At 34.2% G+C, this 72,089-nt stretch overlaps 4 protein-coding genes and 4 pseudogenes across 5 annotated transcripts in view; 1 reads left to right on the top strand and 7 right to left on the bottom strand.

Annotated features, from left to right (window-relative positions):
* LOC144544945 (cysteine-rich receptor-like protein kinase 10) overlaps nt 1-971 on the top strand; it is a 2,437-nt gene extending 1,466 nt beyond the window's left edge. Inside the window, exons 4-6 of one of the 2 annotated variants that reach the window (XM_078293504.1) lie at nt 1-145; nt 248-398; nt 585-971. The exon at nt 1-145 is cut by the window's left edge and continues 99 nt beyond it. In XM_078293504.1, the coding sequence (XP_078149630.1) occupies nt 1-145; nt 248-398; nt 585-926 (638 nt within the window). In that variant the 3' untranslated portion in view covers nt 927-971. Of the gene's footprint in view, nt 146-247; nt 403-584 lie in introns of both variants that reach the window. The other variant, XM_078293505.1, reaches the window with a different exon arrangement.
* A 7,603-nt stretch (nt 972-8,574) lies between these two features.
* On the bottom strand, nt 8,575-11,162 carry LOC144544853 (uncharacterized). Its single transcript, XM_078293391.1, has 5 exons — nt 10,982-11,162; nt 10,616-10,782; nt 9,784-10,066; nt 9,481-9,686; nt 8,575-8,891 (listed from the first exon to the last, which is right to left on the bottom strand). The coding sequence occupies exons 1-5, from the start codon at nt 11,080-11,082 to the stop codon at nt 8,722-8,724; spliced, it is 927 nt and encodes a 308-aa protein (XP_078149517.1). The 5' UTR covers nt 11,083-11,162; the 3' UTR covers nt 8,575-8,721.
* A 5,394-nt stretch (nt 11,163-16,556) lies between these two features.
* LOC144544952 (SKP1-like protein 11 pseudogene) lies at nt 16,557-17,033 on the bottom strand (annotated as a pseudogene).
* Nucleotides 17,034-19,456: 2,423 nt separating this feature from the next.
* LOC144544953 (SKP1-like protein 11 pseudogene) lies at nt 19,457-19,933 on the bottom strand (annotated as a pseudogene).
* Nucleotides 19,934-22,404: 2,471 nt separating this feature from the next.
* LOC144544951 (SKP1-like protein 11 pseudogene) lies at nt 22,405-22,881 on the bottom strand (annotated as a pseudogene).
* A 2,419-nt stretch (nt 22,882-25,300) lies between these two features.
* LOC144544947 (SKP1-like protein 1A pseudogene) lies at nt 25,301-25,795 on the bottom strand (annotated as a pseudogene).
* A 3,180-nt stretch (nt 25,796-28,975) lies between these two features.
* On the bottom strand, nt 28,976-31,810 carry LOC144544954 (protein FATTY ACID EXPORT 5-like). Its single transcript, XM_078293510.1, has 3 exons — nt 31,491-31,810; nt 30,794-30,881; nt 28,976-29,279 (listed from the first exon to the last, which is right to left on the bottom strand). Exons 1-3 carry the CDS (start codon nt 31,687-31,689, stop codon nt 29,207-29,209), a joined length of 360 nt encoding a protein of 119 aa, XP_078149636.1. The 5' UTR covers nt 31,690-31,810; the 3' UTR covers nt 28,976-29,206.
* Nucleotides 31,811-34,528: 2,718 nt separating this feature from the next.
* LOC144544852 (uncharacterized) lies at nt 34,529-38,842 on the bottom strand. Its single transcript, XM_078293390.1, has one exon. The coding sequence runs from the start codon at nt 38,840-38,842 to the stop codon at nt 34,529-34,531; it is 4,314 nt and encodes a 1,437-aa protein (XP_078149516.1).
* Between the last annotated feature and the right edge of the window lie 33,247 nt (nt 38,843-72,089).

Here is a 72,089-nt window from a genome sequence, read left to right as displayed (position 1 = left end):
CATTGAAAATTGTGCATCGTGATTTGAAAGCCAGTAATATATTGCTTGATAGAGATATGAATCCAAAGATTGCAGATTTCGGCCTTGCAAGGCTCTTTGACAGAGACCAAACGCACACCGTCACTGCTCACTTCGCTGGAACATTGTATGTTTGTTTGTTGTATCATTGCAAATTTTTATATATATATCAATGGAAACTAGCTTTCTTGATTAATTTTCACTTACTTTCTTTATTAATTTAATACAGTGGATATATTGCACCAGAATATAGCATAAGGGGTACATTCTCCGCCAAGTCAGATACATTTAGCTTTGGCATCCTTCTTCTAGAGATTGTATTGGGGAGAAAAAATAGCTCTTTTCCAGGCAGTGAGTACATGTCAGGCCTGATAAATCATGTAAGTAAAAAAAAAAGGTTTATTTTTGTCACATTCTGTGTCTATGCTACCTAAATACAACTTCAGGAAATTTCATAACACTAGAAACTTTGTAATTTAAGGTTGCCCAAAACAAATTTGTTGGGTCATTAATACTGCATATAACTAATATACACAATCTATTTTTTACTGAAACTTCAACTCAAGGTATGGAAGAATTGGAGTGAAGGCAATGTAGTGGAACTAAAAGACCCAACATTGGATCAAGAATGCATAGAAGAGGTAAAGAAGTGCATCCACATATCACTCCTATGCTTACAAGAAAATCCATCAAATAGGCCAAACATGGAAACTGTAGCTAACATGCTCAATAGTACATCGATTGCGAGTCTCCCGCCTTTGCCATCTCCAAGATTTATTTGGGGAGCAGATGTTCCTGCATTTGTTGATGATGAAAATGTTGTTGCCAATTTGAGCAGGGAATACTCCGTTGTTGGAGTAGAAAGTGCAGTGGATAGCTTTCTCTCTAGTTTTAAGCGGAGACCTTGATGTTAACGTAACTGTGTTTGTGCACTTTTTGTAGAATAGATCACTCATTTTATTGTTATCAATCATCTTTTTAACATATGGTAACATGGAAGATCTTTAGTTGTATAAGATAAATTATAAGATTCAAACATTTAGTATATAATTTCTTCATTATGTAAATAGATGTTATCATGCTCAACTACTTACACACAATCATAAAAATAAGTACAACTAATCATATTTAAAGTTTCGATAGCAGAATTAAAAAATCATCAAAAGCAAATCAAAGATCTTAGAAGTCAAAGTCTCTACGTGCAAATCAATCAAATATATTATATACCTTTATCTATAGTAATATGTAGAACAACACTTAAAACGTTCTTCGCAAACTGTCAGAAGAACCGTAAAGCGATTTCTCTTCTATTTTTCTTTCTAAGTAATGACAACTTATTATTTATGAAATATCGATGAAGAGATGATCAACCTTACTGTTAGAATTCATCTTTTTTATGCCTGTCATTAAAACAATCATTCATAGAGGAGATGAATCTCGCATAAGATGGATAAAGGCGCAGCCAGCCATAAGATGCAATTATCTACTATCTACTGTCATACGCACCCTTTAAATCAGTCTGTCATTATGCACCCTTTAAATCAAGCCTATATGAGATAATAGTGTAGAATGAACAGGCCAATTAAATCACGCCATTATCCTCTTTAATTAATTAATTAATGATAATAATATAAAAAGAAGGAGGCGTCTATCAGATGAGTTTGTATCCTTTTATATATATCATTAATGGGTCAACAGACTGATTTTGAGATATTCATGAATAGGTCTGAATCCTATCAGAAAAATTACGCCTCTCTGTCTATTCGCATCCTTTAAATCAGGCTGTATGAGATGCACCCTTTAGCTTGTAGACAGATCAATTTATAGCGCACCCTTTAGCCTGTGGATATAATAGCACATCATTAATTAACATGTCAATATGCATTCTTTAATCATCTGATATATTAATGAAGCCTATTTAAATCACGCCTCATAATCAGCCCATTTAAACCAGCCCATTAATGTTTTATTTTGGGCCACATAATTTTCTTACACATTAGTCGTAATTAATTGTATGTTATGCTCGATCCGCTGACTGGATCATGATGCTGAGTCAAAACTCACAAATATTATGGTCGTGAATAGTAAAAAAAAATTAAATTTAATGAATATCAGTTGAGTTGGTCACTCCAACTGTCTATCTGTGAAAATAGTACCCTTTTCTGCTAGCAGGATTCTCAAATCAAGTTGTGACTATTAATTAAACTCAAATATAATGTGAAAAGAAAATGGTCAAAGTCAAAATAAGCTGCCCTGTATTGTGCTCTGTCTTATGCCGCTGCTAGGAACAGAGGTTTTCTATTTGGGCCAAGTCCAATTAGTAATGTCGGCAAGAAACAAGAATTCAAATGACAACTTGCTTGGTCAAAAATGTAGGCTGCCGACTTCCATATTTAGAAGAAAAGTTAGAATTGTATTTTTGTTATAATTAATGAGCTATAGCTTAGTTGTACCTTGAAATGTCGGTTTTGGTTATGTCGGTTAAATTAGAACCGACTTTGTAAACTTTAAATAGGAGTGTGGTGCCATGTATCATGCAGAATTAAAAATTCCAATGAGACAATAGTTATCTTATCTCTAGCCTCTCTCTCTCCCTATTTGAAATTCTTATTTACAATTTGTTTGAGTGCCAACAGTGACCTAGTTGAAACCGTTTTTGGTAATCTAAGTGTTAAAATATATTTGGACACCAAGCTTTATGTTCTTCTCAAATATTTCATTTATTGATAAAAACAAGATTATAGTCAGGATATTGAGGTCATTACTCTTTCCATCGCTCTATTTCTTCTTTAAACTAAATTCTAAGTATAGGAGCTCATTTTAATCTTTCTTGTACTAATCAATTGCCATTACTTCAAATTTCAAATTTTCAATTCTTTATGATTGATCTTAATATAGTATATATGATAGCTGTTTGAAATCTCAAAAGGTGAGGAAATCAAATGTCTCTGCTTTGCCAAAAATGGGACAGGCTTCTGTTGAGTTTTAACACTTGAAATCAGAGAACTTTTATATGATGAAATATTGTATATATTTCTTATATTGCTTTCTCTGTGTACACGGCTTATATAGCCAGAGTTATAACGGTAAAAAATCCTAACGGTACAGTCCTTAAAAAAGGAATAAATAAATTGAAGCTCCTTAAATGTGAGCTTTTTATTTTTTTCCTACAAAGTGCCTATGACGAAAATACCCTCACGGGTCTGAGGCCTTTATTTCTCAACACTCCCCCTCAAGCTAGGATTATAGAGATCATATAATCCTAGCTTGCATGAAATATTCTCGAAAACCTTAGAGCTTAATCCTTTCGTAAATATATCCGCTAATTGATCTTCACTCTTGACAAATAGAGTTTCGATTTCTTGAGTTTGAATTTTTTCTCGGATATAGTGGCAGTCCACTTCAATGTGTTTGGTACGCTCGTGAAAGATTGGATTTGCCGCAATGTGTCTTGCCGCTTGATTGTCACAAGACATTTGCATTGGTTCATTAGCCTTCACATTCAAGTCGGTCAACACTTGCTTAATCCACGTCAGTTCACTTGCGGTTGATGCCATGGCTCGATATTCTGCTTCTGCACTTGATCGCGCCACGATATTTTGCTTCTTGCTCTTCCATGTGACTAAATTTCCGCCTACAAATGTGCAAAAACCGGTGGTCGATTTTCTATCGAAGCTACCGGCCCAATCTGCATCGGAATAGCCACATATTGCATTAGTACCATTTTTCCTCATCCAAATTCCCTTTCCGGGAGAACCTTTTAGATACCTTAATATTCTATCAATGGCATCTAAGTGAGGTGTTCTTGGTGCATGCATAAACTTGCTAATTTGACTCACGGCAAAAGCAAGGTCCGGTCTAGTTACGGTTAAATAAATTAATTTTCCTACAAGTCTTTGAAATTGGTTGATATCACTCAATGGTTCTCCATCTTCGGTATTGAGCTTTATATTGGTGTCAATTGGTGTGATAGCCGGTTTACACCCTATTTTTCTGGTTTATTTGAGCAAATCAAGAACATATTTTCTTTGTGATAAAAATAGCTCTTTTGTAGAATGGGCAATTTCTATCCCAAGAAAATATTTTAATTTGCCCAAATCCTTTATTTCAAATTTTTGTTTTAAATTTCTTTTAACACCTTCAATTTCATTTTGGTTATCTCCGGTTATAATTATGTCATCGACATAAACCAAAACCACAGTAGTACCGTTAGAATTATGCTTGGTAAACAAGGATGAATCGGCTAGACTCATTTTGAAATTACAAGATAATAAGAAATGGTTAAGTTTACCGTACCATGCCCTTGGAGATTGTTTTAGTCCGTAGATTGATTTTTTTAACCTACAAACAAGGTTAGAAATTCCTTCTTTTTTGTGACCGGGGGGTAAGGACATGTACACTTCTTCCTCAAGCGTCCCTTGGAGAAATGCATTTTTTACATCCATTTGGTGTAGATTCCAATTTTTATTAACCGCAATGGAAAAAAGAATTCTCACCGTATTCATTTTGGCTACGGGTGCAAAAGTTTCATGATAATCGATACCGTATGTTTGGGTATAACCTTTGGCTACTAGTCTAGCCTTGTACCGTTCAATAGTGTCATCACAATTATATTTAACTTTATACACCCATTTGCACCCAACCGGTTTCTTATTTTTTGGTAATTCACACAACTCCCAAGTTTGATTTTTTACTAAGGCATGTAGTTCTTCTTCCATTGCTTTACACCAATTTGGATCCAATTTTGCTATCTCATAATTGGTTGGTTCTTCTATTTTTGACAAAGAGTTTAAGAATGCATAATGACCATGAGAAATATTATTATATGAAATATAATCTTGTATGGGATATTGTACCGAATATGTGACAAAATCCCTCAATCTTGTTGAAGGTTGAGTTTGTCGACTAGATCTTCTCAATGACATTTCTTCCACTTGAACTTCTCCATAATTCTCGTTTTCTTCGGTTTCTTCTGATACTTGCTCATCTCCTTCGGATTCTTGATTACCTATCTCAACATTTTCAAGAAGAATTTCTCTTCTTTCTAGATTAGTAACACAAGGTATAACAAACTCATTTGACAATAATTTATTAGAGTGGTTTTCTTCATTTTTATTATAAAATAGTTCATTCTCAACGAAAGTTACATCTCTTGAGATGTAGAGTTTTATTGTTTTCGGATCATAGCACTTAAACCCCTTTTTTTCAAGAGAATAACCAACGAAAAATGTTTTTATTGAGGTGAAATCCAATTTATCTATTTTATTTTTATGAACAAAGCAAATGCAACCGAAAACTTTCAAATGATCGATATTTGGTTTTTTATTATAAAGTATTTCAAATGGACATTTAAAACCTAGAATGGCACTAGGTAACCTATTTATTAGATAGGTTGCGGTGAGGACGGCTTCCGACCAAAAAATCTTTGGAACATTATTTTGAAATAAAAGTGTTCTTGTCATCTCAAGTAGATAACGGTTTTTTCTCTCGGAAATACCATTTTGTTGGGGGGTATAAACGCAAGAAGTTTGATGAATAATACATTTTTGTTTTATAAAATCTAAGAAATTTTGATTTACAAATTCCGTTCCATTGTCCGTTCTAAAGGTTTTGATTTTTTTTTATTAAATTTAGTTTCTACAAAATTTACAAATGTTTGAAAGTGAGAGAAAACTTCACTTTTATTCTTCATCAAATATATCCACGTTGTTCTTGAAAAATCATCAATAAATATAACATAATATCTAAAGTCATTGTAAGAGTTTACGGGAGCGGGTCCCCACACATCGGAGTGAACTAGTTCAAAAATTTCATTACTCTTGGAATTTGAGTTACAAAAAGGAAGTTTTGTATGCTTGGCAAGCTTACAAACTTCACACTTGCTACAATCAATATTAGTAAAGTTAAACATATGTTTAAGTATCTTGTCGGAAGGGTGCCCCACCCGCCTGTGCCAAAGTTCACTAAAATCTTCATTTCTCCTAGTGTTGAAAATAAACTTGTTGCTATTCAAAAAATACAATCCATTTTCTAAGAAACCTTCACCAATCTTCTCCTTAGTGAATAGATCCTGAAAAATAACATTTTTTTCTTTAAAAATAATTTCACAATTCAATTCTTTAGCAAGCTTACTAATAGATAATAAATTCACGGAGCAATTTTCAACATCAAAAGCATCTTGAAAAATTCTTTTTGGAAAAATGCTAATCATGCCCCACCCTTTAATTTTGATTTTCTCATTGTTGGCAACAGTAAAAAATTGTTCTCCATTGATTTGACGATAATTCTTTAACAAACTTTGGTTCCCGGTCATATGATCGGTAGCACCGGAATCAAGGACCCATTTGGTACATTCTTGAGGTGCATTTTTGGTTGAAAGGCCTATAGTTAAGCATTTGCTTTTAAAATTAACCTTATGAATCTGTTCACTGTGTATAGGCTTTTCTGTACCAAAATTAAATTCTACATTTTCTGGGCTGGTTTCATAATTTCTTGGGCTGGTTTTAAGTACATAATTTAAATGAATTTGATTTGGACCTTGGCCCATTTTCTGGCCCAGCAGCGTAGCCAACATCGACTCAAGTCGGTCGAGTCGGTCATTTTCGTTCCGACTTGGTCCTGTCGCTTCAATAGCGCCGATATTTTTGTCCCCATCATCTCCATTCGCTCCCTTCACTGAAGTGAGGCCCTTTCTCTCCCCCTCTTTCAGATCTAGGTTTCTGAGAAACCCTTTCTTCTTCACCGCCTCTTGATTTCTCTTAGGTCGGAGGTGGGGATGAAGTACCCAGCACTTCTCTTGAGTATGGCCGTCCCTCTTGCAGTGAGAGCACCTGTCAATCTCCCCCTTACCCCTTCCTTTAGCATTGAGGTGTTGGGCTGAGAAGGCATGAGCCTCCGGCTTTGGGTTCAAGTCGGTGGTTTTCATCGCAACTCGCCTTGTTGCCTCTTGCCGGATGCGGGCTGTGACATCATCGAATGTCAGTTTCTCTTTGGAGAGAAGGATCTGAGCTCTAATGGCTTCATAACTCGAATCAAGGGCAGCCAGGAAGGTGTATATTCTGTCCATTTCCTCTCTTTCTTGGAGCACACTAAGGTCAGTGGTTGGTGGTCTATATAATTTGAGCTCTTCGTATTTGGCTATTACAAGCCCGATTAATTCTGGTATGTCTCTTGATTCTTGAGTGATTTGGACTATTTCGGTTTTTAGTTGGTAAATTTGAGAATGGCTCGTTTGATCACTAAATTGCTTCTCAATGGCTTGCCACAGCTCGGCTGATGTTTCGCAAGTCCAAAAAGAAGTAGATAGTTGTGGATCAATGGAGTTGGTAATTAATGTCATTGCTTGGCTATCTATCATCTCCCACTCTTCTTGATCATCCTCCCCCTGTGTGGGTCTTTTTTTGCTGCCATTGACATACCCGAGCAATCTTTTTGCTTTGAGAGTAACTCTGGCTGCTTTGGCCCATGATATATAGTTTTTTCCATTCAAAGGAACATTGGTTAATTTTTGAGATGAATTGAAATCGGCTTGATGCCTGATTATTGTGGTGGTTTCCCTCAGATCTGGAAGGATTTCTGCCATTTTGACAGTGCCTTTTTTTGAATTTTACCTGGTTGAGGGATTTTGAAGAGATTTTGCGGAAGCCTTGGTTTGGATCAGAGAAGCTCTGATACCATGTTGAGTTTTAACACTTGAAATCAGAGAACTTTTATATGATGAAATATTGTATATATTTCTTATATTGCTTTCTCTGTGTACACGGCTTATATAGCCAGAGTTATAACAGTAAAAAATCCTAACGGTACAGTCTCTAAAAAAGGAATAAATAAATTGAAGCTCCTTAAATGTGAGCTCTTTATTTTTTTCCTAAAAAGTGCCTATGACGAAAATACCCTCACGGGTCTGAGGCCTTTATTTCTCAACAGCTTCTTGTTATTTGTTAGGCCCTTTTCGCTGTATTAGGAAGCTACATAGTTTTTGATGGGCCTAGCTAGCAAATAACAGAATCATGTAAGAATTTGGAAAATTATCATAATGGTCCTGATATTTACTGATTGTTCCCTTCAATTGATTGTTTTTTTCAATCCACAATCCTTTTCAAGAAACCAACTTCACATTATAACATTCGACATAATCAAGTTCATTATGTTGAGGTAACGGAATATAATTTTCCCATCTGTAGTCTTACCAAAGAACCTCCTTGTACTATGTTTCTTCATTGATTGAGAATATTCACAATTTTTCCTTTGTTTTTAATATATTTTCTTCTTCAGGTTATTTTTTGGCAAATCTTAAGGAAGATCGAACTATTTAGACCCAACTTTTGATCAGGCTCTGTCTAAAGTCCTTCGTAGAGAAAAACTCCCCTTTTTATTTAATCAGTTTAGACCTATTTTTATATTCCAAAATTGAGAAATATATCTATTCTTTTGACATATAAGCACTTCCCTAATTTGGCATCCAAAAGAATTATTTGATAAACAGGATCATTGCTTCAAGTCAAATTTACATAAATGATGGTATTTCAGTTAAGCCAATCAGAATATACTAGATACCCAAAACCACAAAAAAGTAAATTATTCCACTGAGGATATATACAATAATAAAAAAACACAAGAAAGTTCGAGCTCATATATAGGCCAATAAATCACAACGAAAGTATGAGCTCATATGTATATATAGGCCAATAAATTGCAAATCCTTCAGGATGAACGATCTTTTTCAGAACCTAAAACACAGACTGAGGCTTCAATGGTGCATGTTCCTTTGATGAGGTATCCATTTGATGGGGCTTTAAAGTCTTCGAGTCTTAAGAATTCTGAAATTCCCCAGCTTGTAAAGCTCGGCGTGAAATTGCAACGGACTACAATTACAAATTACAAAAGTTACGGAACACAAATTAGCAATACGAAATATTTGAATACTTCTTGCAAATGAAATGAGTCAAAATTTGAACAAAAATATAAGCTAAAGTACATGTACTGAATTAACAATAAACCTGACCCCAGTTTGATATTGAATGGAAAACAACTTGTGCATTTTGACATGAAAAGTTAAACTGTATGTTGGTATAAACTCAGCAATACTGCACTGCTTTGTGCCAGTATGTAAAAGGTTGAAGAGAGAAGAATATTTTTCTGAATAGAAACAATGCTTTATTTCCTCTCTTCCTCAAATACATAGAGTTCTACGATATTTATAACAGTACAATGTATCTAAATTAGACACCCACAACTCCCTAAATTAAGCACCCACTACACAGCAGGCTAAAAATAACTAACCACTATGCCTACTGTCCTAAAATAACTATGCTTAAAATAACCAATGCCTAAAATAACCCATGCAGTTTTTATGCCTGTAAAAACTGATTCACACATGCTCTAATCAATTTGAATTAATTTTTAACACTATATGTTATGGAATAAGTGTTGCAAAAAGAAATTAGGTAAAATGAGACTAACATTTTTCTTGGAAAGGATCAACGGTTTGAGTGCCATGAGGATCGTTTCCGAGTACCCCTTGAGATTGTCTTTTGATAGAGAGAACTGTCTCAACCATCACACCACTTGATGGGGGAAGCTGTGATACAGATTTGTGCTCCAGTTCCAAGTAAAGAGAGATATAGTTTTTGTTCGAATATTTACCTTCTGGGTCTAGACGTATTCTCCTGATTATTAATAAAGTGTATCAAACTTTGTGCATGTGGTCCGATAAAGCAAGAGAAAGAGACAGAGAGAGAGAGAGAGAGAGAGTTCATCACATACCAAGTGTATCCACCAATCATAAATGGCTTGGATAAAGCAAAAGGTCTGCTTAGCTGAGAAAAATCCTCAATGTACCAGCTGTATGACCCGCTTGACTTGTTTTTCTGTATAAAACAGACCCTCTCCACACCATTACAAGGCACCTTTTTTATTTCGATTAATTCTACGCCAACTGCTATGGAGTCATTCAGCAGAAAACCTAAGGATGGATTTTTCAGTGTCTTGAGCGGAATCATGCACGGCACCTTAGATCGTTCACTAGTTGTCAAGTATGTGTGACTAACTGTAATTATAGTACAAAATTATAAGAAAACAGAAGCAGTACGTCTACTGAATTCTCAAAACCTCATTAATATTATATCAACGACATTATCGATTATGCAACACAGCCCAACCCTACCCAAATTTCATAAATAGAATTTCTAGAACAGCATATATGTTATGAAGTTGATGTTACTGGATTGTTTAGGAAACTTCTAGAATTATTGATATTTTAATAGAATCTAAATATATACGTAGGAATTATAAATAGAACACCTTGATCCTCATTTTGTATCGAGAAGACAAAAAGCAAGCACGCAACATACCACAAATAGAGAGTATTATAGTAGTTTGAGACTTTGAGGTCTAGGATATTATGTTTGTACTGGTGTAATAATATTGGAGGTTCTATGATTTGATAGTAGAGTTGTAATTAATATTGTTAAGGAAGTTATAAGAAACTTTGGAGTGTTTAATAAAATATATGTTGTTTTATATAGTGTTCTTCTCTATACTCAATGGACATGTTTGCAGCAAATATAAATATCAACTTTAAAATAGCAAGTCCTACCTTCACGTTCTATGTGCTTCCCGTGTCGTTGGTCATGAATGAAAAATTTCACCTTGGTTTCAAGCATATAGCTTGGATGTAATCGTCTTGCCCTAAGTTGAAGTGACATATGTTTCTCTGAATCTGTGGCCCCACTCATCCTATCCATTGGATAGACGGCCAAACACCTATATATATAAATTATAGGCAAGGGAACGAAGCACATCATATGTATGTTTTGTGTCTATTAATTGGATATTAATTCATTTTATGTATAATAAGGTTCCAAGCACTTGGAAGCATTTGGAAGAGGTAAACTGAACATTAACAGAGGAAAATAGAAGTTCACTGGGGAAAAAGAATCATAACAAAAGGAAATGATCGTACCAACAGATGCCTAGCATTTCAAATGAAGTATTAGTGGAGCCTTTTCCCTGCTCCAAGAGAGATTTGAATCCATCTATTTTCCATATAAATACATGCTTCATTGGTAATTTATTTTCATCAGAAACATCGTTTTGAGCTTCTTCTTGGTGATTTGATTTCTTATTAGTGTCCTTGCTCCCTGCGACAACTGCAATTTTATTATTGTTATAGCAAATCCAAATTATAACAACTGGTCAAAAGGAACAAATGTTTAGTTAAAAGAAGGGAAAAATAGTACTTAATTAGATGAGATCTTACAGCAAGAATATGAAGAACCCATCTCTCTCTCTCTCTCTCTCTATCTCTCGATCTTGGTGTGTTTTAGCTCTGTGGAAAAAAAATGACAATGGTTTTGGGGGGGTGAAGATATTAATTAGTACTACTTTTTTTACCAACACAACCTTTCCAGATATTTTAATTCTGTCGACGACTTTACCCTTAGTTTTTTATTTTTTTATTTAAAGCTAAATATCTCTCTTTATTAAATCAACCATTATTTCTTTATATGTAATTCTTCTAATTCTTCTTTTACAAAGTCAAAGGTTGCTAACTTACCAGACACGGCAGATCATTTTATACGTCACAGGTGTAAAATATACTATATGTTCCATCATATGGTTGGTAATCCATCAAAATTGCGATTGAACAATTTCTTTATATTCTTATAATCTATTTTTTAAAGCATCATAAAAGTTCATTTTTATTATAACCTAAAATCACAAACTGACCCGATTAAGATTTGAGATCTAGTGTTCAGTATATAATCCTTTGGACTTTGAACACTTGATTAATTAAGATGTAGTTCATTTTCATTCTATTCATCCAACACTTGATTTTATGAATTTTCTCATGGTTAGTCGATTGATTTTTCGTCGGTTCTAATAATAAATTGTTTAATAAAATTGTTTCATTCTATTCATCCAACTCTGGTTCATGTGTACATGCTGGTACATGTGTACATCTGGTACATCTGGTACATCTGGTTCATGTGTACATGCTGGTACATCTGTGTACATCCGGTTCTAATAATAAATTGTTTCATTCTATTCATCCAACTCTGGTTCATGTGTACATGCTGGTACATCTGGTTGCAGCGCAACAACTTCATTTTCAAAGGGGTACTAGTACCACCTGAAATTGTTGCTCAAAGAATAATTCATACGGGTAGGATGTGGCATAGATTCTGCTGAGATAAAATGGCAAATGATAATTGTAGTTAGGAAGAAATGAATGTAAGAAGGATCAACTTACATCCTGTAAGGACTGTGTAAATACTTACTTTTTGTTTAATAAAATTTTCAAGGTTGGCAGCCCCTGCTAACCACTCAAAAAAAAATAATAAATTGTTATAAAATATAATACATTCTGTTTTTTTTTATTCAAGCCGAGGGATCACTGACAATGATTAAATTATAAGCATAACTATATAATCTACATATGAAATTTTATGTACATTTCACCATACATTTGGTGACTTGAAATATTAAATACATATGTTGTTCAAAAATAATATAATTAACTGAAAGAGAAATGAACCTAAAAATTTATAAAAGTTTCATTGTTCTCCATTTTAAAAATAAAGAAATGTATCTTGTTGTCAAAATTAAAATTCTTCTATCTGTTACTTGTTGAATTTATAAAAATAAAAAAAATAAAAAAACAGAAGTAGAAATTAATTATAACCAACGCATTCCTAATCAGACAATTCTCATGCAGGATTTTTATCTGCTCCTTTGAAAAAATAAAGATTTAAAGAACATAAGATCAAATAATCATGCAAATATAGTAATAGATAGTCAATTTAAGGAAGGGCAAATTTGTTAACATAATTAAGATATTTGCAATTATTGTATTCATAGGAAATATTAGTATTAACTAATATCAATCTCCAAAATATATATTTACGTCAAACGGTGACTAGGCCTTTTGGACGATATCAAGGTCAAGGCCCATTGGATCAACCATAATTGGAAATTATATATTTAAAGTTGATACTACGCGGTTCCGTTGAATCCTATACATTTTCTAATCTAATAGTGTCGTTGTCTTTGTGACTAACATAACGTAAGGAATCCGGGGATCCTATGCAGTAATGTCATGAAATATTTACCTATTTTAATAGTGTGGAAACTTGATAAAAAATTATTTATATCAAATGGTATTTATTAATCCTATACCAATCGCATTTATAAATTTCTTGAGTTGGTAAATGTCCATATTGTTATTGTTTCACATCAGATGGGAGAGTAACTTTTTATAATTATATGCTTAATTACCTTTTAAGCATATATACCTTCTTACTTTACTTATTACATATCATACATGTACATTGCAACTGAAACATATTTTAAGAAGAAGAAAAAAATATCATACAAAATAACATTTCAATAAAAAAAATAATATAGACTAAATGACAAATAATATATTTTAAATGACATATATACATATATAGCATTCTTTAAATGACATATTTTATTAAATAACATATAATTTTTTTTTGATATTTTTGATATATTTTCTAATAAAAATGAAAAATAATATTCCTTAAATGATATAAAAATATGGAAATAAATGAAGACATGACCAATCAATTATCAATCAATCTGAAATTTTTTTAAATGACATTTAAAAATTAGAAGAAAATAAGGATCAATAAAAAAAGATGATACAATTTGGATGTGACAAGTAATTGTCTTAATAAATTTAGATTTCTACATGTAAAAAAATATTAAAAAAAATACATAGAATTCAAAAAAAGCAATTTTTGTAACTACGGACAATTCTTTTCAAAATGTTACTAGTACAAAAATGTACTCTTCTAGCGTCTATTTCTAACGGTTTAAATCATTTGTAGTCCGAAACCGATTTACTAAATGTGTAATGAAATGGACATTAATTCGTACCATGTTTTTGAGAACAACTATAATTTCAACCCTTGAAAGTCTGATTCTCCGAAAGTGAAAATAAGAAAAATTAAAACAATAATTCTTTTAGAAAATATTATTAACAATAATTAAATAATCATAATAACATTCAATTACAATCAGAATTAGTAATAGACTTGATAACTTAAAAAAAAATTAAAACAATAAACACTGAAAATTAAAATTAAACTTAGTTACTGGTTGACCTTTTATTTATAATTTATTATGACAACCGATTGCATAACTCTTGTCTAATATATTCAAGATGTATTGTACTTATTTGGGAACCACGGATTTAGTGTATTGGTACGAGTCCCGTTACTCTAAGAGAGACGTAGATTCAATTTTTCAGAAAAAAAAAATATGATAGAGAAAAAGTAAATTGTTGTCTAGTCCAATTCCTATTTACTTTTTTTCCACATTAATCTCCTATCAATTTAATTTTTTTTTTTTTTTTGAAACCTTGACAATGGCTGATCAATTAAATTCTTGTGGGCTATTATTTATTAGTTACAATTCTACAATTCAGCATATCATCGAAGTTACAGATGTTCATCATTTGACATTCTGGCAAAGCTTAAGGCCATGATAATGATTTGAAGGCTTCGTCCTTCAAGGATAATAGATATATTACCAATATAATAAGACATAGAAATAACAAATTTTAATATTTCAATAGAAAATCAAACTAAGAAAATTCAAACAATAACAGCAGTCTCGATCGCATGCTGAGTCAAAAGGAAATTGAACAGTCAACACTCCAAGTAACGAAATTCTATGTACGAAAATATATTCCTTTTGAAGTTAAAGAATCCATTATCTTGGCAAAAAACACTTTATCACAATTTGAATGAGCACTTGACAACCAGTCTTTGGTTTAGTGGGACTCATTTTTAAATGATAGAGCTTGAATTTTAACTGTGTCGGTGTAATTTTCATATAATAAAGCACTCATTTTTATTGTACATATACTGTATGCTTTCTGCATTAGTGTTAATTAGCTGTAAGTAATGCTCCTTATTCTGGCAGGATAATGATGCTGGGTCAACTGCTATGGTTATGAGTAGTAAACAAATTGAGATTAATGAATTATCAGATCATGTTCTCAACTGGTTCAAACCGTTCTCAATAATTTAAATTTAAAGTATCTTTGGACACCAACTTTTATGTTTTCCCTAATCTAAGTTTAAAGTATGTTTGGTATGAAATGAATTTATTGTTTTAATAGTATGACAACCCATAATGTTTGCCTACAAAAATCTGTCAATTCTATAGTGCTCCTATTTGTTGCTTTGTTAGTAATGTTTTTTTGAAAAATCAACAAACTACTCGTACTCCAATAATGGCACAAGCAGCCCGGCTGCGTGTTATGACTTTGACCTCTAGTGCACAAATGCTTATTCAGGACTTCAAATTTCGACTAATTATAGAATCTCTTCAGTAACACAATTTATATGAAATTAGATGTCATTTTAATTTCACTAGTCAAATATAGACTGCATAAAGTCACACTTATTCATATTATATTAAAAAATTGCATGAAATGTTGTCATATTTTAGTACATATTATACATCTGACATTCATAATAATTGAATATTATTTAATTAGCTAATGCAAAACTTCTATGATTTGTTTACTGGTTCTTTTGGTACAATTACTTTTGCAATTTCAATTAATAAAGATGTCCCACGTATTTTGCTAGTCATGGTGCTAGTTATGAAAATTTGACTTGATTATAAGGACTTCAAAATTATTCACAAGTTTTCTGAATGTTTTAAAATTTGTGAATTATTATTAAATTAATTTTCCAAATTATTAAACATATATGAAGCTTCATCTCAATATATAAAACCAATTTATGTGAGTAAGAAAAGTAGACACATTTGTTTTATGTCCACATATCAATATTTAAATTTATCATAAAATAATTATTAATGTAAACGTCAAAAAAAAAGGAAACAATATATGTGAGGAAGAAGATAGACATATTTGTTTTATATCTACATGTCATTGTTTAAAATTTAAATGATATATGATCACAAAAGAATTATTTATGTAAATGTCTATAAAACGATGAAACATGAAAGCCGTACCATTGTGGTATGTGTCATGTAAATAAAAAATAGATATATTCGAATGAATCAATTTATATTTTGCTAATTTTGCAAAATCTTTTTTCAGTAAATTATTCAACAAGTACTTATGTAACCTAACTGTTTTTTCATCTTTGGGAAATAGATGTCTAGCACAATATCTTAAAATAATGGGTATATGACTGCTTTTCGCTCTAATAATAGTGCATGTATTAAAAGCTTACTGTATAATAAATAATTTATTAAAATTATGTGTACTTATTAATAACTAGCAATAATGTCTTAGCATTGTATTATTATTTTTTCAGACAGTATATTTGTGTGAGACCAAACACATTTTTAATGCGCAGATAATTGCTTGTAGCAAAAAAAATATGGTCACAATAGCTAAACAATATAAATAATGAAATAGACTATGAAAACCTAGCTAACAACGAAACAATATAAGTAATGAAACATACTTTGGAAACCTAGCTAGTAAATTACATATTGTTTTGTTGGAGATATGAAATTTCTAATCACTCAAAAGCCCATTGATTTTCACGGCGAATCTCATCTTCCTCCTCTGGAGTGAAATCATTTTCAATGTTGAAGATTTGACGAATCTCCTCGGGACTCTTCCCCTTTATCATGTTAGCCACTTTTTGGCATGCCAGATTCAATAGCTCATTGATATCTAGAAAATTTGCGGCCAGGATGATTTCGTAAAGCTTATCCAGATCAATATCAATGAAGTTCTCATCCCACTTCTTGAGATCCTCCTTTGATATATTAGGATTGCTTTCATCTCCGGTGACATGTTTCTTGCAATACTCAATCACAGTCGAGAGGATCTTAGCATTGACATTGGGTACTGGGATAATGCCCTCCGTGCCATTGTCTTCTATAATGTGGCGGATTGATTGAGACATAAGAGCTACTGCCTCGGAAACCATAAAGTATTCCCCGTCGATGCTCCTTAGCAAGATCATCTTCTCAGCTTCATTCTTTGCCATTTTTTATTAGATTCAAATGGGCAAAGTAAACAAAGGGTCGGAATACGAGCTTTCAGAAAGAAGAGGGAGAGAGATCCTGGGTTTTGAAACCAGCAGGTGCCTTTCGACGTCAAACTATTATGGTATTAAATAGGAAGCGAGAATGCAATCACATGTTCTTTATTTAAACATATTATTTTTGGACTAACGAGTCATGTCTATATTCGAAATTGTTCTTTAATAAGCAACACTTTAAAATAACCTCTTGTTTTTTAAACTAATTTTTTTTTTTTGCAAGAATTTATTTTCAAATTGCTATTTTGAGCGCACATATTCTAAATTATACCAAATTTCCATCAATAAATAATGTCCCTTATAATAGATCCATACTTATAATACAATGATCAACCGAAACATATACCACACTGGTTAAAGATAGTACAATTCTTGGATTATATAACATGAAATCTATATAATTAGAATTATTTTGGCTGCGATCTACTCATATATACGAAATTAACCAAAAAAAACTTCACAATCTTTTTATATTAGACAAGTTTTACTTTCACTATGCAATTTTATATGTCACAATATAGGCAGCATTAACAATTCAACATGTTAATTAAAAAAATATTGATCATGGGATTGTCATTTTTGTTAGTATAAAAATATGAATTACTGTGTACAGTTATATATATTATATGGATTATGTATCCAAAGCTCTATAATAAGTTTGTCTTGTGAGAAAAAGATAGATTAGAACTTGTTGGACGGATATTTTTTTTTCTAATTATTATTATTTGTTACTAAAACAAGGATAATAGAGTTTGAAAGTTTATAATACCTCTCTTGAATAAATTGTAAGCAGAATCACCAAACCTAAAAGTAAATAAGAATATTGAGGTTATATCAGGTATATATAACAAAAAAAAATCATCTTGCCCTTAAAATTTACTTTGAGCGTTCAAAAGAACATTATCCTTTATTTTGAGAATTTTTGTTCTTCCTACATGACATACCTATAATTTCACACCCCAACTCTCCGTATAAGAGTAGTACAAGAGACAACCCATTATGCTTGCCTACAAAAATCTATCAATTCTATAGTGCTCCTATTTGTTGCTTTGTTAGTAATGTTTTTTTGAAAAATCAACAAACTACTCGCACTCCAATAATAGGAGCAGCCCGGCTGCGTTTTATGAGTTTGACCTCTAGTGCACAAATGCTTATTCAGGACTTCAAATTTCGACTAATTATAGAATCTCTTCGGTAACACAATTTATATGAAATTAGATGTCATTTAATTTCACTAGTCAAATATAGACTGCATAAAGTCACACTTATTCATATTATATTAAAAAATTGCATGAAATGTTGTCATATTTTAGTACATGTTATACATCTGACATTCATAATAATTGAATATTATTTAATTTGCTAATGCAAGACTTCTATGATTTGTTTACTTGTTCTTTTGGTACAATTACTTTTGCAATTTCAATTAATAAAGATGTCCCACGTATTTTGCTAGTCATGGTGCTAGTTATGAATATTTGACTTGATTATAAGGACTTCAAAATTATTCACAAGTTTTCTGAATTTTTTAAAATTTGTAAAAATTATTAAAATAATTTTCCAAATTATTAAACATATATAAATGAAGCTTCATCTCAATATATAAAACCAATTTATGTGAGTAAGAAAAGTAGACATATTTGTTTTATGTCCACATGTCAATATTTAAATTTATCATAAAAGAATTATTAATGTAAACGTCAAAAAAAGGAAACAATATATGTGAGGAAGAAGATAGGCATATTTGTTTCATATTTACATGTCATTGTTTAAATTTAAATGATATATGATCACAAAAGAATTATTTATGTAAATGTCTATAAAACGAGGAAACATGAAAACCGTACCATTGTGGTATGTGTTATGTAAATAAAAAATATATATATTGGAATGAATCATTTTATATTTTGCTAATTTTGCAAAATCTTTTTTGAGTAAATTATTCAAAAAGTACTTATGTAACCTAACTATTTTTTCATCTTTGGGAAATTGGTGTCGAGCACAATATCTTAAAATAATGGGTATATGACTGCTCTTCGCTCTAATTAATAATAGTGCATGCATTAAAAGCTTACTGTATAATAATTAATTTATTAAAATTATGTATACTTATTAATAACTAGCAATAATGTCTTAGCATTGTATTATTATTTTTTCAGACAGTATATTTGTGTGAGATCAAACACATTTGTAATGCGCAGATAATTGCTTGTAGCAAAAAAAATATGGTCACAATAGCTAAACAATATAAATAATGAAATAGACTATGCAAACCTAGCTAACAACGAAACAATATAAGTAATGAAATATACTTTGGAAACCTAGCTAGTAAATTACATATTGTTTTGTGGGAGATATGAAATTTCTAATCACTCAAAAGCCCATTGATTTTCACGGCGAATCTCCTCTTCCTCCTCTGGAGTGAAATCATTTTCAATGTTGAAGATCTGACGAATCTCATCTGGACTCTTCCCCTTTATCATGTTGGCCACTTTTTGGCATGCCAGATTCAATAGCTCGTTGATATCTAGAAAATTTGCGGCCAGGATGATTTCGTAAAGCTTATCCAGATCAATATCAATGAAGTTCTCATCCCACTTCCTGAGATCCTCTTTTGATACATTAGGATTGCTTTCATCTCCGGTGACATGTTTCTTGCAATACTCAATCACAGTCGAGAGGATCTTAGCATTGACGTTGGGTACTGGGATAATGCCCTCCGTGCCATTGTCTTCTATAATGTGGCGGATTGATTGAGACATAAGAGCTACTGCCTCGGAAACCATAAAGTATTCCCCGTCGATGCTCCTTAGCGTGATCATCTTCTCAGCTTCATTCTTTGCCATTTTTTATTAGATTCAAATGGGCAAAGCAAACAAAGGGTCGGAATACGAGCTTTGAGAAAGAAGAGGGAGAGAGATCCTGGGTTTTGAAAGCAACAGGTGCCTGTCGACGTCAAACTATTATGGTCTTAAATAGGAAGCGAGAATGCAATCACGTGTTCTTTATTTAAACATATTATTTTTGGACTCACGAGTCATGTCTATATTCGAATTTGTTCTTTAATAAGCAACACTTTATTAACATAACCTTTTATTTTTTAAACTAATTTTTTTTTTTTGCACGAATTTATTTTCAAGTTGCTATTTTGAGCGCACATATTCTAAATTATACCAAATTTCCATCAATAAATAATGTCCCTTATAATAGATCCATACTTATAATACAATGATCAACCGAAACATATACCACACTGGTTAAAGATAGTACAATTCTTGGATTATATAACATGAAATCTATATAATTAGAATTATTTTGGCTGCGATCTACTCATATATACGAAATTAACCAAAAAAACTTCACAATCTTTTTATATTAGACAAGTTTTACTTTCACTATGCAATTTTATATGTCACAATATAGACAGCATTAACAATTCAACATGTTAATTAAAAAAATATTGATCATGGAATTATCATTTTTGTTAGTATAAAAATATGAATTACTGTGTACAGTTATATATATTATATGGATTATGTATCCATATATGCTAATGAGATTCTATAACAAAAAAAAAAATCATCCAAAGCTCTATAATAAGTTTGTCTTGTGAGCAAAAGATAGATTAGAACTTGTTGGACGGATATTTTTTTTTTCTAATTAGTATTATTTATTACTAAAACAAGGATAATAGAGTTTGAAAGTTTATAATACCTCTCTTGAATAAATTCTAAGCAGAATCACCAAACCTAAAAATAAATAAGAATATTGAGGTTATATCAGGTATATATAACAAAAAAAATTCATCTTGCCATTAAAATTTACTTTGAGCGTTCAAAAGAACATTATCCTTTATTTTGAGAAATTTTGTTCTTCCTACATGACATACCTATAATTTCACACCCCAACTCTCCGTATAAGAGTAGTACAAGAGACAACCCATAATGTTTGCCTACAAAAATCTATCAATTCTATAGTGCTCCTATTTGTTGCTTTGTTAGTAATGTTTTTTTGAAAAATCAACAAACTAGTCACACTACAATAATAGCTTGAGCAGCCCGGCTGCGTTTTTTGAGTTTGACCTCTAGTGCACAAACGCTTATTCAGGACTTCAAATTTCGACTAATTATAGAATCTCTTCGGTAACACAATTTATATGAAATTAGATGTCATTTAATTTCACTAGTCAAATATAGACTGCATAAAGTCACACTTATTCATATTATATTAAAAAATTGCATGAAATGTTGTCATATTTTAGTACATGTTATACATCTGACATTCATAATAATTGAATATTATTTAATTTGCTAATGCAAGACTTCTATGATTTGTTTACTGGTTCTTTTGGTACAATTACTTTTTCAATTTCAGTTAATAAAGATGTCCCACGTATTTTGCTAGTCATGGTGCTAGTTATGAATATTTGACTTGATTATAAGGACTTCAAAATTATTCACAAGTTTTCTGAATTTTTTAAAATTTGTCAAAATTATTAAAATAATTTTCCAAATTATTAAACATATATAAATGAAGCTTCATCTCAATATATAAAACCAATTTATGTGAGTAAGAAAAGTAGACATATTTGTTTTATGTCCACATGTCAATATTTAAATTTATCATAAAAGAATTATTAATGTAAACGTCAAAAAAAGGAAACAATATATGTGAGGAAGAAGATAGGCATATTTGTTTCATATTTACATGTCATTGTTTAAATTTAAATGATATATGATCACAAAAGAATTATTTATGTAAATGTCTATAAAACGAGGAAACATGAAAACCGTACCATTGTGGTATGTGTTATGTAAATAAAAAATATATATATTGGAATGAATCATTTTATATTTTGCTAATTTTGCAAAATCTTTTTTGAGTAAATTATTCAAAAAGTACTTATGTAACCTAACTATTTTTTCATCTTTGGGAAATTGGTGTCGAGCACAATATCTTAAAATAATGGGTATATGACTGCTCTTCGCTCTAATTAATAATAGTGCATGCATTAAAAGCTTACTGTATAACAATTAATTTATTAAAATTATGTATACTTATTAATAACTAGCAATAATGTCTTAGCATTGTATTATTATTTTTTCAGACAGTATATTTGTGTGAGATCAAACACATTTGTAATGCGCAGATAATTGCTTGTAGCAAAAAAAATATGGTCACAATAGCTAAACAATATAAATAATGAAATAGACTATGCAAACCTAGCTAACAACGAAACAATATAAGTAATGAAATATACTTTGGAAACCTAGCTAGTAAATTACATATTGTTTTGTGGGAGATATGAAATTTCTAATCACTCAAAAGCCCATTGATATTCACGGCGAATCTCCTCTTCCTCCTCTGGAGTGAAATCATTTTCAATGTTGAAGATCTGACGAATCTCCTCTGGACTCTTCCCCTTTATCATGTTGGCCACTTTTTGGCATGCCAGATTCAATAGCTCGTTGATATCTAGAAAATTTGCGGCCAGGATGATTTCGTAAAGCTTATCCAGATCAATATCAATGAAGTTCTCATCCCACTTCCTGAGATCCTCTTTTGATACATTAGGATTGCTTTCATCTCCGGTGACATGTTTCTTGCAATACTCAATCACAGTCGAGAGGATCTTAGCATTGACGTTGGGTACTGGGATAATGCCCTCCGTGCCATTGTCTTCTATAATGTGGCGGATTGATTGAGACATAAGAGCTACTGCCTCGGAAACCATAAAGTATTCCCCGTCGATGCTCCTTAGCGTGATCATCTTCTCAGCTTCATTCTTTGCCATTTTTTATTAGATTCAAATGGGCAAAGCAAACAAAGGGTCGGAATACGAGCTTTGAGAAAGAAGAGGGAGAGAGATCCTGGGTTTTGAAAGCAACAGGTGCCTGTCGACGTCAAACTATTATGGTCTTAAATAGGAAGCGAGAATGCAATCACGTGTTCTTTATTTAAACATATTATTTTTGGACTCACGAGTCATGTCTATATTCGAATTTGTTCTTTAATAAGCAACACTTTATTAACATAACCTTTTATTTTTTAAACTAATTTTTTTTTTTTGCACGAATTTATTTTCAAGTTGCTATTTTGAGCGCACATATTCTAAATTATACCAAATTTCCATCAATAAATAATGTCCCTTATAATAGATCCATACTTATAATACAATGATCAACCGAAACATATACCACACTGGTTAAAGATAGTACAATTCTTGGATTATATAACATGAAATCTATATAATTAGAATTATTTTGGCTGCGATCTACTCATATATACGAAATTAACCAAAAAAACTTCACAATCTTTTTATATTAGACAAGTTTTACTTTCACTATGCAATTTTATATGTCACAATATAGACAGCATTAACAATTCAACATGTTAATTAAAAAAATATTGATCATGGGATTATCATTTTTGTTAGTATAAAAATATGAATTACTGTGTACAGTTATATATATTATATGGATTATGTATCCCAAGCTCTAGAATATATAAGTTCGTCTTGTGTGCAAAAGATCGATTAGAACTTGTTGGACGGATATTTTTTTCTCCAATTAATATTATTTATTACTTAAACAAGGATAATAGAGTTTGAAAGTTTATAATACCTCTCTTGAATAAATTGTAATTAAGCAGAATCACCAAACCTAAAAATTAAGAAGAGTATTGGGTAACTATCAGGTATAACAAAAAAAATATCATCTTGCCCTTAAAATTTACTTTGAGCGTTCAAAAGAACATTGTCCTTTATTTTGAGAATTTTTGTAACATACCTATAATTTCAGACCCCAACTCTCTGTATAAGAGTAGTACAAGAGACAACCCATAATGTTTGCCTACAAAAATCTATCAATTTTATAGTGCTCCTATTTGTTGCTTTGTTAGTAATGTTTTTTTGAAAACTCAACAAACTACTCGTACTCCAATAATGGCACGAGCAGCCCGACTGGGTGTTACGACTTTGACCTCTAGTGTACAAATGCTTATTCAGGTCTTCAAATTTCGACTAATTATAGAATCTCTTCAGTAACACAATTTATATGAAATTAGATGTCATTTTAATTTCACTAGTCAAATATAGACTGCATAAAGTCACACTTATTCATATTATATTAAAAAATTGCATGAAATATTGTCATATTTGAGTACATATTATACATCTGACATTCATAATAATTGAATATTATTTAATTTGCTAATGCAAAACTTCTATGATTTGTTTACTGGTTCTTTTGGTACAATTACTTTTGCAACTTCAATTAATAAAGATGTCCCACGCATTTTGCTAGTCATGGTGCTAGTTATGAAAACTTGACTTGATTATAAGGACTTCAAAATTATTCACAAGTTTTCTGAATTTTTTAAAATTTGTGAATTATTATTAAATTAATTTTCCAAATTATTAAACATATGTGAAGCTTCATCTCAATATATAAAACCAATTTATGTGAGTAAAAAAAGTAGACATATTTGTTTTATATCCACATGTCAATATTTAAATTTATCATAAAAGAATTATTAATGTAAACGTCCAAAAAAAAGGAAATCATATATGTGAGGAAGAAGATAGACATATTTGCTTTATATTTACATGTTATTGTTTAAATTTAAATGATATATGATCATAAAACAATTATTTATGTAAACCTCTATAAAACGAGGAAACATGAAAACCGTTCCATTGTGGCATGTGTCATGTAAATGAAAAATAGATATATTAGAATGAATCAATTTATATTTTGCTAATTTTGCAAAATCTTTTTGAGTAAATTATTCAAGAAGTACTTATGTAACCTAACTGTTTTTCATCTTTGGGAAATAGATGTCTAGCACAATATCATAAAATAATGGATATATGACTGCTTTTCTCTCTAATAATAGTGCATGCATTAAAAGCTTACTGTATAATAATTAGTTTATTAAAATTGTGTATACTTATTAATAACTAGCAATAATGTGTTAGCATTGTATTATTATTTTTTCAGACAGTATATTAGTGTGAGACCAAACACATATGTAATGGGCAGATAATTGCTTGTAACAAAAAAAAATCGTCACAATAGCTAAACAATATAAGTAATGAAATAGACTATGAAAACCTAGCTAACAACCAAACAATATAAGTAATGAAACATACATTGGAAACCTAGCTAGGTGGTAGATTACATATTGTTTTGTTGGAGATTTGAAATTTCTAATCACTCAAAAGCCCATTGATTTTCACAGCGAATCTCCTCTTCCTCCTCTGGAGTGAAATCATTTTCAATGTTGAAGATCTGACGAATCTCCTCAGGACTCTTCCCCTTTATCATGTTAGCCACTTTTTGGCATGCCAGATTTAGTAGCTCATTGATATCTAGAAAATTAGCGGCCATGATGATTTCGCAAAGCCTACCCATATCAATATTAATGAAGTTCTCATCCCACTTCTTGAGTTCCTCCTTTGATATATGCAGATTGCTTTCATCAGCAGCAACAATTGCCTCTCCGGTGACATGTTTCTTGCAATACTCAATCACAATCGAGAGGATCTTAGCATTGACATTGGGTACTGGGATAATGCCCTCCGTGCCATTGTCTTCTATAATGTGGCGGATTGTTTGAGACATAAGAGCTACTGCCTCAGAAACCATAAAGTATTCTCCGTCGAAGCTCCTTAGCGTGATCATCTTCTCAGCTTCATTCTTTGCCATCTTTTATTAGATTCAAATCGGCAAATCAAACAAAGGATCAGAATACGAGCTTGAGAAAGAAGAGGGAGAGAGATCCTTGGTTTTGAAAGCAACAGGTGCCTTTCGACGTCAAACTATTATGATCTTAAATAGGAAAAGAGAATGCAATCACATGTTCTTTATTTAAACATATTATTTTTGGACTCACGAGTCATGTCTAAATTTAAATTTGTTCTTTAATAAGCAACACTTTAATGTATCCTTTAACTATTTTTTTTTTTTTTGCAAGAATTTATTTTCAAAGAGCTATTTTGAGCGCACATATTCTAATTTACACCAAATTTCCACCAATAAATAATGTCCCTTTTAATTAGATCCATAATTATAGTACAGTTATCAACAAAAGTATATAACACAATGGTTAAAGATAGTACAATTCTTTGATTATATAACATGAAATCTATATAATTAGAATTATTTTGGCTTTGATCTACTCATATATAAGAAATTGATCTGAAAAAGTTCACAATCCTTTTATTTTAGACATGCTTTACAATCATGCATTATGCTATTTTATATGTCACGAGTAGAACTAGGGTGTTCTTAAGCTCACCAAAGTGTTTGATGAACTTAATTCTAAAACCCATCAAATCAGTTTCAAATGACAAATCTGAACCGTTGAAATATGCCTGCTTTACGAGTGATGCGTCTACATGTGAAAATGTTAAACATTCAAATTAATTTAGTATAGAGTCAAGCGGTCAAAAAATATTCAAAAAATGAATACACTAAAATTAATTTATTAACCTTCTAATTTTGACCCTAGTTCTACTCATATGTCACAATATAGACAACTTTAACATTTCAACATGTTAATAATAAAAAATATAGATCATGGGATTATCATTTTTATTAGTATAAAAATATGAATTACTGTGTACAGTAAGGATTACGTATCCATATATGCTAATGAGTTCCTATAAGAAAAAAAAATCATCCAAAGCTTTGTAATAAGTTTGTTAATTAGTATTATTTGTTGGACGGATATTTTTTGCTAATTAGTATCATTTGTTACTAAAACATGGATAATAGAGTTTGAAAGTTTATAATACCTCTTTTGAATAAATTGTAACTTTTATGCATAATCACCTAACCTAAAACTTAAGAAGAGTATTGATGAGGGTTATATCAGGTATAACAAGAAATAAATCATCTTTCCCTTAAAATTTACTTTAAGTGTTCAAAAGAACACCCTCCTATTTTAAGAATTTCTGTTCTTCCTACATGACATACCCTTAATTTCACACCCCAACTCTCCCTATAAAAGTAGTACCAGAGGCAACCCATAATGTTTGCCTACATAAATCTATCAATTCTATAGTGGTCCTATTTGTTGATTTGTTAGTTATATTTTTTTGAAAAATCAACAAACTCCTCGCAGGCTGCATGTTATGACTTTGACCTCTGGTGCACAAATGCTTAATCAGGACTTCAAATTTCGACTAATTGTAGAATCTCTTCAGTAACACAATTTATATGAAATTAGTGGTCATTTTAATTTAACTAATCAAATATAGACTGCATAAAGTCACACTTATTCACATTGTCTTAGAAAATTGCACGAAATGCTGTTATATTTTAGTACATGTTATACATCTCACATTCATAATAATTGAATATTATTTAATTTGCTAAAGCAAGACTTCTATGATTTGTTTATTGGTTCTTTTGGTACAATTACTTTTGCAATTTCAATTAACAAAGATGTCCCACAAATTTTGCTAGCGTTTGATTTTTAATCGTAGCGTTCGACCGCAATGGAGTGCTTTATCTCTAGTTTTAATCGTAGCGTTTGATTTTTAATTGTGTTGGTGTACTCTTCATAGAATAAAGCACTCATTTTTAATATATACATATAGTGTATGCTTTCTTCATTAGTCTTAATTAGCTGAAAGTAATGCTCGATTCGCTAATTAACAAGATCATGATGCTGGGTCAAAAGTCAAACTCACAGATGTTATGGTTGTGAGTAGTAAACAAATTGAGATTGATGAATATTGTCATTTCAGTTTCTTAACTGGTTGAAGCTGTTCTCGGTAATCTAAGTTTAAAATATCTTTGGACACCAAGTTTTATGTTTTCTCTAAATACTTCCTTCATTGATAAAAACAAGACTAATGCAAAGAGTTTTCCTATGAAATGAATTTATAGTTTAATAGTAAGGAAATTATAGTGAGATCATGTTATAATTAGTTTGGCCATTACTACATTCAATTGATCATGTACATAGCAAGTCATTTTTATCTTTCTTGTACAAAACAGGTTGGCATGACTTCCAATTTTAAAATTTCGTAGTTTAATTATTGATCTTAGTATACTATATATGATACCTGTTTAGAATCTTAAAAAGTGAGGCAGGTCTGCCTGTTAGGATTGTTGACTAGGAAAATAGTTCAATAATTGTGCCCTTAAATTTGTTGTTTCTGTTAAATCCACCATTCTATTTAAGAAATCAACTTCACATTACAAGATTTGGGGTAAATATTTCACAGAGCTGGTTTGGCTTCATGCAGCACACTAATAATATAATTTTGTATTGCCTATATTAATCATGTGCTGCATGAAGACAAACCAAGTTTGTCAATATCTTCACCCAACATTTGGCATAATCAAGTTCATTATGTAGATCTCAATATTGAAGATATTCTTCATAAATGTAGTTTCACCGAAGAACAACCTAGGACTAATAATTTTCTTAGTTAATTGAGAAGATTCATAATTTTTTTTTTGTTTTTTTTTTTTATATTTCTATTCTTCAGCTTATTTTTTTGCAAATCTCAAAGCAGCACGAAAAGATTAGGTTCAACTTTGAATAAGGCATTGAGACAAGAAAACTGCGGAGTAGGTCCAACTTTAGATTTGATGGGCTCTATGACTGTCCGACTCGAATTAAGATCTCTACACTTCACTTTAATATTCGTGCAGGTATCAATTTTTGTGTGCACGGATCTTCAAGCAGATCAGACAGTCTCGAACAAGAAACCCACTCATTTTTTTTACACAGTTTAGACCTGTTTATATTCTCTTGTATAAGCACTTCCCTAAAATGATAAATATGATCATTGCTTTATGTCAAATTAACATAAATGATGGCATTTCAGTTAAGCCTATCATCATATACAAGATATCAAAAACCACAAAAGAAGTAATTTAGTGTGCCAATGAGGATAAATGAGATAATCAAAACCTCAAAAAAAGTACTATCATTACAGAATCAATTCATCCCTATTTTCACTTTGTTGCTAGAAATATTGAATTTAATCAAATCGTGGTTAAATCTATAAGTTCAGTACATCTACAGTAACTGAGTTCTCATAATACATGCATGAACCTCACAATAATACATCAACTTACAACTTAACATGCTACCTTTCACTCAGACTTGGCTGGAATATGATTACCTCCTGTTGCGATCTTGTATAGATAGAATAATGCCATGACAGCACTGGATTATGAAGAAAAAAAATTAATTCTAAGAAAATAGGCAAATAATCAAAAGTAGTACACACTCAGATCAGGGTATTTTGGTAAAATAATAATTGGTGAAAATATTTGACTTATGCCATCCACTACGATGCCGGAGGATAACATTAGCATTCTTAATGCCTCGACTCCAGATCAGATAAAACCAATATCCAAATCAAAATTATGAAAAGATTGAAAGGCAAATCAATTTCCACTTTTACAATTTTTGGATGTGGTATCAAGTTCCCCAAAATAATTTTCTAACAAAATAAGTATCCTCATTTTCTCAATCATAAAGAAAAAAAAAAGTTATAACATAACATCCTCTCGAAGGGATAGCTTTCTGAAAAAGTGCAAGTAATTGTTTCCAATAAATGAATTTCGCTAATAAAACTATGGTATGGTACAATAAACATAAGAGGTGGGCTCCGGTGCTTGGGGAAGTAAAAATGTTGTTTTACTTCCGCCCATATATTAATTTTCAAAGTTCAATCAGTAGATCAGAACTGGTCAACCTTATCCACATATTAAAATGTGTTTGCAATTTTTTTTATTTTTGGAAGTCAAAATTGTGGAGTGTAGACCATAAAAAAACAGTGATTTAAAAAAATTCTACAAAAATATAATTTTTTTAATCAAAAATATAAAATTTGGTCTCCAAGCACATTTTAATATGGAGATCATATTCAACTGTTCGTATTGACTGTTAGGATTTTGAATTCGCAAATTATGGGCAAGAAGTAAAACACAAGCTTTACTTCCCAAAGCTTGGTAGCCACCTTAACTGTTCAATGCATAAAACTTTTTATTCAGAAGTATTAACATAGAATTTTATCTGATTCATGTTTGTCATTGTATAAACTCCTGGAAGTTAAAAATCGAAAACCTATATTTTCTTGTAACAACTGGATAATCATAAGCAGTAAAGGTAGTGAGTGGCATTCAATATCCCCCATTTATGTAAAATTTATATATAGCATATTTTGTCTAAAACAATTATTTTTTTCAAGAAAGTTCATACATGACCCACATAAATAGGTGAAAATTGTTCTATTGTTGACTCCCGTAATTACATTTAAAGGTTTTTCTGTAGTCAATGCATGTTGTTATGGTAGACAATCCAAATGAAGATATAAAAACAAACAAAAAAAAAAAAATCCAACTTTACTAATAATTGTCAGTACTTTATCTTGATACATTTAGGTAGTGGTTCCAGATCCTAAATTCTATTGGATCCATTTTGAGGTTCCAAATGAAGACCAACATAAGAAAAAGCTCACTATTTAAATTCAATTGTGCATCCAGCATCAAGAAGCTTGAACCATTTTGTCAGATAATAGATTTCAATTGTAGGTACAGTGCTAGTTGAACCAACTGGTACAGTAAGACATAGGTACAATGCTGGTTGAACCAACTGGTACAGTAAGACATGCTCTTCACTACACCATAAAAAATGGTTACAATTAGATAAACAGAGAGAGAAAAGGAACAAACCTGAGACCAGCAACGACTCCAGCTGGCATTATCTTGGAAGTTTCTAGATACCTTTGCCCCATCACATATGTTAATCCTATCGAACAAACTGCACAATACAAACAAAATTATAAAGTACTGTAACCACAAGTATAGTCTCATATTACTGAACAAGCTTCTATTCACTTATCAGAAATTATTTTTCTCCAGATACCTGTAGCAAGCACTGGTAAAGGCCTAATCTTTTTATTTTTTCATAAAGAAATTAATTCGAACAGTTTTTAAAAATAAATTTACAAAATTCTTTAAGAATATTAATCACATTGGAATAATTTTAGTCCATAGTGATCCCAATTTCAGAGATTTTAAGTTCAATTTAACATGCCTACCTACTTGATCCATCAAAACAGTGAAAAAAAAACAAGTACCAACAAAATCACAGTTATAAGCATTCAACCAAATCCCCAATTTGTCTAAAATGCTCAACAATTTAACAAAAAAGAAAAGTACTTGTAGTTTTAGTTTACCAGCAATCCCAATTTGAGGATTTCAGAAATTTTCAGTTCAATTTAACATTCCACCTACTCGATCCATCCAATCAGTGACAAAATTCAAGTACCAACAAAATCATAGTTACAAGCATTCAACCAAATCTCCAATTCCTCTAAAATGCTCAACAATTTAACAAAAAAGAAAAGTACTTGTAACAAATACATACGGGTTTCAAGGGCCAAAGCGAAAATTGAATTGCGGCGCTTGTGAAATGCCTGTAGGCTGAGGTATCCAGCAAGGAGGAGCACCAGGCCAGATCCAGCGCCGCCAGCGAGAGAGGCGGTGCTACCTCGCTTAAGATAACCCAGAACGCCACCAGCTAGCACCGCCAGCCCGTACGGTATCGTAAAGCAGAAATCGTGCATTTTGTTCTTCTTGGTTTCTCTCTTTCTCTCTAAAGTTTAGATCTGAATGTTGAACTTTGGAGAAGTTTGACCATTGATCGAAGATTTGAATTGATAAATTGAATAATAGAGAGGTGGGAGAGCTGATTTGTTTAATTTTCTTTTCCGAAAGTGGTTTGGTTTTGGTGGGGCGCTGGCTTTGTTCTGTGGGGTCCAGTTTTCAGTGATAGAAACATTCTCTCCAGTAGTTTACATTGCTGTGGGAGTCCAGTACATAATAATCAACCGTATCTTACACGGCAAATATTTGTTTCTGACCATCGAACTGATGAGTGTGATGTGATTCTGGTACGTTTGATCCGCTTTAAGATATGTGCAAACAAATATTAAAATAAATATGCACGCATATTAAAGCTGATAGGGCGAACAAGAAACCATCCGACTAAAACCGGACCAGACCAAATCAGATAGTTGGACCGAAATAAACTGTTGCTACTAAACCGGTAAGAAACAGTTTATTGAATTGATGTTTTATAAGAACTTGTAAATTGTAATCTTTCTTAAAAAAAAATTAAGGGATCGACTAACAGTCCTCCTATTTCAGTTCTCTATCTGTCCCCCGCACTAAAAGACAAAAAAAATAGTTAAAACGTGCTAACTACCACCAAAGAGCAAGATTAATGCTATTTTATTAATAGTCAAAACGTATAGTATTCATACCTACGAATTTATAGTATTCATACTTATTATCAGAACCATTCATCATATGTAAACACAAGCTGGAGGGGACCAGTAACGACCAGGGGGACCACTGACGTCTTGTGACAGCCTGGATTGGGGACCGCAATCGTCTGAAAGCGACATTTGCCAAAATTGGGGATCACTACAGCGAAACTATATTGATACGGGCTATGTGAGGTAGCAGGCCGTATGCTAAAATTGGGTTCAACTGGGCTCGTCCTGCTATAGGTCACAGGCCGAGAGATGATCAACTCAGAGAGATCAAGGGATGATCTCGGATTTCGAACTCCGGAGGTCAATAGATTACCTCGGAGATAAGGGAATGGACCCCGGAGATATCGTACTCTGTCCTATCTGATATCTCGGAGTATGAATATAAGAGAGCAAGTGTGTAAGAGAGTAGGGGTGTCCGAGAGTAATGGTGTATCTCTGCGTTCGCCCTTTTCCTGTGAAAGGGATGACCTTATATAGCATTCTCTACGTACCGCCTTCCCCCTACCAGGGTAAGGCAGAACGTGAATCAGTTATACGGTTATGTGAGCGTGGCCACTTATGATCGTGTGATCGTTGCCGTTAGGAGGACGAGGTCAGTAACCGGCGTGGCTACCAGTTATAAGTGGTTATTTGACTCAAGGAAGCTTTTGGGGCTTTTATCCTCCGAAGCGTAGGCTGTCTAAGCCGTTTATTGGGCCGGTTTATTATGGGCCTCAATCGTGGACTTTGCATTGTATCCCGGGTTGGCCTCGCAGAACGAGGTCCTAATCCCGGCCTTGTTCATGGCCCATATTGAAGCTATATGGGCCACGGAACATGGCCCTATCATTAGCCCCCGAAGTCAAAAGATATCGCATACGGATGCTTTTGACTTGAAGTCATTTACGAACACTAAGGCCTAAAAATAAAGTATCTCGGGATGAAAAATAAACATTTCTTATTACTTTTCCCACCTTACATTTATTGACTACTTGTGAACACAAAAAGTTACAATAGACCCCTAAGTCGGAAAAGCTTATTCGGAATCGGACTGCCATTGTTTGTATTTCCTTTTCGGAGTATATCGTCGTTTGGATAAATATTTCGCGCAGGGCTGGCAAAAGAAGGTTCGCCACCTCGGGTCATCCTTATCCTTTGGTAGGTATTCCGTTATACACGGGGGATGCCGTGCTTCTTTGCATTCCAAGCATGTGAACATTTCTTGTCGTTTTCCATACTGTTTGCACGTCGGACAAAAATCTACCTTATCTCGGGAAGAAACGCTGTTGTCCGAATTTTGTCTGAGGTGGGTACTCATAGCGTATTTTCTGAGTTTAGCGGCATATGTCCGATGTTTTCAGATTATATATAACAGTTCATACAGACGCGGTAAATTTATTATTATTATTATTATTATTATTATTATATATATATATATATATATATTTTTTTTTTTTAAATTTGAAAGTCGTTTGGGGCCCCCGAGGTGTGGGGGTAGTAATAGAAATGGTTGTAATAATTAAACATGGCCCTCCTGCTGGGAGGGTATAACAGTTGTTTGCGAAATTGGTCCCCGGGTTGTGGGGATGCAACAGATATTTTATGTAACTTATTACTTTTTTCCTTTTGTGCTTGAAATGGTGCTTTTACCTTGATCCCGATGATGTATCACCTTGTACTTTGTAGTGTAGGGGAACAGGACTGATCGTTTTGGTCCGCGAAGTTTGTTCTATCATCGTAAGAGCTTACGCTGTGTGCGGGCCTTGAGGTCCGTTCTGCGGCTATTTTGAGCTTTCATTAATAACGGATCTCGCCGTGCAGTTTGTTGCGAGGTTCAATTTGCGGCGATCTTTTTAATACGTGAAGTCCGATCTGTCTCCCTTCGAGCTTTCCTTATTGATGGATCTTGTCGTAACGTATGCTTGTGAGGTTCAATTAATCGCTTATAGAGCTTTCGTTGTTTATGAACCTCGATATTATGTAATACGTGAGATCCAATCCGTCGCCCCGTGGGCTTTTGTTATTTACGGACCTCGTCGTAGTGTATGTTGCGAGGTTCAATTCGTCGCTTATAGAGCTTTCGTTGTTTATGAACCTCGATATTATGTAATACGCGAGATCCGATCCGTCGCCCCGTGGGCTTTCATTATTTACGGACCTCGTCAAAATGCTTCTTTAGAGTGTGGAAATGCTCATGGTATTTACGCAGCTTGTCATCGATCGTTCGGCATTTCTCGTTGAGTTGTCGCACTGCTAACTCAGAATCGCTATGCAGGCAGATTTCTCGAGCACCTACCTCTTTAGCGAGTCTCAAACCCGTGATTAGTGCTTCGTATTCCGCCGTGTTATTGGTGACCGGGAATTGAAAATGCAGTGCGTAATTCAACAACTCTCCTCGCGGTCCAATCAGGGATACTCCAGCCCCTGCCCCTTGTAGCGAAGAGGCTCCATCCACGTATAGTTTCCATTGCCTTTCCAATTCCGCGGGCGCGTCGGAGTACTCAGCTATGAAATCGGCGAAAATCTGGGATTTGAGTGAGCTCTGAGGGTGGAAAGAGATGTCAAACTCGGATAGTTCTAGTGCCCAAGCCAGTAAGCGTCCGGATGATTCGAAATTCGCGAATGCCTTTTTTAACGGTACTCCCGTGTATACTTTGATTGGGTGGGATTGGAAGTATGGTCTGAGTTTCCGACTTGCCTTGACAAGGGCGTACGCGGCTTTCTCAATGTGGGTGTATCTTGTTTCCACATCCCGCAAGACGTGGGATACGAAGTAAATAGGCTTCTGTTCCCTACCTTCTTCCCTTACTAACGCGGCACTTACCGCGTGTCCTGTTGTTGCGAGGTACAATACTAGGGATTCCCCTGGTGAAGGTCGGCTAAGACATGGAGGGTTGGCGAGGTATTCCTTGACTTGTTGGAAGGCTGCGGCGCATTCTTCTGTCCATTCGAATCTCGCGGACCGTCGCATCGCTTTGAAGAATGGGAAGCATACGTCGCCCGACCGTGCTATGAACCTGTTGAGTGCGGCTAACCTCCCCGTCAATGTTTGGAGCTCTTTCAAATTCCTAGGAGGCTTCATGTCCAATATTGCTTGAGACTTAGAGGGGTGGATTTCTATACCTCGCATTGAAACCATGAATCCTAAGAACTTACCCCATGTCAGTCCGAAGAAACTCTTCTTGGGGTTGAGCTTCATGTCAGCCCCGTTCAATGTCGCGAATGCCTCCTTAAGGTCCTCGATATGCCCTATTTCAGACATACTTTTTACGAGCAAATCATCTACGTAGGCTTCCATATTACGCCCAATCTGCTTAGCAAACACTCTATTGACCATACGCTGAAATGTAGCTCCGGCGTTTCGCAGGCCGAAAGGCATCATCTTGTAACAGTATAATCCGGAGTGTGTCGTGAACGCAGTTTTCTCCTCGTCTTCTTCGCTCATTCGTATCTGATTATACCCCGAAAAGGCGTCCATGAAACTCAAGAAAGCATGGCCCGAGGTAGAATCTACCAATTGATCAATCTTGGGTAGTGGGAAAGGGTCTATGGGGCATGCCTTGTTCAAGTCTGTGTAATCGATGCACATCCTCCAGTCCCCGTTAGATTTTTTGACTAAAACGGGGTTAGCTGTCCATTCCGGGCAATCGACATTTCGGATCACTCCCGCGTCGAGCAGTTTTGCCACTTCTTTTGTGACCGCCATTCGCCGTTCTTCCCCCATGTTGCGCTTCTTTTGTCTAACCGGCTTAGCTTCCGGTTTTACATGCAGTTTGTGCTCGGCAATATGCCGCGGGATTCCGGGCATGTCGGCAGCGGTCCAGGCAAACACGGCTTGGTTTTCTTGAAGGAAAGCGATCAACTCGTTTCTAGCCTCCCCCTGAACTGTTTTTCCTATGTTTACCAATTTTCCTTTTCCTACTTCGATCTGTTCTATCTCGTCTGTCGGCTCTAGTTGGGTTTTGGATTCGGTGACGTCCACAGGGTCTAGTGGGAACTCAGTGCCCGGCGGCATAAAGTCTGCGCTGGGCCTTAACTTAATTTCACTTGACGATGGGTTTCTCGCAAGCCTCTTGTCTACTTGGTGCACTGCTCCCTTGTGTTGGGAAATAGAGGTAAAGTAACATTCTCGGGCTATGCGTTGTTGCCCGCATTCTTCCCCAATGCCCTGATCTGTGTAGAACTTGATTTTTAGGTGGGGAGAAGATACGATCGCACCTATCCGGTTTAAGGTTCCGCGACCGAGTATCGCATTGTACGCCGAGGGGGCGTCGACGACCAGAAAATCTACCATTGTTTCAACAATCCTAGGCAGGGTACCAAAGGCGACTTTAAGCCGTACCATGCCTTTTGGTCGCAAAGTATCTCCCGTGAAACCAATCAACGGTGTGGTGACCCTTTGGAGCATCTCGGATTTTAAGTCCATTTCCTTGAAGGCGGGGAAATACAAGATATCTACGGAACTACCGGTATCGATCATGATTCGTCGAACCCGGTGTGTGCCAATTTTCAAACTGAGGACGATCGGGTCGTCGTGCGGCCCGATTATATTCCCTTGGTCTTTTTCCGAAAAGGAAATTTCCTCATTAGTCCGAGGTCTCTTTCTGTCGGGAGGTACATCCGAGACTAATATGGTCGGGAACTGCCTGACCTTGTCTCGAGGTAAACGCTTACGCACGATGTGTATGCTTCCCCCACTAATCATGTTTATCACCGGACTCGGTGGTCTCGCGGGCTGACGAGGTCTCTCATTGCCGTTGTCCCTATTAACTCCTTCTGGCCTTCTATCTTCAGTCTTTCGTCGATAGGGTATCTTCTTTTTAAAATCCCGTGCCCGGCCGTTATACTGCCACATATATTTCTTATAGAAGTCGGGATTGATAAACTCGGTCAGTTTCCCTTCGCGTGCCAGTTTTTCCAGCACGTCCTTGAGCTGGAGGCAGTCGCCCGTGGAATGGCCGTCAGAGTTATGGTACAAGCACCGTTTGTTGATGTCTCGTACTTCGAACAAATCTCGGGGCAACGGGGGCGGCAGCTCAAATCTTTCCCTTACAATGTGGAACATTTCGTTTCTCTTCCTGACGAAGGGGGCATAGTGGGTAAAATGCGGACGGTATCTCTCATCGCCCAAATCCCTCCGTCCTTCGTCCCGTTCTCGCGGCAATCTCCGGGGGGGATTCTTGCCGCTTGTTCTTTCTTTCTTCGGCGTGTCAAGTGTGACTATCTTTCGGGGGGAGCGAGACCTCAGCCGCTCAGATCCGTCTTCATCTTCTTCAGTCCGGATGTACCCTTCCGCGAAAGCTGCAAATTCCCTGAGGGTCTTGACATTCTTGCGGCACGCGTCATACCTTAGGTTGCCGGGACCACCCTTACGAAGTCCTTTCTTAATCGCAGCCACGGCAAACTCTTCATTCAGGTTTTGGATCCTTCGCGATTTCTGTATGAAGCGATTGACAAATGTCCTGGTTCTCTCCCCCGGTTCTTGTACAATATCCAAGAGCATCTCACACGTTACCTGAGGGGGTTTGATGACAATGTATCGCTCTAGAAAGCGCTTGGCTAGATGTTTGAACTTTCTGATGGATCCCCGGGGTAATCCCATGTACCAATCCCATGTTTCACCCGATAAGCACGTGGTGAAGACTCTGCACATGATCGGGTCTGTGGCTCCGACGAGGCGAAGCCGTTCTTGAAAGCTATGCATGAAATTATGGGGGTCCTGCGTATCTCCGCTTCCTCGGAAATTTGGCAATGTAGCAGGATACTTGAAGTCCGCCATGGATGCCTGGTAAATATACTTAGAAAGCGGTCCCTTGTTGACGCCGAAAGGTCTATTGCACTCCGTGCTCCTTCCGACTTCCATCCCAGCCAACTCCCGAGCGACTCCCTTCTTTACTAAATCCCGGATGGTCGCCATGTCAACAGCTGTTGACTGAGTTTGGGGCGGAGTGGGTCGACGGCGGTTACTGCGAAAAGTAGTGAAAGGTCCTCGGTTGGAACGTTTGGTGAGAGTTGGTCCTCCCTTAGGTGCCGTGCTACCTGTGTCCGATGTATCCTTCCCAGTGCTGTAACCTTCCTTTTCTCTTTCCTCGGACCTATCTTCGCTCCAGTCTTCGTCTTCTTCATCGTCACCGTCGTTATCGCTGTCTCCTCCACCGCCTTCCGTGGTCCGAGCTTCATGCCCATCCTTGTCCTCCGACTGTTCTTGATCAAAATCTGGCAGGAGGTTGCGCCCCGTCTTCGCCGGTAATCTCCTGGCGGGTTCATTGTCCATTCGGCCATTACGGAGGATGTTGGTCGTTGGGTGACAGGGTTGTGAAGGAGGTAGCGCGGCAAAATGATAAGGGGTCGCTATTGAGCCCGGCTGCAGGGTAGGATCCGCGGGAGGAGTCACGTAAGGGTAGTGGTAGGGAGAGGGATACCAAGGCAAGTAAGGATGAGGGGGAAGCCAAGGCGGCATATTCCCCTAGGGTGTATCGGCCGTCTTGTGAGGTGTAGGTTTCACTTTCACTCTTCTCGAACGGCGGGTAGGGTTGGCTTCCTGAGAATGTCCTGCAGGGTGGGTCGCTCCATCTTTCGGTCGATCCGGGTTATGGACAGGGGCGACAACCCCGGGCCCCGCGGAAGGGTCCCTATCCCCTGTTGGGTGGTCGGCACTTCTGGGAAGGGAGGCAATATCACCCTGAGCGGACTCCGGCATCTTCGAAATGAGATCAGAAAGCCGGTTAAGGTCGTCGGTGTTGGTGGGTGGTTTACGCGTGTTGGTAGCCATGTCGCTCTTTGGTAAGGAAGGCACCACGGTGGTTGATACGGGCTATGTGAGGTAGCAGGCCGTATGCTAAAATTGGGTTCAACTGGGCTCGTCCTGCTATAGGTCACAGGCCGAGAGATGATCAACTCAGAGAGATCAAGGGATGATCTCGGATTTCAAACTCCGGAGGTCAATAGATTACCTCGGAGATAAGGGAATGGACCCCGGAGATATCGTACTCTGTCCTATCTGATATCTCAGAGTATGAATATAAGAGAGCAAGTGTGTAAGAGAGTAGGGGTGTCCGAGAGTAATGGTGTATCTCTGCGTTCGCTCTTTTCCTGTGAAAGGGATGGCCTTATATAGCATTCTCTACGTACCGCCTTCCCCCTGCCAGGGTAAGGCAGAACGTGAATCAGTTATACGGTTATGTGAGCGTGGCCACTTATGATCGTGTGATCGTGGCCGTTAGGAGGACGAGGTCAGTAACCGGCGTGACTACTAGTTATAAGTGGTTATTTGACTCAAGGAAGCTTTTGGGGCTTTTATCCTCTGAAGCGTAGGCTGTCTAAGCCGTTTATTGGGCCGGTTTATTATGGGCCTCAATCGTGGACTTTGCATTGTATCCCGGGTTGTCCTCGCAGAACGAGGTCTTAATCCCGGCCTTGTTCATGGCCCAGATTGAAGCTATATGGGCCACAGAACATGGCCCTATCATATATATTATTCATATATAAATAAAGAAGTATTCATATCTAAACAAATGAAGTATTCATATTGACGATTACGAAGTATTCATACATGTTTGAAATAATTTATACAATTCAAAATTCAAAGTCAGATTCATCTCTCTCACCCCACCTCTTCCAAGAAGTATTCATACTGACGATTACGAAGTATTCATACATGTTCAAAATAATTTATACAATTCAAAATTCATTGTCAAATTCATCTCTCTCACCCACCTCTTCCAAAAAGTATTCATATCTAACATGAAGTATGCATATCTAACAAATGAAGTATTCATATCTAACTAATGAAGTACTCAATATCTAACAAATAAAATATTCATATATATAACTATTCATATCTAACTAATGAAGTATTCACACATGATACTAACAATATTCACATCTGACACTAATAATATTCACACCTGCCCAGATTGGGACCAAGAAATATTCTCAACAGACTAGTATGCATATCTAAAACAATGAAGTATTCATATCTAACTAAAGAATTATTCATACTGACGATTACAAAGTATTCATACATTTTCGAAATAATTTATACAATTCAAAATTCAAAGTCAGATTCATCTCTCTCATCCCACCTCTTCCAAGAAATATTCATATGTAACATGAAGTATGCATATCTAACAACTGAAGTATTCATATCTAACTAATGAAGTATTCATATGTTGCACTGTGACAACCTTCGCCGGGCTAGCATGAACCCCCTCCAATGGTGCACCATGCTCTCCCCGCCGAATCTTGACGGTGCACCATGCTCTCCTCGTTGGATCTCGACGGTGGACCATGCTCTCCTCGCCGGATCTCGACGGTGCACCACGCTCTCCTCGCCGGATCTCGACGGTGCACCACGCTCTCCTCGCCGGATCTTGACGGTGCACCACGCTCGCCTCGCCGGATCTCGACCGCCATCACAACTGTCGGTTGTTTTTTATACTCTTGTCATGCATTTCATGAATGAGATTTGTTTCTATGCTGTCTTTTTAAGTTGAATTATGGGCTGGCTGTTATGGGCTTGTGGGCCCTTTGTAATCTTCAGACTTTTGTTCCTTGGATACGTTTGGATCGTCCAAGGATTAGTGTAAGAATAGCGATTTTTGAATTAGTAGTTGAGAATAACGCTAACCCAAGAGATTAAAAAATAGCACTAACTTTGACTATTTCGGATTAGCTTAAATGTTGTTTGAATTGTATGTTTGGAATAACAATGGAAGGAAGGGATATAATAATGATTTATTTGTTTTTATATTTTCAACTAACTTTTATATTTATAATGGCTTGTTAAATATATATGAAGCATCATATTTTTCAATAATACTTCAATTGCTTTTAACCGATAGAAAATATTTCTTATTATCTCATTTAATACCAATCTAATCACAGTTAAAATATAATTAAACAATATCATCTTTTAATAACAAATTTCGAAATAATTTTTTTACTATTTAATAACAAATTTCAAAATAAATCACACAAATTACAAATATAATTAAACTACTGTCCACTGTCTCGTTTATATCTGCTGCCACCGTTTGATCGCTCACCAACTAATCTGAGAAAATGTAAAATAAATAAAAATTACATTAGACCTTAAACATATAAGTTACATTAGCAATTGGCTGCTAAGTTACTTTAGTTTGTTTGGTTAAAATCATTTAAAATTATATCCAACCCAGCCATATGAAAGAGAACGGTTGATAATGAATAAAATAATATGGGTAGGTTATTATTTTATTAATATCGCTAACCCAGCCATATGAGAAATTTGCTAATCCACCTTTTCGTTGGAATAGCAGAATAGCACATTTCCTGAGCTATTCTTATTTTCTGTTTTATGTTTGGATCACACAATTTCAAAATAGGGGAGCAATTCCTAGCTAGGTTAGTGCTATTCTAATCCAATCCAAACGCACCCTAAAGATGATCCATTCATACTATATTCATTGTTGTGTCTATCTATAAATTGATCATTGTCATGTTTTTTTACGTATAGAAATCTAAATTTATTTAGATATGTATCTGGCACATATACTCGTCACACGTATTTGTTATTTTTTTTCAAAAAAAAATAAATAATAAACAGAAAATGACATATTATAAAATCCACAAAGCAATGATGTTTCCTAAATATGATTAGGAATGTAACACCATGTAATTTACCAAAAAAATGGAATATAACAAGTCTCCACTTTGGTAAAGAAAATAAAATGAAAGACAAGCTAAAACAAAGTGGAACTTTCTTTTGATTGTTAAATCTATGTGAAAGAGTGCATCCCAACAATTGTACGAAATTGTTGTGCCTAACTTGCACAAGTAATTCAACCTCATTCTATTGAATTCAGTTTCTTGTAGTGTATACTCTATATTGTATAGCGCTTGAAAAATAAAGAGATTTGAAGTACGAATTGGTTTACTTTATAGCTTGTCCAAAGCCGCCTCCTTGATGGTGGTGAAGTTGTACTTAAATCATGAGAAATTCTGAAACCACTTCTCCTCCCACAGGGCAATATTCATTCCTGGGGTAACAGCAGAAGACAAATCTTATAGATGTATAAAGAAACTTTGCTATGTCGATATATATATATATAGTTAATTAAAATTGAAATCAAATCAATTATTTGACGTACTGAGTGTTCTACGCGCAGCAGGCTCCTTTCTTCGAAACCAAAATATAGTTGTCATCATTACCACTAGAAGAGCAGCAACACCAACAACTAGTAGGACAATTATTATAGTTGTGTTTAATTTCTTTGGGAACTTTGTACCAGTATAACCTGCAATCATTTAGGAAGAACTCAAGATCAATGTAAATTTCAATGTACTTGTGTAATTAACCCCACTGTGATCGATATACCTTGTTGAGTTGGCATGATAGAATGCATCTCGTAATGCACATAGCATGAAAATCCAAAGAACCGCACACCTAAACTATCTGAATACAGAGATAGCGGTTGCAGAAAATTAATGAGTGTACCCAAGCATTTGTAGCACTCCTCATGATTTAAATCCCTTGTACACTGCAACAGCCCATACAATTTATCAGTTTCCGTCAAACTTTCTTCCCCTGAGGCCATCATATTTGCTGATCCCGTTGTTTGAACAATTAGCTTTTGAAATAATGCGTTCCGCACATAGCCAAACAGTTCAGGGTCTGAATAGTTCCCGATATTGTACATAAGGTACCAAGTAGTTTCTGCCACACTGAAAAAATTCACATTCGAGTAGCGAATAAAGCATGATCCAGTGTCCAGCCTGCATTAATTTATGGTAAACCAAAACTAATGTTATATATATGTGGCTCTTATCTGAGAAATATATGTTTGAGAAAAATACGAAAAAAAAATAGATGGACTTAATTGAGAAAAGTTGAATATTCACTACCAGAAACTGGCGTTTTTGCTGTCAGGGCAATTGGTGGTGATACTGTAGGCAACTTCACTAAGGCAACTGTTGCATGCAGTGGGGTCAGCATCAGCATAGCATATTCCGAGGCCGTAGATTTGATCAGAGCTTGTGCTAACCATGTTGTTGAAGAAGCCACCATTTATTGGGGCACCAGTGGTTATGGAACTGAGAAGACCGTAGAGATTATTCTTAAAGTTCGTATCTGAGCAATTTACAGAGCAGGATGGTTGAAGCAGAGTGTGAGCGGTTCTGCTATGGAGCAGTAATAATAGTATGAGTATCAATGGGAGGAGTTCAAGGAGGTAGGGAGCCATTTTTTTAAATTTTGTTGACCAAGTACTTAGCAGGAACAACCGATCGATAAGAGATGCATTAACATATTTCACTTATATAGAGTTAGTATTAGTACAAAACGAACCGCGTAGTTCCAATTATTAAAACGCCGGGTCTTTAATTATTGTTGAGCGTTGACCTCGTCAATATGACCATGAAATTTCGTCTTATTATAAGATCAAAAGAGTAAAAGCTAATAGGGAAATTTCATATGTACATGTATTTCAAAAACATTCTAAATCTACTTTTAGTTCACAGAAAAAAAGAGGAAGGGCCTTCGGATCTGGTGAGGCAAGACTCCACGGATCAAATGTGGCACCTCCTCCAACAGCTGATCCAAATATTAACTCAAAATAGTTTGTTGCAAAAGCAAACTTTAGGTTTTGTACATTCTAAATCTACTTTTAGTTCTTATAAAATTGATAATAATTTTAAATTTGCAAATCTATGTCATAAAATAAGTAAATGGATTATCGATTCGGGTGGCATTGACCATATGACATGGGACCAAAATAAATTAAAAAATGTCACACAAATTAAAGACCCTCAACATGTAATTGTCGCAAATGGAAATAAAGTACAAATTCATGGTTTTGGTACAACCAAATTTCTTACAAAAGACGTGAAGGATATTTTGTATTTACCATATTTTAGCTCAAACTTATTATCGGTTAGTAAAATAACCCAAGAGTTGAATTGCAATGTTATATTCTCACCAAATAAAGTAACCCTTCAAGATCGAGAATCAGGTAATATGATTGGTGAGAGGTGTTTGAAAAATGGTCTTTATTACGTTGAAGAAAATAACGATAAATGTCTTGTGTCATCAAATTCAATAGATCGTGACAAATTGCTACACCGACGATTTGGTCATCCATCTGATCAAGTTTTAAATAAACTTTTTTGTTATAATCTTAATTCAAAAAATTGTGATGTGTGTAAATTTTCAAAACAAACTAGATTACCATTTTTTTCATCTACCAATCTGTCAGAAAAATGTTTTGACTTAATTCATTCAGATGTTTGGCTCCAGCCCCTATCAATTCTTATATTCATTTTAAATATTTTGTCATATTTATAGATGATTTTTCTCGTACAACTTGGGTATACCTTTTGAAAGGAAAACATGAAGTTTTTTCATACTTTCAAGAATTTTATAATTTTGTCGAAAATTAATATAATGCGAAAATTAAAATTTTTAGGTCTGATAATGGAACAGAATATATAAATAAAAATTTCTTAGAATTTTTTAAACAAAAGAGAATTTTACATCAAACCACATGCATTAACACACTCGAACAAAACGGAGTTTCAGAAAGAAAAAAATAGACATTTACTTGAAGTTACTAGATCACTGCTCTTTCAAACTAACGTTCCAAAAACTTATTGGTCAGACGCTGTGTTAACGGCAACTTACCTTATAAATATATTACCAAGTGCTAGACTTAGGAACATGAGTCGTTTAGAAATTCTTAAGGGTCGAAAAATTAATCTTGACCATATAAGAATATTTGGGTATACATATTTTGTACATATAAAAAGACAAGACAAGTTAGATAAAAAATTCGGTTAAAGCTATTTTTTTGGGATACTCCTCAGAAAAGAAATGATATAAGTGTTATGACCCAAAACACCATAAGCTTTATATTTTATGAGATGTGTCATTCTTTGAAAATGAACCATATTATCACACAAATGAACAAGGAAATGCACAACGTCAACCAATACAATTGTCTCTAAATAATTTTATATTTCCTGAAAGAATAAATCAAGAACAGGTTGAAGAAGATCACACTGGTGAAACAAGTGCAATCCCTTCAGGGGGAGAGAATAAAGAAACTGATTAAGTCAAGTGAAGAAAGAACTCAAGAAGAGATTGAAATTGACTCAAGCGAAGAAGCAACTCAAGAAGGAAGTGGCTTGAGAAGGTCAATAAGACAAACTCAGCCTCCCATCAAAATAAGGGATTATGTATCCCATCAGGTGATGTATCCAATTCAAGATTTTATTTCTTATGATAAGGTATCTCCTACATATAAGGCCTACTTGAGTAACATCAACAATCAAACCGAGCCAGCCAATTTTAATGAAGCAAACCAAAGTTCGATTTGGCGTAAGGCTATAAAAGAAGAACTTCAAGCCTTAGAAAAAAATAAAACATGGGATATTATTCGTTTACCAAAAAAAAAAAGACCGTAGGTTGCAAATGGTTGTATAAAATCAAATACAATAGTGACGGTATGGTTAAAAAGTACAAAGCTAGGTTAGTAGCCAAATAATTCACCCAAACTTATAGTATTGACTACCAAGAAACCTTTGCACCAGTAGCAAAAATGAATACCGTTAGAATTTTACTATCATTAGCCACTAACTTAGGATGAGATTTGTTCCAAATGGATGTAAAAAATCCATTTCTCCAAGAAACATTGGAAGAAGAGGTCTACATGACCCTTCCTCTAGGTCATAAGAATGCGTCAGATCCAACATTGGCGTGCAATTTATGGCCTAAAGCAATTACCAAGAGCATGGTATACCAAGCTAAGCTTTTCTCTTTTAAAAATTAACTTTAGTAAAAGTACTGCAGATTCCTCTATGTTTGTCAAAAATTCACAAAATTGCACCACTATTATTCTTGTCTATGTAGATGATATTAGATACTGGCTGGTCACCACTTTTTGAGCAAAAATCCAATCATATCCGGACCGAATTATACCCTTACCTGACCATACCCAATATGTAAAACATACAAGAGTGTTGAGAATGCAAGATATCGACTCCAATTGCTCTATTCATTCAATAGTGGTAAATATGAACACACTCGTGTATATATATGTATGCATATGCATATCTACTAATTTACAAGGTGACTATTTGAAATCATATTTTATATCTACCATATGCATATAATGGATCTCAATATGTATACATATCAATGTTTACTTGGGGTACAAAAGAATACGGATTGATCGACCTTTGCAGGCAAGTCTGATATATAAACTTAAATATAAATATAATAGTTCACATCAGCTTCTAAAATTAATGTAGTATCCACTGTCTCATATCTCCATTATATTATTAAGCACGTTGGATGTCCAATCCGCCAACGGCTACGATTGAAATATGAAATTTTGAATTTAATCTCAGCTCTCCAATTACATAATTGTCTTCTTTTGATTAAATGCATCTGAATAATGTGTAGAAGTCTAAATTTAACTAAAAAGATACTTGCTACACGTACCGCCACACGATGCATTACAATTAAAGTTAAATGAACTCTGAAATTTAGCGATATAATGTGTTTCCTTATTTCCTTCATTCCTTATTTCTCCCTCTTCAATTTAGCGATATAATTATGTTTCCTTATTTTATTCCTTATTTCTCTTCTATGTTTTCATAGCTATTGTCATGAGAAATCTGGAAATATTATTAAAAAAAATTCTATAGTGATCTATACAGATCACGATGAAAATCAATTGAAAATCTTAAAAGCACAAAACAATACGACAAACAGAAGGAAAAGAAAACAAAATTAGAAAGGTCACGTCGAGTGCAATATCTATACGGATCTAGGTATTGATCGATTTTCTTTTTCATTTTTAGCATTAAAAAAATCTTACTTTCTTAGTACGGTTTAGATTAAATCTCAAGTACCTATCTAAAAAAATAGTAAAAATTTTTTTGTACCTATCTAAAAAAACAATATTTTTGTACCTATCTAAAAAAATAGTAAAAAAATTCCTAAAAATATAAAATTTGGTCTCCAAACATATTTTAGTATGGAGGTTAGGTTGAGCGGTTCGGATCGACTGTTTGAACTTTGAAAATGATGGAGAAAGATGGAGGCATGATGGAGGCACAAAAACATGGAGGCATTTGAACCCTCCTCATATTTGTCACACCCCGCAGCCACTGGTAGTGACAGAGCCCCACCGTAAGCATACAACTTCATGTATGGTTACAAGGCAATTAAAATATAATTCACAATATTACAATAAAAGACGTAAAACAAGAATATACATAACAGTCCAAGTACAAAATATCCGGTAAAAGTGGAACATATAAATTGTATCTCATACGGATACAAGTCATAAGGTATGACATAGAGAATTATATAACAACACAACATATATACATCTCTAGTCAAATAACAAAACATATACAGAAGAACCGCAAGATCTATTATTTTCTTTCACTTATTTTTATTTACTGCATATGCCAGATTCAATTATGCACATGGGGTGGAATCGATCACCTTGGTGGTATTTGATTGTGGATTAAAGTTTGGGATGTCTAAGTTATTTATGGTTAGTTCAAGTCTACTAAAGTTATTTATGGTTAGTTCAAGTCTAATAAAGTCAAATAAAGTAATTAAGAAATAGTATCGACTAAAGAAGAAAGAGAGGAACAAATGTAGGAGTAATAACTCGTAAAACACCTGGAAAGTTGGATTAAATTTAGTTGTCCAATTTTAGAGTTACCGTAGTTCGGCCGACCTAATTAATCTCTGTTTAATGTCTAAACCACTTATTTCATGGTTTAGGCCTCAACCAAACACAACCTTTGACTTTAAAAATAAGTTGGTTTACTCTTAATTAGCCAATTGTTTCTCCAGCAATGTGAATGCACTACAACAAAGTCACTTTTTTATCCTCACAAAAAATGTTTCATTCCTGTTGTGATGGCCAGTTATATATTCTCAGAAAAATGACGTCGTTGGTCGACACTGAGTGCAAGTCATAACGAGCCGCTTTATATGTCATTCAGAATAGTACAAGGTATAAAAAATGTATAAACTTTTATATGTTATATCTTAATTTACATTTTATTTAACAAGGTATTAATACGTTCAAAATATATATAGTTTCGTTTAACTGATATGCGTACATATAATTAAGTACTTTATTATTTGTTTTTAAGTCACTTGGGTGGACATAGTTTCTCTGCTTTCCTTTTTTTTTCGTCGTTTCATTGCAATTCAGCATCGAATTTGTATGGTCTGCAAATTGCATCACGACCGTCCCATTTATGTTGGCACGGATATTAAAGAAGCTCCGTGCGTTCCACCTCGGTTCAGATTTATTGAGACGATATGGATTAATCCTCTGGACATAGGTACGCCGTTAAGAATTAATTAGATGCTCCTATTTGGAGAAGACTTCTATTTAGAATTTTTAAAAAAAAATGTTCTAGGCCCCCGAGCCATCATACCCGAAAACCTTCCAATGTTGTTTAACTTTTATTTTCAGTACTAATATCCAAACATTTAAAGCTATGTTTAACATTTTTAAGATGTTACTCACAAGCATTTAAATCTATATATGAAATCATTTCTAGATATATAGTTTTAACTCTTAACCACATTTGTATTCAAGCCAAAAAAGAAAAGATTTTTTAACCCACTCTTTTTTTTATTTTCTCTTATCATTCTAATTCTTTTTCCTGACGATCTGTAATGAATTTTACAAATCTAAAAATATTAATGTTTTCTTTTCGATTTTATCTTTTACATAAGATTCATGACGAAATATTTTTGAGTAATTTTGATGTCATTTGTTTTTATTAAAATAAAACTCATGAGCACTTTAAATTTTCAAGTTTTTAAATCTCAGCCTACAACCATTAAAAATTTCAAGGCTTTGTAGATGAGGTTTATATGCTTTGTACATGAACTATGTACATGTAGTGTTATTGTTGAGATTTATACGAAAAATTTGAAGGCTTGTAAATAGAGGTTTAAATTATTTTGAAGCAAAATAAAAAAAAATTAAAAGTCACAGAGATTTAAAGTGGTAAAAAAGATGACACAAATATAACTCGAAAGTTATTCTTTATGGATCTCATTTGAAATAGAAAATCGAGTAAAAAATATTCGTAACTTTAGATTCGCAAAATTTATCACGGTCGTCAGAAAAATGGATAAGAATGATCAAAGGAAAAGAAAAAGGTGGGTGAAATGAATATTTCCTATTTGGCTTAAAGACAAAAGTAGTTATAAGTTAAAACTATCTAAATTTAAATTTTTAATGATTTCAGATAGAGATTTAAATATTTGCGAGTAACATTTTAAAATGTTATAAACAAAGCTTTAAATGTTTGAAAATTAGCGTTGGAAATGAAACTTAGAAAACATTGAAAGTTTTTTCTGTTCAACTACTTGGGGACATACTCGGAGATTTTGTTTGAGATACAATTATCAGGCTCCTAATAACACACTTTACGAAGTATAAGATATATAACAACCACAAGGTACAACCATTGATAAATTTTTGCATACATTTTATTTTAGTTCCATAATGGTTTCCATTTTAATTTTTGTTCTCAATAGAGCTATGTATTTTAATATTTTTTAACTCATATATTTTGAATTAAAACAGTTGGCCATTTTTTTTTCTAACATTCAGAGAGTTGCGTTAATATACAATAATTAAAAAATTATTGAGTGACGATCTCTTTACATAATTAAATTAGTTAGTTTTAACAAGAATATTGTTTTTAAAAAATACAGAGCAACATCATTTTAACATTTTTTTTTGTTTCGTTTATCACGTGTTTAAAAATATATAATGTTATAAAAACCTAGTAAGTGTTTACAATAATATATAATAATTTTGTTAAAATTAATTTGTTAAATAATTAAAAAAAATCTGTCTCATGTTCATACTTTTTATGATAATATGTTATAACCAGCAATAATTGTGTCTTAAAACTGATGATGTAATTAGTGGCTATATATATCATATCTAATACTTATGAAATTGGAATAACATTGAATCGATCGAATACGTTTGATAATGGACATCAGGTAGTGGGAGATAAAAAATATATATATTATAATTAGTAATTATGAAAAACGTTAGGGCTGAGTCTAGATGATGAGTTTAATTAGATACAGGAGATGAGTTTTGCTTAATTTAATATGTGGGCAATGCAGGATAATCATAGGAGTTAATTTTAAGATAAAAAAAAATGGTAAAATTGTAATGTTGAACATAAGTAGGGGGTACGGTGCAAACAGATCAGATACGGATCAGATAGTGGTAAAACCATATTTGTATCCGTTTTTATTTTTTAGATACAGTTACAGATCGGATATTAGACGAATACGGATACAAATCGAATATTAAATGGATACGTATACAAATATCCGCTTTTTATAATAGTGAATAACATAAATCTTTACATAATATATAGTATATAATATATATATTATATAGTGTATATATATCTACTATTTGCATACGGATAATTAAAATTTAAAATTATATATGTATCTATATCCGTATGAATATTCAGATATTAGATATCCGTATCTAGTTTCAGATATGGATTCCGATACGATCGGATAATATCCAATCCATATGCACCCCTACACATAAGCCTAGTAAGCTTGACCATACAACGCACCTAGGCCTATTCATAATATGGAACATAAGACCATATATATATAATAAGCTTGAATTTTTGGTTTGGAAATATATCTTTGTATTAAAAGAATGGAAATGGATGCCGTTAATGATTCAAATCCTATGACTACGTACTTGTAGATCGATTAATGACATGAGAGCAATATTTTTCTATAAATTTATGTTTCCCAATTTATAAATTTCTAATTATTTTTGTCGAGCTTTGTAAATTTGTGTTACATTATAGTGGTGTATTAGATTGGTGAAGTATATTAATCTTACATAATTTTGAACAGAATCCTTTTTTATATTTTCCAACTCAACCTAGACAATTACAGTTAAGTAGGCCCATAATGCTATTGGGCTGTTGGGTAGTTACAGTAGAGTAGGCCCATAATGCAATTTTTTGGATAGTATTGCAATTTTGGGGATCGTTGAGTTCATTAAGGTCTCCACTACAAAAGAGAGATGATACCCATCTAAGAGGCCCTGACATTATCCCATAGAAAATTCTTCATCTTTTCTTATTTGATTTTGCAATTAAGTAAATAGATTACTTATTACAAATACATGTTGATAAGAATATATAGTGTAAAAGTTAATCTATGATGAAAATGTTTTATGATCAATTACACATTCTTTTATTTTTATTTTGTAATAGACTTCGTTGACCTTCATGCAATTTTTTTTTTTTTTTGTCGGACGATTTAAGAACACTCTTGTTCTAATTTTATATTTAACATTTATTTATTGGAATTCATATCAAATTGTGTTTTTTTACGATTAAATTGGTTATTTGTAAAAAAAATGATTATTTTTAGCTAAAAATTTAACTATTTTTTATATTTTCTTGAAATAATTCATCATTTATAGAATTTTGGATAAAAATTTAACCAAAGGTTTTTTGAAAAATATACCGCTCATGAAATTTGTCACGAAAAACAACAAAGCCGCCATTCATGTACAAATAATCTATATAGTTGCAAATATACAACCTAAAGTAATGTTCTGAATTTCCAAATTATCGTTTGACACCCTCTACATAGTAAAAAATTTATCATTATTCCTTCTTACATAATTACTCCCTTAGCTTTTCCGGAGGTCAGCCTAGTATATAGTACCTATGAAGAAAAATTAAAACTCTGGAAGTATTAATTTCATTACCCAAAACGGCCCAACAATTACAGCAAGTATACATCTGTACAATTTCTCTATTTTCCTTTTGCATGCAGAAGCAACCTTTAATGAACATGGGGCAAAACACCTTTGCCATTAAATACCATTGTTGCCCCCCTCAACCGTTTCTTTCCCAACCATTAATGCCTCTCCTTAACCTTTTTAACTACGTACTCATCTTTTTTCTTTTCTGATCAAGGAATATATAGCAAGGACTAATAATTTCAAATCTCAATATGAAATGCATATTCAATAAATGTATCCAAAGTGGCACTTTCAGAGTGCACCAAAGACCACATATGAAATAGTGAAAACAATAAGACACCTTGTAGAACTACACTATAAGCACTATAGTCTGTTAACCTCAACTTTTTGAAATATATTTAGGAATGCCATGATAAAACTACAGAACTTTAGTTATGATTTCGGTGAACTAAATTTCATTCATTTATCAAATAAGGAAATCCCAAATCATTGTTGCATCACATATGCTGTGCCTATACATATACATAAACATATAGATACATACACATACACATACATATATATATACATATATAGACGTGTAATTAACACCCCTAATTTCAATAAATTTTCATAAATTTATTTTGGGCTTATCTATAATATAGAAAATTTAATACAAAAATGCAAAACTTTAATGAAAAATAGAACTACCGTAGCATTTTAGGCCATGCGGCCCCCATGCATAAAAAACACCCACTAATTTTAACTGAGTCCGCATCTTCTGCACTAACTCAATTTTTGAATTAATACATCTTAGCCATCTTGTCAAGATCCGAATCAATTCGACCCAAGATAAAACACACGAGACATCTTAGCCGCTTTGTTTCTAACTCTGTATTGTTTTTGCCTAAGTTTTTGTTTGCAACGTAAGTTGATGGGACAAGCGATGAATACGAGGGTGCAATTGTTGTCGCATTCCCGGCCCGATGGCAGGGGTGTGATAGTATAGATTTGAGTTGAACTTTGCCCATGTTTGGTTGTGGGTTAAAGTTATGATGTAATAAGTTGCTTATCCCAAGTTAAAACGGCATAAACAATTCTTGTTTGGTTGTGGGTTAAAGTTAAGTCATGAGTTAAACTAATTGTTGAGTTCTATGTTGTTATATTGTATTGTTGAATTAAGAAATTACAAAAGAAATTTAGAACACAAGAATTTATTTCAAAGGTTTTTAAAAATAATATTATATATTTAGAAATAAACTAAAATACAACGGTATCTATTTTAGAAAGTCAAATGACAAATAAATTGTCTATCACATACAAAAGCTAGTACAAATAAGCTGTCCATCACGTACATTAAAAGGCTAATGCAAATAAGTTGTCCATCGATCATATATTACGTAATTTCAAAAAGAGGTGAGACACGGCATAAGTTATGCAACCTAAATAGGTGGATCAAATTATGACCGCATAAGTGATTTCTTATGCCATACTAATCCATCAAACATTATCCATTTTTGGCAGCATAAGTGCAGAATAAAATATTATCTATGTTAAGTTTGTGCTCGATTTGGCTTTGGGTGGAGCTTTGTGGAGTTAGACATCCTAGTTTTATGCTTGGTTTAGATTTATTTGAGGCTTTTAGTATTTGGTTTTATCCTGATTTGATTTATGGTTGTTTATAGGACCAACTTGGATTTGATTTGGTCTCATCAACTTGAATTTGATTTGTGGTTTTCCCGGTCCAACTTTTTGGGTTTTTAGGTTTGGATTTGTCCAAGGTTTCAGGCCTTAATTTAAGCAAGTGTTAGCCTTAATTTGAAGGAATTTGTCTTGATTTTTGGATGTTAAGGTAAAACTAGTTTTATTTATGGCTAGATTTGTGATAGGTTAGGTCCAACTGACTTTATTTATGAAATCGTAATGGACTCGACGAGTCGTTTTGATGCAAATGACTGACAGTTCCCATGTGGAGTCTATTGATCGGACTTTCTTGCACACAGAGTAATGCCATGTGGAGTCTATTGTTTAAGGCATGCGTCGTCTAGATACAACATTCAATCCCATGTGGAGTCTATTGTTTAAGGCATGCTTCGGTTGACGTCAAGCCTCCACTCCCCTTTTGCGCAATGTTGCCTTGCCTATACATAGATACAACATTCAATTTGTCCGTCTTCTTTCACTAATAAAACCAAATTCTCTGTTGGCGTATGTGAAGTGATGACTTGTGTTTTTCAACCAACAAAAATAGTAGAAAAATCAGAAAAAAAATCACTTTTATTCAAATAAATGAAAAATAAAGTAGAACAATTCATCATATTAATCGGGAGTATGGCTAATATAACATCAGTGTCATTTCAGTCTATATAACACCAACTCCAAAATCTATCAAATCGAGTTCAAATGGTGAATCCAAACCATTCAAACTAATTTACTTTATGAGTGATGCGTTTACATGCAAACTTTTTATATTTTCAAGTTATTTTAGTATCAAATCAAGCGGCAAAAAATTGAAAAATGAATGTATTAAAATTAACTTAAAAACTCACACATTTGACCGCTTGACTTGATACCAAATAAACTCAAAAACTTATAAATTTTACATGTAAACACACAACTAATGAAGTAGATTTGATAGGTTTTGGAGTTGGTGTTATATAGACTGAAATGACACTGATATTATATTAGCCATACTCATTAATCGGACTTTTAGATACAAAATAAAGTTATCCATGTTTACCCTTTCTGTTTGACAATGCTGAATCTAATCTTTTATGTATGAGGCACTCTTTGCTCTGTAAATGTGAAATCATTTTGCATGTAGATATTGTTCTCTGCCAATAGGATGTAAATTTTATAACAGTAAACAACATGCTTAATGACAAAATTATAACATAATCACAGACAATTGATCAAGCGAACACAGAGATTTTAACGTGGTATCGCCTATAGTGCACTCCATGGATCAAGACACACACACACTTTTATTTCATAATAATTTATGTTTACAACTCACTCAACACTGAATTCTATTTTTCTTTCTTAGTTTTTCTGCATAGAGAGGAACTTAGATTTATAACCCAAGTTGTACACGTTTTCTCTTATTTAGGAAATAACCAAACATGGTATTTGATCAATCAATCAACTAAACATAGTAATCATCATCCAATCGCAGCAGCAAATCAATCAAGGTAAGTATGGTAATAATCCAGCAACGGTATCAATCAATTAAGGTAAGGTTCAATCAATCCAGCAGAACTTTCTTGATTTTCTCCTTAAGATCCGGTGTGACACTAACTACACGTGTCAACTTGTAGTTCCAACATCCCCCCTCAAGTTGGCACGTAAATATCGATCATACCCAATTTGCACAGAGACACATTAAACACCTTGCTATACAGCTTTGGTTAGCATGTTTGCTAGCTGCTCACCCGACCTTACAAACAGAATTTCAATAATCTTTGAGCCTATTTTCTCTCTGATAAATTGCCTATCTACATCAATGTGCTTTGTTCTGTCATGCTGTACTGGGTTATGAGAGATGTCTATCGCAGCCTTGTTATCACAAAACAATTTTATTTCATTGGTTGGTTCAAAACCGAGTTCGGTTAAAAGTCTTTGTAACCACAACAATTCACAAATATCTTTTACCACTCCTCTAAATTTTTCTTCGGCACTGGACAAGGTTACCACATTTTGTTTCTTATTTTTCCAAGTAACTAGGTTTCCGCCCACAAATGTGAAGTAACCAGCCGTTGACTTCCGGTCACTCACACTTCCAGCCCAATCTGCGTCGGTATAGCCAGCTATTTCGAGATGTCCATGTTTCTCAAACATTATCCCTCTTCTAGGGGCGCCTTTTAGGTACCTAAGAATCCTCATTACCACCTCCATATATACTTCACTTAAAGAATGCATGAATTGGCTGACAATACTCACTGGTGAAATTGAGACAACAGTGGATTTTTTACATGACACGATGTCTAAAGAGTATGAACCTGATGTCGTGACCTTTAACACTCTTATAGATGGATTATGCAAGAAAAGGCATTGTCGCGAGAGAGAGGCGGTGTAGCGAGAGAGCACAATTGACGAAATGAAACAGCGCCATCTTCTAGTATTCGCCTAGAAGAAGCGGCTAGGTTTGAGAAGATCAGATCGGAGAGAAGCGTGAAGTGAACGCTCAAGAGAGAGGGCAGCTAGGTTTTTCCGAGTGGGAGAGATGTGTGGAGGGAGAAAGGAGGTTGTGTTTTAAACCCTAGGCATGTGTTGTGAAAGAGGTGCGCGGGACTTAAAATGAAATTTTTTTAGCTTTAGTGTCGGTTATTTATAAATAGGCGACACTAATGTATTAGTGTAGGCTATTTATAAACAACCGACACTAATACTTAACTATTAGTGTCGGCTATTTATAAATAGGCGACACTAATGTATTAGTATAGGCTATTTATAAACAACCGACACTAATACTTAACTATTAGTGTCGGCTATTTATAAACAACCGATACTAATACATTAGTGTCGCCTATTTATAAACACCCGACACTAATACTTAACTATTAGTGTCGGCTATTTATAAACAACTGACACTAATACATTAGTGTCGCCTATTTATAAATAGCCGACACTAATACTTAACTATTAGTGTCGGCTATTTATAAACAATCGACACTAATATTATTAGTGTTGGCTTTTTGTAAACGACCGATACTAAAGTATTAGTGTCGGCTTTTTAAGGCGACACTAATTGTACATTCTCCACTAGTGAGGCGTAGGCAATCTTATATCCCTCATACAGATCAGGTATAATGTTGTATGAGTGATGATATCTTTTGGGCCCCTTGATAGAATCAGATTATACAGCATGCATTGTGACACTGGTTGATCGCAAGTATATGATGATTCATGGATCAAGAAATATAATAGATAAGTGTACAGGATTGACAGAATCCTATCCTGAGCTTATCATTATAAGATATCATGAGATATTGGATACGACACAGACAATGTTAATAACATTGTCTATATTGGATCACGATAGTGTTTGGTTACATATCATCTGTATCGTTTGTGTAATCAAGAAGCATTGCTAGATCCAATCTTGATCATTGAGACCAGATGCTCATTGCCAACATGATACGGATCCAAGCAAGTCACACCTCCAAGGGCTCTAGTTGATACATCATACCTATTTATGATGCCATCGATGCATAACTACCTGTTGCACATTGGATCACAAAAATACTTATGCATGCTAGCTAATGATAAGTATTGATTACCATTACACACATAAGAAGTAATGAGAGGTTTGATTAAATCTATTTAGTACAAGTGTTTGTACACTGAAAGATTTAATCAGATGAGGATTAGTTGAATCATGTTTGTACACTTGCTGGTATAAAGGCTTGATTTGATTAAATGAGGAAATATGTTTAACTGGTGGAAACATATAATTATATGTTTAGTACAATTAAATTATACAATGAGATAGAAAATTGAGAGACAAGCACGTGGATATGTGGTATGCACGATTTGGACTTACGGTTCAAAAGTTAGAACTATTTTAGTGAAGAGATGAGAATGTTGACTTCGTCAAAATCGGGAATTATCTAGTCAAACGTGATTGATAAGATTGGATGATGGCAATGTTGACTTGGTCAACAAAATGAGAGGGAGAGGGAGATTGCTTGTTGCTTAAGCAAAGTCTATATATTATACTGAATGGACCATTGGTCCATTAGACCAATGAGATGTGTAATTACCAAATAAGCCTACCTTGTCTTACTTTAAATTAGATATTTATGAGGGTGTTTGCATAATTCACAAAGTCTATTTAAGGAGCTCATCCTTCCATCTAGATCAAGGGTTGATCTAAGCAATTCATCCAAGCAATTCATTTCATCAAAGCAAACTCTCTCTCTATTCTCACTCTACATCACTCTCTCTCTCTCTTCCCTTGGCCGAACCCGCCACCACCACCACTGGCCGCTGCTGCCCTTCACCGCTCCACCTGAAGCCGAGCCACCTTAGCTCAGCTCTACGTTGTTCGCCACTTCGCCAAGCCGAGCTGCCACTCGGGCTTGCCGTACACCGTCGCCTCCTCGGCCCGATCCGCCTAGGTGCTGGTCCCCAATGAGCTGAGCTCCTCCGACGTGCCTCCTCCTTGGCTGGCCATCTCTCTCTCACTACCGATTGGACTAGATCCAATCAAGTTTGGGCTACTCGATTCGATCATATCCCTTAGTTCTAACCGCAAACAGGGCTTCTCCGCGGGTCGCTTGTGTGATTCGGATCTCGTGTGGCGTGTTGATCTAGTGAGATTTGTGATACTTTTTCTTGACTTGATCTTTCGATCTTGATTCATATTTTTTGATCTCTCCCTTTTTCCCTTCTTTCTCTTGTGTGATTGATTGAGACGCAAGATCAAGTGTTTGATGTTGCATTGGGATTGAGCAAGGTTCTAAATAGCAATTATAACGGCATAGCGGGGAGACCAAAAACAAGCTATTGCGAATAGCGTAGCTATAGCGGAAGCTATCACACATAGCAATTTTCCCTTTTCAAACTTTATATTCTATATTTCTACTAATTATCAACATAATCAATATTAGAGAATTGATGTAACAACTAAATGACAACTAATCTAAGTCTATACTTTTTATCAATTACGAAAATAAGAAGGAAAAAAAATCTAAAAAGTAACATTATTTAATAGTTTATACTTCATGGTATTACATATTATAATAGACAAAGAGCAATTAATTTTATAAGGTAAATGAAGTCAATATATATATTTAAACATTTTATAATTATAATAATAATCAAAATCAGCTTTCAATTGAAACAAACGATAATAATTTTACAAATGAATACTATAAAAAGAGTAATCAAAATGATGAATTAGTATTTGAATATTTCTCGATATAGAATGATAGAATAAATCACAAATAAAAATAGAAGTATATAGTTTGGTTTAGTATATTTATCGTAGAAGACCATGTAGTATTAGAAATAAGAATAGAAGTAGAGAAGTCCATATAAATTGCAAAAAATAAAAACAATGTAGCATAGCGGTAGCTATAGCGGGTCTCATATAGCGGTAATAGCGGTCAGCTATTATAGCTATAGCGGTCGTAGCTGAGTTAGCGCAATTTTATCTCATAGCTTAGCATTTATGGTCCGGAAAAGCTATAGCGTAGCTATAGCGCCGCTATAGCTAGCTATTTAGAACCCTGGGATTGAGGATTGAATCTGTTGGGGTGTGTTGATTGGAAAATCGATTTTGTGATCGATCCAAATATGTTGTTGGAGTTGATCAACCGTTCGTGATTCGATTGGGACTGACGAACTGTTTAGCAATCAAGCGAGCCGGTTATTGGATTAACTCCTAGTGTATACCTCTTGGCTTTCCTGTCCTGGAAAGATGAGAAGAAGCGGGCGGATTGCGAGTAGACAGCTTGAGGCACCCAAGACTGTCACCTCGCAAGAGGATAAAGTATGAACTATAACACTCTGCTAGATCATGTGTGTAGAATGATCTAGAAACTGCGTGTGATTGATTGCATATTTATAGTAAGATCGCGTGTGGCACTCAGTAAAATTTTAAAATGTACTTTCTGGCGTACACCGTTACCCAACAAATAATTCATTAATTCATAGATATCGTCGACATAAAACTCCTTTTGAATTTGGGCGCCAATGGGATTCCTAAATCATGATAGTTTGAATGGGATAAATCTCCCTACTACAATGAGAAATGAAGAGGAGATAAGAGAGAAACCGAAGAGACATGGACTTAATGAGCAAATGGAAGAGGTTGGATTTTAATAGGGTTAAAGCTTAAAGGAAAATGTGAAGAGGCGCACATAGCGAGGAGGTGTTCCATCAAGAAATTAATTTTGAGCACGGGTTGGTTGAGCGATAATAAAGCATACACGGTTTCTAAATACAAAACTGTGATTGGAGATTGGTGCTAATCATATATTCATAGTGTAATAATTGTGCTTGATCATCTAATATCTTACACGATTTGTTGTTTACAAACTGTGTACAAATATAAGTGCCTTTAGTACACGGTTACTTTTTAAATGACCGTGTGTGTATGGATGCACTAGTGGAGAACATACAATTAGTGTCGCCTTAAAAAACTGACACTAATACTTTAGTATCGGCTGTTTACAAAAAACCGACACTAATAATATTAGTGTCGGCTATTTAGATGTAGGCGACACTAATAACTGAGAATTAGTGTCGGTTGTTTATAAATAGCCGACACTAATACTTAACAATTAGTGTCGGCTATTTATAAACAACCGACACTAATGTATTAGTGTCGCCTTTTTATAAACAGCCGACACTAATTCTCAGTTATTAGTGTCGCCTATTTATAAACAGCCGACACTAAAGCTAAAAAAATTTCATTTTAAGTCCCGCGCACCTCTTTCAAACGCACGCCTAGGGTTTAAACATTTACTTCGCTTCACGCTTCACGCTTCTCTCCGATCTGATCTTCTCAGCCGCTTCTTCTGCGCATGCTTCACGAAAAGCGCTTTTCTCCGATCTGATCTTCTCAGCTGCTTCTTCTGCGCATGCTTCACGAAAAGGGGCGTAACTTTTGATCCGTCCGTCGGGTCGGGCTGAAATTTTGACAGGAACTCCACAGCCCAAAATCGGATCAGAAACCATTCTATGATTCGTTTCACCATTCTGCGGGCTCAGATTCGCAATCCGAGTCTTCCTTCATTAACTTTTGGTATAGTCTTTATAATTTTAGAGTTTTTAGGGCCTTTTATGTATCTTTTATGTATGTATTTTCTGTTTTAGGGTTTGTATGATAACAATAAAGGGTCTTTTATGTATCTTTTATGTATTTTCTGTTTTAGGGTTTGTATGATAACAATAAATGAGCAATTTGGATGATATTTTATTTAGTGAGTGTTATTTGTAAATTATGATGAATTATTTGATATCTTTGTTTTATATATAGTGAAGCAAAAATATATGAGCATTCCAGAACAAAAACTTTCATTTTTAGAATTTTCTATGATTTATAGTAAATTTTTGAAATTTAATTTAAAAAAAAAATATATATATATTAGTGTCGGCTATTTATTAAATGGCCGACACTAATACTAACGAATCTAACATATAAAAAGTTAAGTGGGGTACTGGTCCTCTAAAATTCACGTGCTCCTCGTTTATTGAACGCCACGTAGAGTTCACTGTACGGGCGATATTAACTGGAGCAAGAAAGTCGTCATTTCCAAAAACAAAAAGGTAATGTAATTATAGGTGGCCATGTTAACTGGAGCAGGAAAGGTCGATGTCATTTCCAAACAAAAGGTACATACGTGTAGGAGCGATGATTCACGTGTAGGTGCGATGTCATTTCCACAATAAGACAATGTAATTGTACAGGGAGATGCTAACCGGAGAAAGAAAGGTGGGTGTGAGGAAATTTTTTATCAATGAAAATGATTGAAGTTACATGTACGGAAACTAAAAGAGTATCTTACTTTTAATAAATCTAGATAGATCTAATTCAATGAATTCGATTCAAATCTTTTTTTTCTTTTTTAAAAAAAAATTTAATAGAGGCTGATCTTTCTAATATTAAAAAAAAGAAACTAACTTGAATTTTTATTATGGAAGCCGATTCACTTCTTATCTGATTTTATGTGACATCTATATTTCAAAATTTTCAATCAACATCTATTTTTTTTAAATAAAATATATTTATGAATCTGGACTATTGAGACCAATTCATATATTTAGATTGAACTCATTGAAACAGATCTTTCTAAATTTATTTGAATCAAATATATTTTTTTTAATTTTCATACGTGTGACTTTAATAATTTCTATAGATAAAAAAATTTCTAGCTGTGATGCCATTTCGAAAAAACAGTAGTCAATTACATGTAGGAGAGTTGTTACGTAATCCGACTACTTTATTGTTAATATCCACAATATAATTAGGTAAAACATTAAAAAAAAATTCTATAATTTATTAATATTTTAAAAATATTCAGACCGTCAGAATTCTAAACAGTCTTTATCCGTCAAAAATATTCTAGACCGTCAAAATTCTATTATTTATTTTTTAATATTAACCCTAGCTTTTGATGTGTCTATCTAGGTTGGTATTCTTATCCAAATAACACATGTAACGGTGTAATTAAGATGTGTCTAGTGGCAGGGCCTATCTTGTTTGGCTTTATTTGATCACCTGTGTCTATCAGGAATCATGTAGTACTGACAAGTTTAAAATTAAATTGTAGGAACAAAAATATTTTATGCATAAAACATAATTGTTAAAATAATTCAATGAAATATATAATTTTCACAAGATTTTAATTTCATTAGATTCTAGCGTAGTCTTAGTTTTTAAAATTATATTATTCTGGTATGTTTCTCTTTTACTTTCTTAAAAAAAATACATGTTAAAGTTTTTCATGACATGTACATTCCTACAATATTATTTCGCATACAAGAGACATAAATTGTTAAAAGAGTTGAGGCTAGTTAACCACAATTGAATTTAACAATTATGCAAAAAACGATTATTATTATTCTATATTGTTTTTCAATATTTATAGGTGAAATTTCACCAATATTCATATGCCATAATCTTATGAAAATTATGCATTATCCTTCACTACAGTTTATGGGCCGAAAAATAGACACTAAGCTTCTCTTTGAATTTTTAATTTTAATTTTATTCTTTAAAAATTTTAAACTTTACAAAAAAATTACAGTTAAATTTTCAGGTAAAATAAACCGAATTTTTTATTAATATCCAAATTTAATATTAAATTTAAAAAAATATCCAACTGAGGTGTGTTTTTAAAAATCTACCCATTCCGAAATTTTTTTTTCCGGAAACAGCCTAAATCCGGAAAAACAATTTCCGGAAACAGGCTACATCCGGCAATTTTTTTTCCGGAAACAGACCTGGCCTACAAAACGCCCCCGTCCCTTTACAGCATACCCATCCCCATCACACATCCGAAATTTTCACCGTTTTTAAAAGGTAATTTTTTTTTTAATTTGATTAATTTTATTTATTTTATTTTAAATGGTTTAAAATAATGTCCAAATAATTTAGAAAATACCAAAATGGTGTAAAATAATTTAGAAAATACCGAAATAGTGTAGAATAATTTAGAAAATACCGAAATGGTGTAGAATAATTTAGAAAATACCGAAATGGTGTAGATTAATTTAGAAAAATACCAAAATAGTGTATAATAATTTAGAAAAATACCAAAATAGTGTAGAATAATTTAGAAAATACCAAAATAGTGTAGAATAATTTAGAAAATACCGTAATAGTCTAGAATTGTTTAGAAATTACTGAAATGGTATAGAATAATTTAAAAAATACCAAATGGTGTAGAAAATTACCTTAGTAATATAGAAAATTGTTCGATTAATTTAAATTTTTTTAGGAATCTCTTTTCCTTTCGGGTCCCTTTCGGAGCTCTGATTGTCTGATCGATCGGATCTGCGATTCAGGTTTTTACATTTGTATTTTTTTAATTTTAATTTAAATATAATTAATTAGTTCATTTTAATGGTTTAGAATATTGTCTAATTAATTTAGAAAATACCAAAATACTGTAGAATAATTTAGAAAATTTCTAAATGGTGTAGAATAATTTAGAAAATACCAAATGGTGTAGAATAATTTAGAAAATACTGAAATAGTCTAGAATTGTTTAGAAATTACCGAAATGGTGTAGAATAATTTAAAAAATACCAAAATAGTCTAGAATAATTTAGAAAATGCTGTACAATGATTTAGAAAATACCAAAATGGTGTAGAATAATTTAGAAAATAGCAAAATGATGTATAATAATTTGAAAAAATTTAAGGTGATTTACAATATTGTTCGAATTTTGTAGTATGACAGACCCAGTACTTAAGCATAGATTTAGCCCCCTGTTGTGGATAGTTCACGGTAATCACAGGATATCTGAGGCGTCTAAGGAGGTAAACATTTACTTATTTCATTTTTTATAACTCTGTAAGTAATAAAATAGATATTGTAATTAATTTTTTTCTTATTTTAGAGTAAAGAGATTTTAACCATGAGACATTATCGGCACAAATGCGAGTATAATGAGAGGTACGCACCATTTTTAATTCGAATGGGCTTATATTAGCTCGCGACATTGCCTGATATCGCCCTTGATGCGGCCCTCATTCATGGACTTGTCGAGCGGTGGTGTCCGGAGACGCACACTTTTCATCTTCCATTCGGAGAAATGACAGGTATTAACTAATTTAAATATATATTTTTTTTTATTCCTTACTGACAAGTCAAATATATTACAGTTACTCTGGAGGATGTGAGTTGTCTCTGGGGTTTGCCTATTACGGGGGAGCCGGTAACGGGATTTACAAACTCGACGAGTTTTCAAGGCCGACTGTATGAGTTGCTGGGCGTAAAAGATAATGAAGTGAAGGGGTTCATGAAGAAGAGGGGAAATGATACCTACGACATGCTTATCGCCAAAAAAGCTGTCCGTGAGCGCTTCAAAAAATTACCAACAGATGCGAACGACGAACAATTGAAATGGTTAGTATTTTTTATTTACAACCCTATTCGTATTTGATATTTTCAATAATGTACTCACATTTTAAAATTGACGGTTAGGTATGTCCGTGGATTTCTCCTCGACATGCTAGGGAATACCATGTTTGCTGACAGTAGCGGGGACAGAATACCGATGTGGTATCTCAGCATGATTGAAAACGGGGACGAGCCGAGAAATTACAATTGGGGCGGAGCTGTTCTCGCCTATTTATACCGAAATCTGTGTCTCGCATCCAATCCTTCATGCCAAATGGTGTAGAAAATTACCGATTTCAAATTCACCGGCCGTTACCGGGATCTCAACCGAACTGGGGCACAGAAACAGAAGAGACATGCCCCGCCTTTGCTGACTTATGGAAAGGCCCACACAATTGGGAAAACTCGTCCCATGGTGCAACCTCTGGTCCAGGTATCCCTCGCAACCAGATTCAGAAACTGACGGATAACATGGTCAATTGGCAGCCATATGCATCTGTTTACCATAACCTTTCGAGAACAACCCGGGCGGACCAGGTACATTGTAGTAAAGTCATATTCTTTGTTTTATTCATGTCATCACATTTATAATTTCTACCTAACATTGCAACTCTAAATTTGTCAGCCGTTCTACTTGTACCGCGGTGCTCTTATTTTTTATTGGATTGTTGAGCATCACAATCCTGATCGCTGCATGCGACAGTTCGGAAAATCATATGTGGTTTACTTATTTGAAAGTACTTATTTACTTATTTATTCTACTAACCTTGTAAACAGGTTGAAATCGGGCTCAAAGAAAAATGCCAACTGGGCGCAAGTGCATCGTCGACATGTAAACGAAGCAACACATTATGCAGATCATGTGTACGAAGTAGGTCGTCCGTGGGATATAAATGACCTCCTAAGATATCGTAAATGGTACTAGGAGACCTGCATGGTATCCGTCTACCTGTTTGGCCAGCACGTGGTGGGGATAGATCGTAATGTTCCGGTTCCAAGAGACGAGCACTCCAAGTCTGGATACATTCCCAGCGGATCGACATTTGTTCGAAATGTAAACATTTCTAACTCTGAATTTTATGATTGGTTTATTATATATCATTTATTATACTCCGAATATACGTACAGGCTTTGCGTGGATAGGAGAGTTAGCACATGGCACACGGGCATTTTTCACAAAGGGTCTCCGTGCAATTGGCAAGGGCAAAATGAGACTAGGTTGGTGCCTCTGCAGAGATAATGGTTATGGAGACCATGCTATTGCCATGCTGGAGGATGCGGGGGTTCCACCTAATTGGGAGGAAATTCCATCTGACGATTATTATCCTTTGGGAACGGAGCCAATGCCACCAGCCCCCGTATTTGAAGGCCCAGATCCAGTGACGGGCTGGTTATATGATGACTCACAATGGAGGGATTACATCCGTCCGGGAGAGTTCGCAGGGCATACTCTATCATCACGTGCCAACGCGCGCCAGGTACGATTTCAACTTACAAGCTGATTTAAAATTTAGTTTGTAGCTAAGAAAAACTATGTATGAATTGCAGGAGCAGATGCAGACGCAGGAGCAGGCGCATGAGCATGCGTATGAGCAGACGGATGAGCAGAGGCAGGAGCCGGAGATGACTTCTGATGAATGGATGGATGTACTATTCGGCACTGATTTCGGCCCGGTATATAATACTTTAATAGAGGTAATTTTGTTTTTTAATGTACAATGAACAAGTAATAAAAATTTTCTTATGAAATGCAGATGTCTCTAGATCAAGCGGGTTACCGTTATTATCCAGGTATGTCTCAGGAGCAGGCGAACGAGGTGGAGCAAATACAATTTGACCAGGCAAGGCACGAATCAGTGAGGGCTCATATGGAGGTGCCTCCGACTCCATTCTCCGGCCACGCATTCGGTGATCCTGGGGTGTCGTCTTTTTATCCACCTCATGCAGAGGATCCGTCTCAGACACCACATGCAGTGGATCCCACTGACGAACCGCGACGTTCACAGCGTGCTAGGGTTGACACTTCTCACTTCTCACATTCGCAGTATCCGGACCACCATGTATATTCACAGCGTGGCAAGTAGGATTCACAGCGTGTTATATTTTGTTATTTTGATTATCTCGTAGGACTTCTAGATTTGTGTTATATTTTGTTATTTTGATTATCTCGTAGGACTTCTCGTATATTTTTGATCTCTAGATTTGTGTTATATTTTGTTATTTTTGATTTATCTTGTCATGTGTGTTGCATCGAAACCGTTTCCTATAACTTAACAAAAAATGCATTACAGCTTACATGGTACAAAAATATTCAACAAATACAAATAAAATAGTTACCAACACATACAAATAAAATAGTTCTCAACACATACATAACAAAAAAGTTCGCAACACATACATAATAAAATAGATCGCAACACATACAAATGACGTACTTAATAACGTACTTAATAACAATGCTAAACTTCATTTAACAACATACTTAATAACAATACTAGCCAGACTTTTTTATCTCTCCCAGAGGACGTGCTAGCCAGGTTTTTTTATCTACGAAATCATCATCAGATATTTCAACTTTAAAATATTATTTTATCTGCACACATCGCGGACAGTCCTTTTTATGTCTTCCAGTGAATTGGCATTTGTTTTTATTTTCCTCGGTCTTTTCTAGATTGTTACTGTCCATCTTGATCGTCTACAATTTCATAATCAACAACATTAAAAAATTACAGAATAAAATAGTTCTCAACACATAGAAATAAAAAAAAACACACACAAGTTAATTTCTACGACGCAGACTGAAATGTTGTCCGAGGATGCGCCAAACTGTTGTACTTGTTCTTGCTGGTTGCTCTGCCGCTGCTTGCGCCTATCTTGTTGCCTCCTCTACATATAGTGTGGAGCATGTATTAAATTGTGAATTTAGTTAAAACAAGTACTTATAATTCATTCATCAGTTATACCTGCTGTATTTCGATCAATTGTCTCACGATGAGGTTGGTGTCCGAGTCTCCGACCACGCATTCTGTCAATTTCCATCGGTATGCGGTCGTGTCGTCTCCTTCCTTTTTTTATCAGTCTCGGCTCAGGTTTAATTTTTGGGCCGTTATATACAGGCCATTCACATTGGTTGCTTTTCGGTTTCCAATGTCCACTCCATGTCTGTGCCACTACTGACATGCGGTATAAGGGGTTGATGTATAAATTTTCATTATATCTCATCTCGCGGACAACCGCCATGAAATGAGAACATGGTATGCCGGTCAGTTGAGGCTTCTGACATTCACATTCTACCTTGTTGTTGTTGGTAACAACAACCCGATACCCGAAATCCCTACGAGTATACTCAAGTCTCGGCTGATTACGCCTTGCCGGAATTTTTTCACCCTTAACTAGGACCTCAAAAAGCCCATGGCTGCCACAATAAGGAATCACCGTCATGCCCCTTCCTTTTTCGATACGTTTTTGCAATAACTTAGTTACCCTGTCGGACCACACCTGACCATGCTGACATGCCATTTGAGCTTTGTTCCATCGATCAAAAAACCATTTATTCAATTTATAGAACGTATCCTCCACGACCGCTGCAACCGGTAATCGATGACTAATTTTGAACACAGCGTTCAGTGACTCTGACTCATTTGTTGTCATTATCCCCCATCGGTGTCCTCCGTCCTCTGCTTGAAACAACTTCTCTGGACATGGAAGCTCGTCTTCATCATTAGGGTTCCTCTTACCCACCTTGTTAAGGTAGTCGATAGCCTTCGGACAACCAATTTCAAAGTCCTGTAACATCTCCTGCAACCTTCTAGGTTTGCATTTGTTCACTCCAGCTATGAACCTATCGCTAACCTCTCTTTTACGGCCCACGTGCTTGTATAGATTTTCGGCAACACGTTGAGAGCAATACCGATGCACACATTGATCGGTAGTCTCATCCCATCCGAGATTTGGATCCTGGAACACAGCTTTAATTCCCAAATGTCTATCCGATATGACACAAAAGAATCGATTATCTCCAATTACTTCCAACCTTAACCATCTCATAAAAAAACCCCAGTTATCAGCGCTTTATTTCTCCACAATTGCAAAAGCTACTGGAAGCAGTTGGTTTTCGGCATCGTACATACATGCCATTAGCAGCCTACCTTGGTACCGTCCCGACATGAAACATGCATCGATACTAATCACTGGTCTGAGGAACGGTATCCCTGCAATACACGCTCCAAATGCCCATGCCGCTCTATGAAAGAACCTATCAGTTTCTTTCTCAATCGGGGTCGACATCACACAATACTTAGTTCCTGGATTGTTTCTCTTGATGGCTTCCAATAGTGGAATAAGCAAGTTGTACGAATTCTCCCAACTCCCAAACAGATTTGCAATAGCAAGCTCACGGCCTCTCCATAATTTGTTGTACTTGGGGGTTACCTTATCATATTTCATCATCACGATATCTCGAATATGATTTATAGAAGAGCATACATCCCTTCTAATGGCCTTATCAATCGCAAGGGCAACCATCTCTGCTGTAAGCTGACAATGATCAGTACGTGTTGCCGATACTATGCACGTATGGGGAAGTTATTGTTTGGTAATAATCCAAGATTCTGAAAGACGGTTCTGCTTCGCGCTCACCTTAAATTTACAAAAAGTATCTCTGCACACCACCTCGTAACGTCTAGGTTCGCTTCTAAGAACCTTGCACTCACAATTATTTTCAAGATGAAACTCATTAATTGCTATCTTTAGAGCTGTTTTCGACTCATAAACTACACCCTTAGCCAATGGATTATCGAATGTTTTTTTTGACCTGGCGAAAAAATCAACATCTGCAGGCCGAAAACCGGATATGTCATTGAAACTGTCAACTGGATGTGTCATATTTTCCCAACCAGTTATCAGGTACTGTGATTGACGGGATTGCATTTGACGGGACTGTGGTTGTGACTGGTTGGGCTGTTCGATACCATCATCAGAACCCAATGACTCAACGGAGAGCATCTCATCTCCACTCTCCAAACTATCAGAATCAATTGCATCCACAGGTACACGCGAATAATCACGTACATGTCTGCGGACCACACTGGAACTAGGTCGAGATCTCGTTGGTATATCCACAGAGTGCCGACCGGTACTAGGTCGGGATCTAACTGGTATTAGGTCTTGATCCACAGGATTCTGACTGGTACTGGGTCGGGCTATAACTAGTTGATCCATAGAGTTGCTACCGATACTAGGCCGGGGTCCCATTGTTCCATCCACAGAGTACCGACCAGTGCTAGGTCGGGATCTAACTAGTATTGGGTCGGGATCCACAGCATTCCGACTAGTACTGGGTCAGGATCGAGGTTCAGGTATATGACTGGTATAGTTCGGTTCCAATTCTACATATAACTCCAGAACCGGTAACCTTTGTGAAAAAGAAGACACAATTCCTAAAATCATTTCGAATGATTGTTGGTTCATTACCGGTACTAATTGGTAGTCATGTTGGCCATCGGTGGACATGTTAAACCTGGCCTGGATTTCTAGATTTGCATGGCTAGAACTGTACCCAATTAATTTATAAATCTCATTCACAAGATAATCAAAATTGTGGTTCACAGTTAGTGGTAATGAGTATTTAGCTCGGGTACTGTAATAGGCCCCATCATCATTGTATTGGATTTCCCCTCCAATATAAATTTTCACACAAATAGTTGTCATTTTTAATTTCGATTGGTCTGACAATTTCAAAAATAAAAGCATATAAGTAATTACAAATTATGTTGTCATTAATAAAAATATTCTAGACAATTTTCAATAATTATTCTACCCTATTTTGGAATTTCATAAATTAATAGGGCAATATTCTAAAGTATATTGGAATTTCATAAATTAATAGGGCAATATTCTAAACTATATTGGAATTTTTTAAATTATTATAAACCATTTTGGAAGGTTGTAAACAATTCTAAATTTTCTGGACAATATTATAAAAAATAAAAAAATATTTTGGGATGAAGTAATTAATTATAAATTAAATTAAAATATAAATAACATAAAGAAAATAAAATTACCTCAATCGAAAACTGATTGATCTGACAGTCAGAGCTCCGTAAGGAATCCGAAAAGCAAAAAGTTCCTAAAACAATACTAAATCATTTCAGAATTAATCAAAATTATTTCAGAATTACAAATTAAATACTTCTAAATTTAAATTATAAACAAATTAAATTTAAATTATAAATAAATGAAATTAAAATTATAAATAAAAGAAATTACAATTATAAATAAATTAAATTTAAAATATAAATAAATTAAATTAAAATTCTAAATTCTAAATTATAAGTAAATTAAATTTAAATTGTAAATTATAAATTATAAGTAAATTAAATTTAAATTATAAATAAATTAAATTTAAATTACAAATTAATTAAATTATAAATTATAAATAAATTATATTTAAATAACTCGAAATAATTTAAATCATTCAAATTAAATGAATTAAAATAAAATAATAATATAATAACTTACTGTGAGAGAAGACGCTCTGTGAAAGCGACAATACTCTGCGGATTTTATAAACGAAATCAATGCAATTTCGGAAAAAAAATTTCCGGAAATTCCCTCTGTTTTCGGAAAAAAAATTTCCGGAAATTCCCTCTGTTTCCGGTTTTAGAAGCCATTTCCGAAAAAAAAATTTCCGGAATGGATAGATTTTGAAAAACACACCCCAGTTGGATATTTTTTTTAATTTAATATTAAATTTGAATATTAATAAAATATTCGGTAAAATAAATTTACGTAAAACTTATTCATTCAACCCCTCAATTTTCTCATAAAAGAAATTGAAAAACGGATTTTGCATTAATTGATGGAACTAGTGTTAATTAATTCATCCTCTTTTCTTTTTGAGTTCAAAGTAGGTCCGATGTCCATCGGACCTACTTTGGTTCGATGGGTGTAGTGCCCATTCACTAGTGGAAAATATGGAATCAGAATCGGTTATATACGCATATTAGTATCGGAATACAACCGATCCTGATGAAGGCGATACTAATACTACAATAATTTGGATCGGTTATTTAACCGATCCAGATAGAAACTATCAGGATCGGTTGTTTAAATAACCGATTCAAATAGTAACTATTAGGATCGGTTGTTTAATATAACCGAACCTAATTCTAAAAAAAAAAACTTTTAGGATCGGTTATTTTAAACAACCGATTCTAATAGTAGCAATCTGGTTCGGTTGTTTAAAATAACCGATTCTAATTCTAAAAAAAAAAAAAAACTTTTATGATCGGTTATTTTAAACAACCGATCCTAAAAGTTTTTTTTTTTTAGAATTAGGATCGAT

The sequence above is a fragment of the Carex rostrata genome, chromosome 27, assembly GCF_964058835.1.
Source record: "Carex rostrata chromosome 27, lpCarRost1.2, whole genome shotgun sequence".
Lineage (NCBI taxonomy): Eukaryota > Viridiplantae > Streptophyta > Magnoliopsida > Poales > Cyperaceae > Carex > Carex rostrata.
Note: the sequence above shows the minus strand (reverse complement) of the source record. Positions and strands in the feature narration are given on the sequence as shown.

Excerpts from the sequence above, each read along its gene's own strand:
- LOC144544853 (XM_078293391.1), bottom strand. The coding sequence starts at position 11,082 with ATGAAGCATGTATTTATATGGAAAATAGATGGATTCAAATCTCTCTTG. Across the intron at positions 10,783-10,981 it reads GAAATGCTAGGCATCTGTTG|GTGTTTGGCCGTCTATCCAA; the intron begins GTACGATCATTT and ends TTATATATATAG. Across the intron at positions 9,687-9,783 it reads ATGATTGGTGGATACACTTG|GAGAATACGTCTAGACCCAG; the intron begins GTATGTGATGAA and ends ATTAATAATCAG.
- LOC144544852 (XM_078293390.1), bottom strand. The coding sequence starts at position 38,842 with ATGCCGCCTTGGCTTCCCCCTCATCCTTACTTGCCTTGGTATCCCTCT.
- LOC144544954 (XM_078293510.1), bottom strand. The coding sequence starts at position 31,689 with ATGCACGATTTCTGCTTTACGATACCGTACGGGCTGGCGGTGCTAGCT. Across the intron at positions 30,882-31,490 it reads CGCTTTGGCCCTTGAAACCC|TTTGTTCGATAGGATTAACA; the intron begins GTATGTATTTGT and ends TGTATTGTGCAG. Across the intron at positions 29,280-30,793 it reads GGAGTCGTTGCTGGTCTCAG|TGCTGTCATGGCATTATTCT; the intron begins GTTTGTTCCTTT and ends TTCATAATCCAG.